This window comes from Hippopotamus amphibius, chromosome 10 (assembly GCF_030028045.1).
Source record: "Hippopotamus amphibius kiboko isolate mHipAmp2 chromosome 10, mHipAmp2.hap2, whole genome shotgun sequence".
NCBI classification, from domain to species: domain Eukaryota; kingdom Metazoa; phylum Chordata; class Mammalia; order Artiodactyla; family Hippopotamidae; genus Hippopotamus; species Hippopotamus amphibius.
In genome coordinates, this window is record NC_080195.1 from 31,372,845 (window position 1) to 31,444,933 (window position 72,089).

The 72,089-nt window shown below is 44.2% G+C and overlaps 1 protein-coding gene and 1 pseudogene across 1 annotated transcript; both read left to right on the forward strand.

The window, feature by feature from the left end:
• The first annotated feature begins 6,795 nt into the window (after positions 1-6,795).
• Positions 6,796-32,491, forward strand: LOC130829812 (uncharacterized; annotated as a pseudogene).
• Positions 32,492-32,958: 467 nt separating this feature from the next.
• Positions 32,959-34,194, forward strand: LOC130830268 (serine/threonine/tyrosine-interacting protein-like). The gene is made up of 2 exons (XM_057697400.1): positions 32,959-33,108; positions 33,454-34,194. The coding sequence occupies exon 2, from the start codon at positions 33,469-33,471 to the stop codon at positions 33,955-33,957; it is 489 nt and encodes a 162-aa protein (XP_057553383.1). The 5' UTR covers positions 32,959-33,108; positions 33,454-33,468; the 3' UTR covers positions 33,958-34,194.
• Positions 34,195-72,089: the final 37,895 nt, after the last annotated feature.

Genomic DNA, 72,089 nt, shown 5'->3' on the forward strand with positions numbered 1-72,089 from the left:
CTCCTTTGGTTCGGGGCTCAGTCTTTGGATGTGAATCCACTGGGCCTGTACCAGTACAATAAACATTGTTTCCTGCATTATAAGACTTGGTGTCCTGCCTACCTCTACCGATTCCTCCTACATTTCTGGGGGCTCATCCACGATTGGGAGACAGCATATAGAGATGGTGCTTTCACCTCTCTTGTCTCTGGGGTATGATCCCTGGGACGCTGGGGGTGGTGACATCACCTGGCACCAGTGAACCAATTGATCCACAGGAGACTAGCCTTCCTGGCGTGTCGGGGTGAGACTTCCAAGAGCACAATGGAACCTGGAGAGGTGCAGGAACCAGTGCAGGGAGCGCTGCCTGACAGACTGGTAAGAATCAGGGTTCATTCTGGCTTAATAGGCCCATCCTTAAGTGATGGAAGGGGAGCCTGATCACCTCCCAGGAGTCACCTGAGTAACCTCCAAGACCATCTCAGGGGGAGAGGAGGAGGCAAAACCGTGACTCTAAGGTTAAGGGATTGGGTGGAGGGCTGGAGCTTCTTGAATGAATGTGAGTAAATGAGACAACCAATTAAGGTCGAAGCAAGTGTTGAGTCCTGATCCGGTTCCGTGGCAATGCTCATACAGCTTAGGGTGGTTCTCTTTGGAGAAGTCATGACGTGGGGTTTATTCCGTCCCACCAATGCTAAGAAATGCCTGAAAATTTCCGCGAGGGAAGCGGCCGGAGACGGACGAAGCGCATTTCCAAAACCCGATTTTACTATTCCTACCCTCTCTTGTGTGTGTGCATGTCTTCTGATAGGATGGGAGGAAATGGGTGGCAAGCAAAGTAAACCCACCCCTTTAGAATGCATGATTAAGAACTTAAAAAGGGATACTCAGGAGACTAAGGAGTTATATTGACCCCTAGAAAACTCCGTACCTTGTGCAAAATAGAGTGGCCATCATTTGGAGTAGGATGGCCCTCGGAGGGCTCCTTGGACAGGGGACTAATCAATAAGATATATAAAGTACTAGGCCCCCATGGTGACCCGGGATACTCAGACCAATTCCCATATATAGACTCATGGCAGGATGTAGTCCTGATAAAGCCAACCTGGCACCAGTTATGTCTAGAGGAAAATTGTAAGATCCTGATGGCACAGGTAATAGCCTCCTCTAGGTGCAAGCCTAAACCAAAAAAGTCAGTCCTAGCGGGAGAGCCAGAGGAAGTGCCCCCACCATATGTGCCCTTATACCCTCCCCTACCCACTACTGACTCAGCAAGGAATAGTGAGGTCTGTAGCTCATCTGAAGCCTTCTCACCCATTATGCCTCAGACATCAGATTCCAAACCACCTCCTAGGGGAAAGTCTCTGAACCCTGGAGAACAGAAGGGAAATGAAAGCAGCTCACCCCTCCCTCGAGTCTGATGGGTGGCCCTAGAAATGCCCTTGAGGGTAACATAGGGACCTCTCTACTATGATCAGGATGGACAGATACAGGGGAGACAGTGTACATTCGTGTATCAGCCCTTCACCACAACAGACCTCCTAAATTGAAAAAACCATACCCCCTCGTATACAGAAAAGCCCCAAGCTATGATTGATTTGATGCAGTCCATAATTCAAACTCATAAGCCCACTTGGGCGGACTGTCATCAGCTTTTATTGACATCATTTAACACCGAAGAGTGCCATAGAGTCACACAAGCTACCCTGCGGTGGCTAGCGGACCATTCACCAGCAGGCACTCTTAACACCCAGGCATACACCCAACGCTGTTTTCCTGAGGAAGACCCCCAGTGGGACCCCAATGAAATCCAAGGCCTTCGAATGCTAGAATGATACCAGGAGGCCCTGTTACATGGGGTGAAAGAAGGAGGGAAAAAGGCTATGAACATGGGTAAGATCACTGAGTTGCTCCAGGAGCCTGGGGAAAGCCTGAGCCAAAACTATGGGAGACTGTGAGGCATTCTGCCTTTACACCCCATTTAATCTTGAAGCCACAGAGAACCAGAGGACGCTTAATGCAGCCTTTGTGAGCCAGGCCCAAGGGCATATCTGATGAAAACTGCAGAAGCTTGAGGATTTTGCTGGGCTGAACATCAGTCAATTGCTGGAGGTAGCCACCAAGGTCTATATTAATCGAGACCAAGAAGCTAAGCGCGAGGCTGAAAGAAAAGAGAAAGGCAGATTTACTTGCAGCCGCTCTTACAGAAAGGAAAGGGTGCCCCTGAGGAAGGGACATACGAGGTCGAGGCCATGGCAGGGGCCTGGAAGTGAGTCTAGAGGGGAAACCAACCTATCCAAGATCTAGGCTGGGACCAAACCAATGTGGCCATTGCTGTAGGGAAGGACACTGGAAAAATGAATGTCCTCACCGATCAGAGGACCGTCATTCAGGACATAAAGGAGAGGAAAGGGGGCGAGTAACCCAGGGACGATATCAGCCTGGGCGACAGAGACATGAGACCTCCTCCGATGACTTTGTGGGTCTGGCCACCATGGAAGGATACAAGGAAGACCAGACCGGGCTCCATTCTACTAGGCCCCCAGGAGCCCATGGTCTGAATGACTGTAGGGGGCCAACCCATGGACTTTATGGTAGACACGGGGGCAGAACACTCTGTAGTAACACAATTGGTGGGACCTATTTCGCAAAAACAAACTACTATTGTGGGAGCCACAGGTGGTCGAGCGCACCATCCCTTTTTGTTGCCTAGGCCATGCAGGCTAGGAGGCCATGAGGTGGTTCATGGGTTCCTATATCTTCCTGGTTGTCCCATAGCCCTAATGGGGCATGGCTTGTTAGGAAAATTACAAGCCCAGATAACCTTTAACTCACAAGGACATGCGGCTTTGACTTGGGAAAGCCCAAGACTAGGATTTTGGCTCTTATTTTCCCCCAAGAAGAGGAATGGTGCCTTTATAGTACCATGAAGGACCCACAAGAAGGACCCGAGCTCCCTTTCTGAATACCTGGGGTATGGGCAGAAGATAATGCCCCTGGACCGGCTAGAAACATTCCCCCGGTGATGATAGGACTAAAACCTGGGGCCAGGCCAGTCCACCAAACACAGTATTTCATTCCCTGAAAAGCTCAGGTTAGGATCCAAAAACATTTGGAGAGGCTCCTAAAGTACGGGATTCTATGGCCTTGTCAGTCAGCATGGAACACGCCTCTCCTGCCTGTACAGAAACCAGGCATGGAGTAATATAGGCCAGTTCAAGTTCTCTGAGCTATAAACCAGGCTACTGTCACCCCACATCCAGCTGTCCTGAACCCCTACACGCTATTAGGACTTATTCCTGCTGAAGCAACATACTTTACTTGTCTAGACCTAAAGGATGCACTCTTTTGCATCCATCTAACTCCATCATGTCAGGACGTTTTTGCATTCCAATGGGAAAACCCTGTAAATGGAGACAAGGGTCAGCTGACTTGGACTAGGTTGCCACAGGGTTTTAAAAACTCCCCGACCATCTTTGGGACGGCCCTAACAACTGATTTAAGGGCTTTTCCGGCCAACCAGATGGACTGTACCTTGTTCCAATATGTGGATGACCTTTTATTAGCCAGAAAAGCCAAAGAAGGATGTATGGAGGGAACCCGGCGCCTCCTTACCCTCCTGTGGGAAGCAGGCTATAAAATATCTAAAAGAAAAGCCCAGATCTGCCAGGAAAGCATAAAATACCTCGGGTTCCTCCTTTCACAGGGGCAACGATGGCTAGGCCCAGAAAGAAAACAAGCCGTTTGCTCAATCCCGGTCCCTACAACCCGACACCAGGTCCGAGAATTCCTTGGGGTGGCAGGTTTTTGTAGAATTTGGATACCCAACTTTTCTATAATGGCAAAACCCCTATATGAAGCAACAAAAGTAGGGGAACGAGAACCATTAGTATGGAAACAGGCACAACAGGAGGCATTCAAAAGATCAAAAGAGCCCTCATTAATGCGCCCAGTTTAGGGCTCCTGGATGTGCCAAAACCTTTCTTTCTATATATGCATGAACACACTGGGATAGCGGTAGGCATGTTAATTCAAATTCTGGGCTCCTGGCACCGTCCTGCAGCATACTTGTCCAAACAGTTGGATACAGTTGCTAGGGGATGGCCCCCTTGTTTGGGAGCATTGGCAGCTACTGCTCTCCTGGTTGCTGAGGCTGACAAGCTCACTATGGGACAAGAATGGACTGTTCGGGTGCCACATGCAGTGCTAACTCTGATGGACCATAAGGGACAGTATTGGCTGACCAATGCTTGGATGGTCAGATATCAGGGAATGTTATGTGAAAACCCCTGTGTCCACCTAGAAGTGGTAAAAACTCTCAATCCAGCTACACTGTTGCTGGTGGGACCAGGTCCACCAGACCATGACTGCATTGAAGTGATGGATGAAGTATTCTCTAGTAGACCAGATTTAACAGATTAGCCCCTCAAAGACCCTGATGTAGAATATGTTACTGACGGTAGCAGCTTTGTGAAGGAGGGAGAGCGGTTGGCCAGATACGCGGTGGTGACATTAAATTCCACCATAGAAGCTAGGCCCTTGCCAAAGGGAACTTCTGCCCAAAAGGCAGAGTTGATTGCGTTGATCAGGGCTCTTCAATTGGCAGCAGGTGTACCAGTAAATATCTATACTGACTCTAAATATGCCTTCACCACTCTCCATGTACACGGAGCCCTATACAAAGAAAAAGGGTTAATTAATTCAGGAGGAAAAGATATAAAATATGAAAGAGAAATTCTTGAACTTCTAGATGCAGTAGGGGCCCCCAAGAAAGTGGCAGTCATGCATTGTCGGGGACATCAGAAGGAAAACACAATAACCGCTAGGGGATATCGTCTAGCTGATGGAGAGGCAGGACTAGCGGCCCCTAGAGAACTTCAGGAAACTGCAGCCCTGACTACTGCTTTACTCCCCTAACCCTTAACAGAATGAGACCCTCGGTACTCTAAAAATGAGGAAACTTGGCTTAAAACTGAGAAGGGAAAATATCTTCCAAGTGGATGGTGGCAGTTTGAGGATGGCCGCATAGCCATCCCAGAAGCCCTTGCTCCGGCCTTCGTCAAGTCATATCATCAAGGGACACATGGGGGTCGGACAGCCTCAGAGGTTACCCTGAGCTGAAACCTCTATGTTCCTCGGCTCTCTAGTATCGCTCCGGCAATAAGCCAACAATGTGAACTGTGTGCCGAAAACAACCCACGCCAGGGGCCAGTAATGGCTCCTGGGACACAAAGTGTTGGAGGGGCTCCATTTGAAAATATTGTAGTAGATTTCACTGAACTCCCCCACTTTCAGGGCTATAAGAACCTGTTGGTATTTGTATGCACATTCTCAGGGTGGGGAGAGGCCTTTCCCACCGGTACAGAAAAGGCGCGAGAAGGAGCCCGGCTCCTTCTAAGGGAGATCATTCCCCGATTTGGAATTCCAATTACCATAGGGTCAGACAATGGGCCTGCATTTGTGGCAGAAATAGTACAGTTAATTGCCAAAGGATTAAAAATTACTTGAAAATTGCATACGGCTTATCATCCACAGAGTTCAGGGAAAGTAGAGCGAATGAATAGAACTTTAAAGCTACAACTAAGCAAGTTATGTCAGGAGACTCATTTACATTGGGATCAACTGCTACCTATTGCCCTGCTGAGAATTAGGACAACCTCCACAAAACAGACTGGGTTTTCTCCTTTTGAAATTCTTTACGGGCGACTGCCCCCTATAGTTAAGAGCATAAGGGGAGATTTAAAAGAAATAGGAAATATCACTTTAAGGCAACAAATGCAGGCTCTTGGCTCGACCCTAACAGATACACATCACTGGGTTGGGGAACGACTGCCTGTAAGTCTAACTGCTGACGTCCATTCCTTCAAACCCGGAGATACTGTATGGGTGAAGGAATGGAATGCCCAGACTTTGAAGCCTCTCTGGAGGGGACCATTTGCTGTTATTCTATCCACTCCTACTGCAGTAAAGGTGGATGAGGTGACACCTTGGATTCACCACAGCAGAATGAAGCCGGCCTCTCCAGACTGGGAGTGCGTCCCTGATCCAATGGCCCCATGTAAACTGACTGTTTGAAAGAAACAAGTTGCAGCACTTAGAACCCTGGAAGACAACAGCCCTGCCTCAGTCACTCCGGAGGCTGACTGATCTACGCACGGTGGAAGCCTGAGAAAGGACACCACAGCAAAAGGACAGATAAGACAATTATTACCTCCCATTTTCTTAATTCTAGCTACACTTTTAGCACTAAATCTAGCTGTGGGATTAGCGTCTACTGCCCCTGAAGATTGGACATGGGGGGAAAAGGACTTTACTCACGCTGTTTTTCCTCGTGCTTATAAGTTGTTTGCTTGCTATTGGATGCTTGGGATAATTGTTGTGATAGGAAGTACCCAAAATCCCTATTTCCCTATCAAGCTGACCATTAATGTGACTAGATCGGCTACTCCTTTTTTGTAAAGTTTGATGCTTGCCAAGTCATACCCTGTAAAAATCTAAATGCACAAAAACAACTTTCCCTGGTAGATAAATACCTCTGTCCTGAGGCAGATAATAGCATGGGGCCACCTTGTCCGACTTGGAATGACATATGGTGGACCATTCAGCATCAAGGGTGGACAGCCAGCACAAGTCCACTCAGGTGGCAACTTAGGCGGAGATGGGAAGCCCGAAGCCAAAATTACATATTTACAAAGGAACTACACCCCCTAACTGCCAGCCATTACAATGTAATCCGATAATCCTTTCTATTAATAACCCCGCTGAAAAAACACCTTCCCTGTAGTAGCCCCTCAGACTTATGGACTAGGAGCTAATATGTCTGGAAGGGACCCCCGGGGAAAATTCAAAATAGTTTTAGTCAGCGGTCCAGTAGTTAAATCTACTACCATAGCACCTAACCCAAAAAGAGAGACATCAAAACGCCAGCCTGTAAATAATCCAAAACAAGTAAAGGTGATTGAAGTAAAGGATCTGAGACAGACCCTAGAAATTGAAACAGGATACGGGGGGCCAAATGCCTGGATAGAGTGGGTAAAATTCTCAGTGTTGGCCCTAAACAAAAGCGACTGTTATGCATATGCTGCAGGGCGACCACAGGCACAGGTAGTCCCGGTCCCTCTCGTATGGGACAATGATCGTTCCGGATTTGGTTGCTTGATGGCACTCTATCAAGACAAAAAAGCCTGGGGAAATGAGACATGTAGGAGTTTGGCCCTGCTTGACCCGGCGATCCTTGAACCAGACCCGAGGGTAACACCCACCTTCTTGGTGGGAAAGGTGAACTACTTTTCGTGTCTCTCTAGATGGGGAGAAAAGTTCACTACTCCTGTGGGAGACCTGTCAGACTGCGTAAAGCCAAGAGACGTGTCACACGAACCGGGATCCAATTACTCTAACTTAAATATTCCTCGGGCTGATGTCTGGTGGTACTGTGGAAACCAGGCTCTCTTGGACAGATTGCCCACCGGATGGACGGGAACATGTGCCTTGGTTCAATTGGCTATACCATTCATCCTGGCATTCCGTCCCCCTACAAGGGCCAAAAGATCCACACCGGGATCTTTCGACCCAGAGGTATATCTAGGCTCAATAGGAGTGCCCCAGGGAGTCCCCAACGAGTTCAAGGCCAGAGATCAGATAGCAGCAGGATTTGAGTCGTTCCTTTTCTGGTGGGTAACAATTAACAAAAATGTAGATTGGATAAACTATACTTACTACAACCAGCAAAGATGTATTAGTTACACTAGAGAGGCCCTAGAAGGGGTGGCTAGCCAGTTAGATGCCACTAGCCGCGTGACCTGGGAAAATAGAATTGCCTTAGATATGCTGTTAGCAGAAAAAGGGGGAGTATGTGTCAGGCTGGGAGGAAACTGCTGTACTTTTATCCCCAATAACACCGCCCCAGATGGCACCATAACTAAGGCCCTCAAAGGATTATCATCATTGGCAAATGAACTGGCTAGAATTCAGGAATTAAAAACCCTGTTACTGGCTGGCTGGAAAAATGATTCTCAACTTTAGGCGGTTACAAGACTCTAATAATAAGTGTGCTCACAATATTGGGAATTCTCCTATCACTTCCCTGTTTTGTCCCCTTAATTATATGGATAATTTCAAACTTCACTGGATATTTAGTTGAGAGGAAAATGGCCACCCATGTGATGGTGCTATGGAAATATCAACCAGTAAGTCAAAATGAAAATGATGTTATTGGACCTTAAGTCAGATCCAAGCATCAAAGAGGGGAATGAGGCAGGTTAATAACAAAAACAGGGAAGGACAAGGCAAACATAGGAAAATGCAAGCCCCAGGGAATAAATAACTTATGGCCTCTTTCACAAGACCCTGCCAGGGGCAGCGCAAACATCTGGGTCAACAAGATAAGAAAAAACTAACGTATGCACTCTGGCTTCTGTACATTGCTTCTACATAGATAAACATAGCTATAGGCTCCCAAAAGTGTGGGAACTGGTCTATAAAAGGAGAAGCTCTCCTTTGGTTCGGGGCTCAGTCTTTGGATGTGAATCCACTGGGCCTGTACCGGTACAATAAACATTGCTTCCTGCATTATAAGTCTTGGTGTCCTGCCTACCTCTACTGATTCCTCGAACAAACCGAAGCTCAGGTCCTTTTCCAGGCTCACGTGTTGTTGGATAAATTCAGGTCCCTGTAGCTGTATGGTTGAGGTGCCTGTTTTCTTGCTAGTGGGCAGCAGGGGACCACTCTCATCTCCTGGAGGCCATCCTCAAGTCCTTGCTATATCTCCTTCTCTGTATGTCCCCTTACAAAATAGCAGCTCACCTCTTCAAGGCCAGCAGGAGGATCTCTCTGTTCAGCCAGGACCCAGTCCCTCCTTCAAGGGCTTATCCAGGATAGTCTCCCTTTTGACTAACCTGGAGTTAACTAATTAGTAATCTAATCATGGAAGTGAAATATCATTATACGCACAAGTCCCACTCACACTTAATGGGGGGGGGATTGATTATACCAGACATGTGCACCAGAAGGTGGAAGTCTTAGAATTCTTCCTGTGTCACAGTCCATTTCTCTCTTCCTGCTGAGTTCCTTTAGATATACACACACATCTCTGTACAAAATACCTCTTGAACAGCTCCAGTCAGAGGTCCCACTGGCTTCTCAAAGCAAACATGACCAAACCTACATTGTCCTTTTTCTTCATTCTACTGGGCAGGTTGCAGCAGAAGTCCATAATACCTCACCACATCTCTCAGCCAAAATGAGCCCTTCCGAGAAAGGGAATTTTGAGTGGTTCATTTGATCATGAGTGATGGACACTCATAACACCTGAAAGGAAGGACACAGCCCTGCTCTTCTAACCAAAGCTGATTGGACCAGGAATTGGTGTATATCCTGCAGGCGACCGCATCCGGGTGAGATGAGTGAGAGCCAGCTACATTAAGTGGGTAGCGATAAAAACACATTTCATACAGCGGAGGGTACACTGACCTCATCAAAACTACTCTTTGAGTCATATGATGTTTCCTTCCCAACCACAGAAATTACCTTTCTGGAAATTATCATATTCAGAAAAATCAGTCTTTAAGATTGTTACCGTAATCAATGCAGAGTAGGAGGGAAAGAAATGGTAAATGGTCTTACATATTCATATTAAAACCATCGTAAATAAACATTTAAAAGACTCCCACCTCCGTAAAATAAAACCAACAGATACAATAACATTAAACTTTTCCTTCTGTATTTTTTTTTTTCTGAATCACTTGTTCAATTCTTTAAGAAACATGCTACCTATGCATGCCCCCTGAGATGGATTTTTTTCTCACAACTTTTATTCTGTGCAAAAAAAATTCCTCCTTCTAAATCTCTTAAACAAGCCTTTTGTGACTGAAATGCAATGCATTTTGACCTCTATTCTCCTGTTTTGTTTTTGCAAGTCATGGGAAAAACAACAGACTGTCCTTCACAGAGAATGTATTGATTGGGATCTGTTCTTGCCTGGATCTGGCCTCCAGTGGATGTGACAGCCAGCAAAGCATAAATGGGACTTACCTCTCTGCACGTCCCCAAGCTTTACTTAGAGACCATACACTTTCTAGCTTGCTCGCCCGCTGGCATTTACATTTTAGGTTAAGAGTGTCAGGCTTCTGGAGCTTCCAAATATACAGAATGGTCCTAGTGCTGCCTCCAAAGAATGGAGCAAAGCAGAGGCAGGAGCACAAAAATGATGATGGGAAATCAGACGCAATCAGTGGGTATTTGTTTAAATGTTAGTCAGCTCTTTCATTCTGGTACCACATTCAACACCTTCTCTGGTTTTATTTATTTATTTTTTTTCCTGCAAGGTCCGAGCAGGGTGCCAATTCTGTAATGATCCAATCCTCAGGCTATATAACAATGTATTTGTTCATGTCAGAAGCACGGCTGACTTTGCCTCACAGATTGTGCTTCAAAACAGTTCTGTTTCTATCAGAATTTCCCTAATTGAAATATATGTTCGATGCAGTAAGGGTGGAATACTCTTTAGACATTCAAGAGTACCTGAGTACTGAGAAAATAAGTCTGGAACAGGAATTATGTGGTCTGTATCCTGTTACCCATTCTGATGCTACCTAACTTTATAGTCATAGCTCTGCACAAGTCACAACCTATAAAGACTTTTATTTAATTAAGTGCAAAGTGAGAAGTGTTGGAAACTAGACTCCCTCAGTTCCATAAATTCTTTACAGAGCATTCGGTGTAACTTAATCAGTGAGTCTGGGTTGGGAAACATTAGAGGCTCCACTATATTTTCTTTGCCATATATTCTGGAATTGGGACCTCACCTATTTTTTTTTTTTCCAATGTGCAGAAATATTAACAAAGCTGTATTTCCTAGCACTGGAGAACTGCTTTATGTAACCTTATCTACAAAATAATACCTTTCCTTCCACTAAAAACCTTGACAGAAACAAATCTTTTGGCTGTAAGGAAACCAATGGCTGCAGAAACCCTTGATCAATTGGGTCAGATCCCAGCAACAAGGTCCCCAGTCACAGGAAGCTGGGCAGCGGCACCTTGACATTTACAGCATTGAGGTCAATATGCAATTACAAAACAAAACAGCAGGATGTGGACAGTTTGGCTTGAAAGTGCATTCTTAATCCCTCGGCAGATTTCCTGGGGAGGAGCAGAGTCCTCCAAGACAGCATTCTTCTGCTAGGTGAGCTGAGCTGGGCTGTGCGGCGGTCCAGTCCTACTCAACGGGAAAGAACACATCTCAAAGGACACATGACTTCTTAGGACTGCCATTAGCTTAACATTACATTTATGACAACAAGATTCTTCTTATAGTAGGTTAAAAATCATACGTCATATATAATATTGCAATCCACAGTGACCCAGCCTCGTAGTATCTATCTGACAGCTGATATGCCTGACACCTATGGTTAGGTCCATAGATGTAGCTATAGCTGCAAAACTGCAAGCTGATGGACCTTCTCAGGAACAACCTAAAATGCGATGCCTAACACCTAATACAACATTAATACAAATGAATATTTAATGGCTATTGAAGGAAAGGATGAGTTAATCTTATTGCATGTGAACTGGCAAAACTTACTTAAACTCTCTTTGCTTTCAATTACCTCATCTGATAAAATGGGGATGACAATAAAATAGGTTTAGAGTGACAGGGAAGATTGAATTAATACAAAGAAAGTGCTCGATAAACATCAGCCTTTATAATCAGTTGCGGTGTTAAGATGTGTACACACATAAAACAAATGAAATTCGATAATGAAATGTCCAATTGCCCGTTATAGACACGTAGGAAATAAGGGAAGTAGGTGAAAGTGGGCTTTCCTGGGGTGAAATAGATAAAGCATAGAGACAGAATTAAGTACGAGAATCATCTGTAGGAGCTAGATTCTTACTCGGATGGAGCCAGGTGGTAGAACTGGAAGTGGCCGGGCAGATGGAGGGAGTAACAAAAGGGTCAGCCATGAATGAAAGTTTGGTGTCAGTTTACCATACACGTGGAATTTAGGAATCCCAATCAGCTTTAAACGTGCTGTAGAAATCTACACATAGAATGTTCAAATGGACATAGTCCTGCATGAGCTAAGTGACTGGCAAGACTAACTTCACACTACCCTGGGCACCCACATAAGCACAAACACCTCATCTTTAGAATCCATCGCAGTTCACAGGTCCCAGTCGCATCTTCCCCAGCATCTCAGAATCAAGGAAAAAAAACATGATCTCCTAACAATTTTGAAAATGTGTTTTTTAATAACACTAGATTGCGTCCTGATATTCATCCAGGCATTCTCAAATATGATCACGTAGGCTAAAATATAAAGCAAGAATAACTGTAATTGAATACTGGTATCATGCCATATGTTTTGAGGTTATCGCATTCTCAACTGAAGGTACCAGCAGTGATATAGAAAGTGAGACACAGGAAGTAGAATAGGGGTTATGCAACTAGAGGATTATAACACCGTAAAGGTCACCGTGAAGAATAAAGGGGGCTGAAGTACTAACATAAAAGAGAGCAGGGCTCTACCGGGGTCCCCAGGTATCATGACAATGTGTTACATTCATATTTATTCAGCACCTATCCGTTGTTTACTATGTGACATGATTCAGATACGGAATAAACTAGCAATAAACATGTGCTCAGTCTAGCTGTCTGTTTCATATTATATCATTCAGTGAATGGCATCTTTGTAGGGTATGAAAGGAAAGTACAAAGAGTGCTTAAGGACCCTGTCTCTACTGGGGACAGAATGAGCAAAGGTTTTATTAGTGTAACAACTACAGCCACCTGCACAGCAGGCAACTGGAACATCCTCCTACCGTTTTCTAAGAGGAAGCCAGAAATTCTTGTCATCCTTGGACAAAATCAGGGGGCAAGAGTGCTAAGTCCTGGGCTATGGCTGTGATGAGCTTCCCTGCATCCTTCACACGTGCTCCTTTCGCAGAAGGAGGGATGTGCAGAAGCACGTGTAAAGGATGCAGGGGAGCTCATTTGACCAAGCCCAACTCTCCAACACCTCCTTCTCACAGCCATCTGTGTGCATGAATAGACCCAGACCCAGACATACACACACCCACACTCACACACACGCACACGCCCCTGTCAAAGCCATTTCTTAATCTGGCGCAAGTGTCGCTCCACCTCCTCCTTCACAACCCAAGTCAGAGACAGAAGAGCTACAAGTTCATTACAAAAGGACGGGGCTGTGCCTGAAGTACTGGAAGAATATGTCCGTGTCTCTCCAGCCTGCTCAAGGGCAGAGACCCTGGATCTGCTGTTTTAGTCTTTCACAGAGCTATTCTCAGAATTAGAACAGGGACAATCCTCCAGGCTGAAATGAAATATTGCACAGGACAATCAGCTGTGGATGTAATATACCCCGTGCTCCCCAAGCTGTGGCCAATTTAGCAATTTCCATCTCACATAATAAATTGAAACACGTACCTATTGAATAGGTAAGTATCTCAGTGCTATATTTGCACTGGGCCATAAGGCATAAACAAAAGCACATACAGCCTGCTGAGGACAATGCCCCTTATTGGAGGGTAGTGTGTGCCTCAGATGAGGGGTCCCTGATGCCTTGAGAATGTACAGCAGCGGGGCTGGTCCAGTCTAGGGGTCAAGAGGGGCCTCTCTGTATAGGAGATTCCCAAGATGAAGGTTGAGAGGAGCTTATTGAGAGAGAGGTGGTGGGCAGGAATAATAGTGTTCCAAGCAGAAGGAACAGAGGAAGAGAGCAAGGGTGAGGGTGGGGAGAGATGCACTAATCCAAAATTCCAGTCCTAGAAGAATTTTGTCTGTTTGATCATAAATCCACTTCCTGTAAGTCTAATAATTATGTGCAGCTTCTCTAGCTCAATCATCCCTGAATGGCTGGCCACCACAAGTCAGGTGGGGGTCCTGGAGGACTGCTGGAATGACCCTGTGAGTATTTACTCAACCAGCCAGGCAACTGGCTGGCCTTTCTAGCTTCCCTTATGTCTTACATTGGGAGAGGTGCCGGTTGGTTAGGTACACATAAATTCAATCATAGTGTGAGGGGCATGGCGGGGATCTTGCAATAAATCCTTTTTTATTGTGAAGAATTAAGAAGAGTAGGATGAAGATTTTTATACTATGATGCAGCCAGTGCAGGTCAATGCCTTTCTTCTTTTTAGCAAAGCCTCCTTCCCAACCTGCCCCATGACCCATTCTATTCTCCTCAGCAGGCCTGCTTGTTCCCACTCATACCTGGTGGGCAAACACCCCACAAAGGCAGAAACATCAACATTTTAGATGATTAAAATATAGAACTAGTGAAGACTTTCACCCTATGAAAATGGACCCCCCCAAAAGAAAACCCTATAAAGAAATGGAGGAAATCCCCAGTGCTAAATAGGAAAAGAAACTTGGTGTACCCCCCTAAAAATAAAAAAAATTAAAAAAATTAAAAAAATTAAAAAAAATATATAAAAAATAAAATAAATAAATAAATAGGAAAAGAAGAAGAGGGAGCCCTAAAATGTGAGGGTGAAAATCCTGGAATGTTTTCTCTTCTGCGTTAGAACACAGAAGCTCTCTGTTCCTTTCCAACACTCCTAGTAATCTGGCTTCTCTTCGGTTTGGACAATAGGGAGCTTTGGCAGCTATCAGAGAGAGGGTGGAAAGTGAATTCAGGCTATTAGTCCCTTTTCTCTTTTTGTTTGGTGTGTCTTGAGTTGATAATGTCCTTTGATCAAGTCTCTGCTCCTTTCAAAGTGGCATTCTCTTCCTGCTTCAGCCCTACCTGGTTCTGGTACCCTCTCTCTTCATCTCTCTAGGCCTAAGCATGGTCTGTTACTAGTTCCTGGTTATGGTGTTGATCCTTGAAGATGCCCTACACTAGCCACAACATTGTATGCAATCTATCTTCTTAATGTTTCCGTTTGAATGTGTCATCTGTTTCCTGATACAGCTACAGATCTGAATTCTGTTCAGGATAGCAATGTGTTGATCTTAAGCCCAAACCAAAAACTTAGCTTACCCTATGCCCTTGCAGCCAAGAGTGGTCATGTGACATAACTGAGGCCAATGAGGGGCAACCAAAAGTTGTGGATGGTAAGTGCCTTCTGGAAATGTTCTTTAAAAGGGGAAGGACTGGGCTTCCTAGGTGGCGCAGTGGTTAAAAATCTGCCTGCCAATGCAGGGGACACGGGTTCGATCCCTAGTCCAGGAAGATCCCATATGCCGCGGAGCAACTAAGCCCGTGCACCACAACTACTGAGCCCATGTGCTGTAACTACTGAAGCCCATGCACTTAGAGCCCGTACTCCACAACAAGAGAAGCCACTGGCAATGAGGAGCCCGTGCACCACAATGAAAAGTATCCCCCCACTCACCGCAACTAAAGAAAGCCCACGCACAGCAAAAAATAAAAGACCCAACACGGCCAATAAAATAAATAAACAAATAAACAAATAAATAATAAATAAATAAAAGGGGACGGACTCAACTGGCTTGCCTCTCTGTTTGCCCTTGACCTTCTTCCTTCATGGACAGTGGATGCCATGCCCACATCTTGAGCATGAACATGAAAGCCACGTGCTAGGGAGGGATGAGCAGAAAGCTAAGGAGTCCAGGAGGCTTAAGGCACTGAAGTGGTACCAGCTTCGGACTTCCAATTTCCAGATGACTTATTACGTAAGAAAAATAGATCCGTATTTGGATGAGTTGCTGTGGTTGAGTTTCTGCCACATGCAGCCAATGCAGTGTTAACAAATACTCAGCACTATTCTCCAATTCTGCTTGCTTTAAGCTGGCTGTTTATATAATCTTCCTGATTTTTTCCTGTCCCAAAGTCTCACAACTCAAATTCTTTAATGGCTTCTCCAGTCTTTGAACACTTTCCTTCCTACTTCCTATTCCCAGGTGCCCTGATCTTGTACCTTTTCCAATGACCCAGCTGAAAACCAGACCCATTTTCTTGACCCCAGAAAGCTTTCTGGTCAACCTCCTTTGTTCTCAGCCTTTTGAAACAGCTCCAGAAGTCCAGACTCTAAGAAGAAAGTGGTACATGGCAAATTAATGTAATAAAATACTTGTTGGAGTCAGAATCAGACCATGCGGCGTTATTTCTCCGTTAATTTCTCTTTTGACCAGCGGCAAGTAGGTGATCTCTCTTTGGGTGAGATTTTACCATTAGAAAATATTGGATAAGTTGGTTTTACCTACGCAATAGAGTTGTTATGAGATTCAAAATCAAATAAAAATAGTTTCCAATTTTGAGAAAACAATTCCACAGCCAGCATACTAATTTAAGGATGATCGTTATTGGAACAGTGGGGAGATGGTGCCAGAGCACTGGGTAGGAGCCTAATGTGGGCCTGGAGCGGTTGGTTAAAATTCTGGTACTTCAGGGCTCCCAGGAGCTACATGGTGATGTTATTAACATTATCAGCCTCACTGGATTGTAGGACATTCACTACCTCAAATAAGCCTGTCTCATAGGCATTTGATTTTTTTTTTCTCACTGTAGAGATCTTAGCCAGTGGCATAATTGGAAATAATGGGCCCATAAATAAATTAGTTCAGAAACTACCTCATTATCACAGGATAAAAGAATCTGGATATTTGTTGCAATGCAGTTTACTTTCTCCTATGGAGCTGGAAAAAGGAGGCATCTGGTGGATATTTTCTTTTGTCTAAATCTGGCTTTCTCCCCACGTTGTCTGGCACTTTCTACTTGACCAAAGTCACGGGTAATTAGTCTCCATCCACTAAGTCACTGAAGTCCTCTGCAGTATTTCCTCAGGAATTAATTTAAGAAATGAATTTCCACCTAGATTTCTCTGCAAGTTGCCAACCAAGAGGACTTAGCAGAAGTGAGTGCTACACACGCACCCAGTGTTTATAGCACCAACAAAGGTCCAGTTAACATAAGAGGTGGTGTGGGAGGGCACTGGTGGAGCTTAGCCCTGCAGCTGGACAGCCTGGGTTCAAATCCCGTCTCTGCCACTTCTTATTGCCATGACCTTGGACATGTCGATTAATATCTCATGCCTCAGTGTCCTCTGCTAAAAAGTGGGAATAATAGGAGTACCTCTCTCACAAGGGTATCATAAGAATTGGATTACATTATAAGCAAAATGCTTAGACCAGTACCTGGCACATGGTAAGTGAGGTGGAAATGCAGGCCCAGTGTTCCAGATGACTCAATTATTTAAGCAAAGCTAGAAATTGGATTTTTATTGTGAGTTTAAATATCGGCACTTCATTTAAAAGCCTTCAACCACACACACAAAACAAAATATGTCAGGGTGTGGAATTCAGCCTGGGGGCCTCTAGTTTTATAATCTCTGAACTGGATAAATCTCCAGTAGATGCATGATTTCATGTAATCATTCCCAAATTCTGGGTCTTGGAACTTGAAGCAGGGCTGTACCTAGATATTGAACAGAAGGAATTGGTGTGAAAAAGAGGAAAACAAGCACCTGCTCTGTTCCAGCCTCGTGCCAACACTCAAAGAATACGATTTTATTACTTTCTCACAATAATGTGAAAGGTGGGCATTGTCATCTTCTTCTCACAGATGAGAGGACTGAGATTCAGAGAAACGAAGCAATTTGTTCAAGTTTGCGTGGCCAAGATGGCAGAACAGAGATTCAAACTCAGATCTTGTCCTAAAGCCCATGTGCTTGACCACCTTTTAAAATGACTTGTCAATTAAGCCAAAGAAATGATGGTAAGGTTTGCCACTGACATCATAAATTCCAAAATCTCAATGGCTTACTTCCAACAGGAAGTTTTCTCACTCATGTAAAAGCCAGATGTGTACTTCTAAGCAGTGACATCTTCTGTCTGATCATTCAGAAACCTGGTTCCTTCTGTCTCCTGGCTCAGCCATATTTCTATGGGATCACCAAGGAGGGGAGTGCGTGGAAAGAGCGTGGAGCACACTGAAACAGAGGTATTGATGAGTATCACTTCCAATCACTAGCCATGTCCCCGCATCCAGCCACACAGGGCAACAGAGGAGTCTAGCTATGGTCCAGAAGGTCAAGGAAATGGGTCTGGTAACATGTAGAAGTCCTTGCCGCAGAGGTCTGGCTGTCAGTATCCCACCTGAGACGTAATAATTTTTTACCCACCTAGATCCAGTGCCGCCTTCTTGAGCGGTGGTGGTGGTGATGGTACTCTTTGAAATGAGATGGTAGGAAAAAAAAAAAAAAAAGAAATGAGATGGTAGGATTTTCAGCCTATCTTGTCCATGAGATGATGATAAAGTCTCAGCAATAACTATTTTCTTGAGAACATATTTGGCTGCTTCTGCATTGCAAAGGCCATTTCTTTCTGATGGTTTATAACCTTAAAAAAGTTACGATGTGGACATTCCCTTAAATCCCATAATCCATCATCAACAATGGTATTATGTAGTAACTCCCACTTTTAAATTGAATTTTAGTGCTCTCCATTAATAGTTCACTAGGGAGAAATGACAAATCATTTCATGGCTCAAGAGCAGCAGACAGATGCGTTCAGCAAAAATAGGAGGTCTGGTATCAGTGGGGGGTGGACAAAACGTGTAGCCTTCAAATCGAGAGTATCTGCATTCATGTTTACAATGATATCATTTAGCATCACTAAGGGTCAGTAGCCCATTCTTTTTAGATGAGCAGCAAGACGTGTCTTCGTGTCATTGTTTCTATTTGCTCCATGTTTGTTTTATAGCAGTGGGTCCAGGAACCTTGGAAGTTTCATTTTTTGCTTCAAGGCAGGAGCCAATTTCTTCCTCTCATTTAAATGGAAGATGTTTCAGGATACCTAAGTTTCCCCTCCCTTGAGATTTTTCTTTCTTTTTAAACTCTTCAAGGAAGAATAGCACTTGAGCCTCAGTTTGTTGGAAAGATTCGTAAATGCATCTGGGATTTGGCTTCCTCACACAATGCCTTTTTTTAATGCAAGGAACATCCCCTTAGGACCTCTTCCACGCTCAGCACAGCTGCCTTTGCTTTCACCACAGTAGGAAGGGAGGTACAGGACAGCTGTCTTATGTAACCTCTATCCAGGGGCGCCTATAGAAAGAAGAAAGTGGTAACACTATGGTGATTTTTTAAAATCAATTTTTTATTGACATATAGTGGATTTACAATATTGTGTTAGTTTCAGGTGTACAGCAAAGTGATTCAGTTATACATATATAGAATCTTTTTCAGATTCTTTTCCCTTATAGGTTATTACAAAATATTGACTACAGTTGCCTGTGGTATACAGTAGGTCCTTGTTGGTTATCTGTTTTATATACAGTAGTGTGTATCTGTTAATTCTCAGATCCTAATTTATCGCTGCCCCCATGCCCCCTTTGGTAACCATAAGTTTGTCTCTAGGAGCAAGCCCCCACCCAATATAGAGGGACATCCACCCCTTGGTTTGTTTTTCCTTGACCTCCAAATACTCTGGCCACAATGTAAGAACAGGATATTTAATTAAGAGTCAGGAAAAGCAAAAGACATAATTTGTTTAGCAATAGGAAGTAAAGAAACTGCAAGTCCTGCCATCCACGTGAATCACATAATAAGCTGTTTGCAGCATCACTTTCAGTCCCTGGAGAGAAGGTTTAATCCCCTCTGAGTCCACAGAGGTCCATGGCATCACCACTTTCCTCTACCAGAAAATCAACTTACCCACCTGTTTCAGAACACCCCAGATATTAACCCTCTTTCTCTGCTGCTACACTCACCCTGAGAAGTTCCAGCACTCTGACTCCTGGCAATGTGGTAACATAAGAAAAAAGTCTTCATGTCCCCTTCCAGAGCAGGTATGCATAGTTTAAAATCATCTGCTCCTCCCTCACTCCTAAGAACTATTAGGCTGTAATGTCTGAGATCAGCTTGCCATCTGGTTGAGTTCCAGTGAGGGCTCTCTCCTGATTTGCAGACAGCCATCTTCTTGCTGTGTCTGCTCCTGGCCGAAAGGCTCCATCTTCATGATCTAATCCCCTCCCAAAGATCCCCTTCTCCAAATATCATCACATTGGAGGTTAGGGTTTCAGCATATGAATTTTGGGGGAACACAAAGATGCAGTCCGTAACAACACGTGGGATACCACTTCACACCCGTAGGATGACTGTAACGAAAAAATTTAAAAAGCAAAAAAAAACAAAAAGATGGCAAAGATGTGGAGAAACAGGGGCCCTCACGCATAGTTGGTGGGTCTGTAAAATAGTGCAGCTGCTGTGGAAAACCATATAAAGATTCCTCAAAAAATTAGCATAGAATTACTATTTGACCCAGCAATTCCACTCCTATGTATACACCCAAAAGGACTGAAAACAGGTACTCAAGCAGATAGTCATACACAAATATTCATAGCAGCATAATTCACAAAAGCCAAAAAGTGGAAACAACCCAAATGTCCATGAATAGATGAACGGGTGAACAAAATGTGGTCTATACACACTATGGAATATTATTCAGCCATAGAAAGGAATGAAGTTCTGATCCATGTTACAATGTGGATGAACTTTGAAAACTTTATGCTGAGTGAAAATGGAAGGCACAGAGGCCACATATTCCATGACTGCATCTACATGAAATGTATAGAATAGGTAAATGCGTAGAAACAGAGTGCAGAGTGCTGGTTTCCGGGTGCTGTGAGTAGGCAGGAATGGGAACCCACTGCTTAATGGGCATGGGATTTTCTCTAGGGATGAAGAAAATATCTTGCAACTAGATGGAGATGGTCCTTTGCGGAACTTTATGAATGCACTAAATGTTACTGAATTGTAAATTTTAAAGTGGTTGATTTTATGTTATGCAAATTTTACTTCAATTTAAAAATATAGGCTTTGTGTCTATTTCCAAACCCACGTGATTTTCTATTCCAATGATATGTGGCCAGAGGTCTCAACACTTACACCTCCTCTTTCCTCCTTTTGCCCTGTGTTCTGGGCTGAGTGTTTGTGTCCCCTCAACTGGGGACACAAAGGGATTGGGGACTCAATATGGATTTTATTCATATGTTGAAATCCAAACCTCCAATGTGATGGTATTAAGAGGCGGGGCCTTGGGGAGATAATTAGGTCATGAAGGTGTACACCACTGATTAAAACATGGGCAGAGGACCTGAACAGATACTTTTCCAAAGAAGACATACAGATGGCCAACAGACACATGAAAAGATGCTCAACATCACTTATCATCAGGGAAATCCAAATCAAAACCACAGTGAGATATCACCTCACAGCTGGCAGAATGGCCATCATCAAAAAAGATAAAAATAACAAGTGTTGGCAAGAACATGGAGAAAAGGGAACCCTCTTCTACTGTTGGTGGAAAGGTAAACTGGTGCAGCCACTATGGAAAACAGCATGGAGGCTTCTCAAAACATTAAAAATATAACTACCATATGATCCAGCAATTCCACTCCTGGGTATTTATCCAAAGAAAATGAAACACTAACTTGAAAAGATATCTGCACCCCCATGTTCATTTTAGTATTACTTAGAATAGCCAAGATACGGAAGCAACATAAGTGTCCAAGGATAGATGAATGGAGAAGGACGTGAGATATCTATATTATGTAGAAACAGATAGATATCACAATGGAATACTACTCAGACATAAAAAAAGATGAAATTCTGCCATTTGTGATAATATGTAAAGACCTCGAGGGCATTATGCTAAGTGAAATAAACCAGACAGAGACAAATACTATATGATCTCACTTATATATGTAATCTACAAGACAAAACAAACAAAGAAACAAACATACCTACAATCAAAAACCAGGCTCATAGATACAGAGAAGAGATAGGTGATTGCCAGGGTGGAAGGAGGGTGGGAGTGGGCAAAATGGGTGAAGGGGATCCAAAGGTACAAAATTTCAGTTATAAAATAAATAGGTCAAAGGAATATAACATATAGCATGGTGAATATAGTTAATAATATTGTATTACGTGTATGTAAGTTGCTAAGGGAGTAAATCTTAAAAGCCTTCATCACACTAAAAAAGAAAAAAAATGTACTATGTATGGTGACAGATGGTAACTAGACTTATAGTGATCACAGCATATGCAAATATCAACTCATTATGTTATGCACCTGAAACTAATACAATGCTATATGTCAATTACACCTCAATAAAAAAAATTTAGGAGGACCCCAGGAAGCTCCATCATCCTGTCTGGTCCTCTCTATTTTGTGAGGATACAAGGAGGAACAGCATCCCCGAAGAAAGCTCTCACCAGCATCCAACCATGCTGGCTCCCTGATCTCTGATGTCCGGCCTGTAGAACTATGAGAAATACATTTTTGTTGTTAATAAGCCACCCCGTGGATGGTGTTCTGTCAAAGCAGCCAGAACAGACTAAGACACCCTGCCACCTCACCAGCATTCTACCAGCTCCAGTTTCCACGTATCAAGTACCAGAGACTCACTTACCCTCTCATTTGGTCATCCTTTGCCCACCGCTGGCCCAGCCTACAGATGCTGGGACTGCTAGAGGCAGGACAGTTCAGCAGTTCCACTGCCTGCCAATGAAATATTGATTGATAAGGAGCCAAAAATAGCCAGGGTAGGCAGAATGTTTCTAAATAGAAACGTGATACACTTGCAAGTGGGCATGAAGCAGGATGTGGCAGAGCCCCAGAAAGACAGCAGATGGGTGGTTTAGACGCAGCTGCTGTCACTGGGGGGGTGAGACTTGCTGATTACCATAGAGATAGGGGGCAGTGAGGATTTATTTGGGGAGAACGTTTCAAGGGCACAGAGAATGTAAGTAGTCATTTCCCACCTGGAACTCAATAAAGGGATTATGACATCAGATTTGGGGTGATGGGCTGGGGATTAAGCTGAGGGTTTCCTGGAGTGCAGAATGCAGAGAAGCCCACAGTGCTGAGTACTCCCCTCAAGGAATGACTGATACCCCCGAAAGCATCAGAAAAGACTTAAGAAACAAGTTTACATGCTAGAGCGATTATTGCATTTTTTTCCCCAAACCTGTGGAGCAAAGAACTGAATTTAGTCACTTTCAGGAAATCATCAGCTTGTCAGCCTCATCCTTCCCTCCAGACTTGCACGGGGACATCTGTGGCATCACGTAGGGGAAGGGGCAGGGTCTGCACCTGGCCAGGGGCACGCTCTCCTCCACTAGCATCTACCGAGATGCAACTCATCACATCTGATCTGGGGTCACCTGCAAATTTTGTTTAGGCTTGTTAGCACCTCTGTGGAATCTGTAATTTACTTAAAATTACATCAGCCTAACCAGCGTGATGTTATTCGTGTGTTAGTGAAAACTATATTTTAGTGCAGTCAGTTGCTTTGTTCTGGAACTCATGCTCCTAGCACTGTGGGCTGGCATGCTCTCGGGGTAGCTGCTATTTTTTCTTTTATTTAAACAGAACAAATACATAGTGTTTGCTTGAGGCCAGGCACTGGGCTAAATGCTTTGAAAATACTAAGTCATATTCACCCATGAATAATACCACAATAGTTTATCATTTTTTGCCAACAACATCAAAGGCTTTAGGAACTAGCATGATGGGTTCTTATAGATGAGATTAGCGGTACTCAAAGTGCGTGGCATGGCTAGACTACTGTAGAGACACCCTCACTTTAGAGTGAACATCTAACCACATTTGCAACCTTTTTTCTCAAGGAGCGCATTTGAGTTTGGGTCTTTACATGGTCCTGTGACCAGCTTTAGGATCAGAAGGTTCTGGTTGTAGATTTCCTACTCTGGTGATAACAGACTCGTGTCTTTAGAATATTGTTTGATCTGCCCTGGGTGAGCTTTCTATACAGAATTGGTTTTGATGAGCATTCAGGTTAGAAAGCTGGAGTTGATCACATCGTTTTTTGCCTACTTGTTAACCAAAAAGTTTTTTAAGTAAATGTCCTAATGTGAGGACGAGTTTGGGCTGACTTGCTTTCATTAAAATCTCGTAGCAAGATTGTGAAGCTATAGCTAATCCCCAACCATCTCAGACTTTTAGGCAGCTATTATTACCCACCAGGATGAACCCGAACTGACTTCAGCAGTGTCATAGCACCAGGTCGGTGTCTGGCCTCCAGCGAGAGTGGGCCTCTCACCATTTGGAGCTATATTCTCTCACCACCAGGGTGAGATCGCCTGGGGCCCTCTGCCTCTTGGGATTGCAACATCGTGTGTATCAGACACCTGAGCAATGACTCTACTGTTCCCCAAGGGCATGCGGGACCTTATTCGTAGAACTTTTCTCTTATTCTTTCTTGCTCTAGTGCCAGGAGGAGTGCTCCCATGGTGGCTACTTTCCTGGTTCCAGAGAGAACATTTCTCCTCTAACAGCATTTACCCCTTGATGGCCTGAGTACCATCTGTGAAGCTACTAATACCCCACCCCCACCCTAAGTGTGGTAGCCGTAATCTCTGTCTCCGGGTCTTCACATCCTTGTAGTCCCCTCCCATACTGGACCAAGGTTGGTCTGTGGAACCAATAGAAAGCAACAAAAACAAAGGTACGTCCCTTCCAATATCAGGTAATAAAAGACACAGTGGTTGCATTTTGCCTGCTCTCTCTCTCACATCCATGGCTAAGCACTTCCAACCCACTAAGAGGAAAATAAACTGCCCCTAAGTCAAATGCAGTCTTGACCCCAGGAAAAGAGCTGTAGAGCCACATCAAAAAGGGCCTTCTGGGACTTCCCTGGTGGCTCAGTGGTTAAGAATCCACCTGCCAACGCAGGGGACACAGGTTCGATCCCTGGTCCGGGATGATCCCACATGCCACAGAGCAACTAAGCCCGTGCACCACAACTACTGAGCCTGCACTCTAGAGCCCGCGAGCCACAGCCACTGAGCCCACATGCCAGAGCTACTGAAGCCCGTGAACCTAAAGCCTGTGCTCTGCAATAACAGTAGTCTCCACTTGCTGCAACTAGAGAAAGCCCACACATGGCAATGAAGACCCAACACAGCCAATAAATAAACAAATAAATAAGTTTATTTTTTTTAAAAAAGTGCCTTCTTGTCCCAGGGACACTGCTGGTGAGGGACCACCCTTGGGTTCCAATATTTACTAGAAATATTGTAACTAGGAATCCAGGCACCTGCTTGCCATTCTCATAATTTTTTTTTCTCCTTCACCAAGAAGAGAAATGGCTATTATCATTATTTGAGTCACAGTGATTCAGCAAATTCATGACTTTTCAAATCCATCCATTTCCGCACTGACCAGAGTAACCTAAAGCTTTCAAGTGTGTGGCAAGGTCAGGTCGTGGTATTGGGGTCTTGCAAGCAGGGACAAGTACAGTTATGTAATGGGGAGGGTTCTTGCCCTTATGGGTTCCAGGCCCGGATCTGGTCTCTTACTGTGAGACTTTGGAAAAATCATAGTCTCTTTAAGTTTTAGTTTATCATCTGTAAAAAAAAAAAATAGATATAATAATCCATGCTCTACAAAACATAGAGGTGTTTTTTTTTAAGCTCTTTATTGGAGTATAATTGCTTTCCACTGTTGTGCCAGTTTTTGCTGTACAACAAAGCGAATCAACTGTATTCATACATATATCCCCATATCCCCTCCCTCCCACGACTCCTTCCCATCCTCCCTATCCCAGCCCTCTAAGTCGTCACCAGTCATGGAGTTGATCTCCCTTTGTTATGCAGCAGCTTCCCACTAGCTGTCTGTTTTACATTTGGTAGTGTGTGAATGTCAGTGCTACTCTCTCACTTCATCCCGGCTTCCCCTTCGCACCCCCACGCCCACCCCGTGTCCTCAAGTCTGTTCTCTACATCTGCATCTTCATTCTTGCCCTGTCACTGGGTTCATCAGTACCATTTTTTGAGATTCCATATATATGCGTTAGCATACGGTATTTCTTTTTCTCTTTCTGTCTTACTTTGCTCTGTATAGAGTTTTTAAGAGAATAAAACGAGTTAAAATTACATGAAAGTGTTTGGTAAACTGTGAAATGCTACATAACCATGAAGGATTATTATTATTCATTCAGATCAATTCAAAAAACTCACATGTAAATTTACAAATTAGAAAGTCATTATGTGCTAAAAATATTGTTCCAAATCTAATTAAATTAGAACAATGGTTCATTTGTCAATTTGTATCTAAGTCTCCAAATAGCAACGTATGGGATGTAACTAACGAACAGGAATAGAGCAAAATAATAGGTTTGTTTTACAGCTAAAGCAACCACCTATATGTTCGTCGTCTTAATAACAATCTCATTCAGAATTTATTTTTCAAAACATGGGACAATGGTGCCTTATTAAGACCTGGCTTGCTCAGGCCCTTATAAACAGTGTTAAAATGTATACAACCTCTATTTGCATTGCACTTGACAGTTTTCAGGACGTTTTTAGTACATTTTCTCCTTGATTATCATAAAATACTTTGATGTTAAGTGAACACATTACCCAATGTATATACAAGTGAAGAAATTGAGCATCAGAAAGTATGAATGTCATTCCAAGGTCATACAACTGTTAATGCACCCATGGTGCAGCTAGAACTTGCTTGCAGGTTTTCCCACTTCAAGTCCTTATCCTTTCCCTTACAGCTCAGATATTGTGAACTCTATGGATGGGTGATCTTGACTATTCAGCCTCTCTTCCCACCCCTGTCCTCTCGGCAAACACACCATTATCCCCTCTCTCAGCAAATCAGCTAAAACCACCATTTCATGTTGGCCCCAGGGGAAAGATCCGCTAGGTTCTCTTGCCCAGTTTTGAGTTGGGATACTTTTGCAAATCACAGTAGGTTTTGTTTTGTTTTTTCAATATAAGAAGTGAAACCTTCTAGTGTCCCCAATCTTTGTATATTGTAGTATTCTGTGAGACCTTCCGTGGACATGAATTTATCCCCTGGAGCTCTGAGGAGCATAGACCCTGATTTGTCCTGGAAATACAGCTGGAGATGGCAGAAGTGATTCTGCACACCCAGGACAAGACCAAAGATGGTAGCAAAGAAGATTAATTCTTGGCGTCTGCCTCCTTGAGGGACTCCTGAGTAGAAGAAAGAAGCTGAATGTTCCCTTTCTTCCTTTCTTTTTTCTTCCCTTAGTTTATTCTTACTTTTAATCAGATCAGAAAATTGAAAGAAAAAGCATCAGGAAACATGAAATACATCCATGGAAGATGAGAATAATATTTTGTCAGGCATTAAAATTATGTAGTCTTAATAATGTAAGCATTGTTCATTGGTTTTCAAATTTTGGAGTTAACCTAGAAACAGATCACAAATCAGGAAGTAAAATTTCAACTACAAAGAGAAAAAAAGATTATATTAATGATTTGATATATTTTAACACGTTTTTCTAACGGCCTCCTCTTCTTCCCATTACCTCCCAGAAACAGAGATTCACAATTTTGAGAAGGGGCTGGGGATAAAACCTGCTCCTTGGACCTTTTCTTCTCTATTGGGTCGTCCTCTGCACTGAATAGACCCATTGTTGCCTGAAGTGACCCGAGTTGCATTGAAGCCTTTCACTTACTTCATGGTGTTTCATCCCCTGATTGGGAGTATAATCAGGAAATGATCCCATGGATCTTCTTCTCCCCCATTTCTTTTTTGCTAGTGTTTGAAATAGAAAAGAAATATAGCTTCAGTGATTCATAGAGACAAAGCCCATGGACGGCACTGCAGCTTCCTTTAGAGGATATAAATGGGCTGAGAGCACAAGGTGCTGCTGGAAGCATTGATTCCTGACAAAAATTTTTCATTTGATGGGGGATGAGGAGCAATGGAAATAGCTGAGTATATTCACAGGAGGCCTTAAAACAGCAAAACAGTGATTGGAGGATCGGGCTTCTGAAAAAGTGGGTATCCATTCTATGGGACAGCAAGGGGATTGAGGAGGTATTGAATAAACCCGCGGGCACACACACACACACACACACACAAACACACACCTGTGTGCACCGACCCGCAGTCCTAAACTTAAAAATGAACCTCAGAGGGCTTCCCTGGTGGCACAGTGGTTGAGAATCTGCCTGCCAATGCGGGGGACATGGATTTGATTCCTGGTCTGGGGAGATCCCAGATGCCTCGGAGCAACTAAGCCCATGCGCCACAACTACTGAGCCTGCGCTCTAGAGCCCCAGAGCCACAACTATTGAGCCCACATGCTGCAACTACTGACACCCTTGCCTAGAGCCCATGCTCTGCAACAAGAGAAGCCCGCGCAACACAATGAAGTGTAGCCCCTGCTCACCACAACTGGAGAAAGCCCACATGCAGCAACAAAGACCCAACGCAGCCCATAAACAAACAAGCAAATAAATAAACATAAAAAAAATGAACCTCAGAGGCAGCAGCCATTTATAACTCAGTTGTTTGGAACAACTTTTCAGACAAACAATACTCCGTAGTAGAGTTAGCCGGCTTGCACAGTCATAAAGGCCCACGTGCTCTTGAACACCAGTGTTCTCAAGGAATTTTAATATTCTGCAACATCCCTAAGGGAAACCGCCTTTCAGTTTTCTAAATCAGGAAATCCTTGCTTTTTTGCCCAAGAACAACAAGCATTAATTACATGTAAACCAGAGGGATTAAGTGAAGCAGTAAATACTGAAAGAATTATAATCATGAGAAATTTTAAGTACAAGGAGTGCTTGACAAACTGTGTGTTTAAGTTCAATGTAGGGCAATAAATGCTCACTGACCACATGTTATTATAAACTGGGCTTAGCCCCATCCTCCTTTCTCCATGACTCCCAGCTTAGATTTTAACAAAGGCTGGTTTCTACGTGGATGCCAGGAAAAGATATAAGATGACACCTTAATATAGGTGTGGGAGTTAGGTTAGTAGTTTGGGTGGACTTTTTAGCTCTTTTCAGAACCTTTCCAATCTGTACCACAGTGCTCCCCCAACTGTTCTTTAAAGATGAAGTCAGTGTCTGGGCCCCTTTCCTTACCCTTCTTCTGAAGTCGGCTGCTGGTGTCTACCTCTCTTGTTCCAAGGCTGGGGACCTCTACCATAGATTCAGTGGAAATCATCAAACTTCATGTTTTCACCTGGGGAGCATTTCCGATCCCAGCTCACTCACGGATGACTCACCCACCCATGGTCCGAGAAGTAACCAATCCAACCTCATCCAATCCCCAGTTCCTGGTGAGGACTGATTTATGTGTTCCCCAACCATCCCAGAGCATTTAAAGCCCTCTTCATTTTAACTTAATCGCTCAGGGGGACTCAGTCAGGGAAGAAGAAGATCATGTCCTCAAGGATGATTGAGTCCACGATGCTCCGGCAGGGCACCGGGAAGAAGCATGACCACGGCTGACGAGCATCCTGTGGTCAAGCCAGGTCCCAGTTGAGGGGAAAGTGCCTGGCTGGGTCCACAAGACAGTCTCTGAGCTTGTCTCACCCCAAGATCTACAAGCCAGTCGGACTGTGACGTTAGCTAAGAATCTGCTTTCTCTCAAATCGGTCAAACCCCCCTCTTAATCTTATCGTGATAACTGAAAATAAATGTGAATGTGCTTTAGAAAGTTAGAGCCGGGCTATAAATACCCAGCATTGTTTATGTTTACATCTCATCCCATGTTACAGTGTCAGTGAAAGCCACTGACGTGTCTTTCCATCCACGGCTCCGTTCCCTTCTCCGCCTCACTTTATGTGTGGCTGGGAGTCGAAATGCAGACAGAAACATATTAATAAAGGAGGCTGGCTGTGACCGTGGCTATAAATGGTTATAAATACGCTTTTGGCTTTCCCTTCCTCTGGTACAGATGACTGTGTGTCTTAAAATCCCTCTAGTGAGCTATGTTTTGCCTTAAAAAGCTGGTGCTCCAAAAATAAGGCTGGGTCTGAGTCATCAAGCTTTGGGACAGGGATATGGTGGAGGGGATGCAAGGAGGCATTTTCAGCGAAGATGCACAGAATACAATGGGAGGACTTTCTTGCGGGGATTGGCAACCTATAACCCACAGGCTAAGTTTGACCCTCTGCCTGTTTTGTAAATAAAGTTTTATTGGAACTCAGCACATTCATTCATTTAGGTCTTGCCATTGCTGCCTTTGTGCTAGGATAGCAGAGTTGAATAGTTGCAACAGACAATGTATTTGGCCTAAAAACTTAAAATATTGACTATCTGGCCCTTCAGATAAAGTTTGTTCATCGCTGCTTCTTTTCTAACATCTGTAAACATGCCGTGTTTTCCACATTTTTTCATACTTTGATTCATTTAGTAGCATACTCCCCAGTGAAGTACTTATGGCTTGTGTCTTTACACACCCAATTTGCTGATGAGAAAAAATGAAGCTCAGCAGGGTCATAGGAGTAGCCCCAACTCCATCATCTAGCAGCGGCCAGGAGGGACCGGCTCTGAGATTCCTCCGTGTCTGTCTGATCCCCTGTGCACCTCTGCTGCACATCAGCTTCTGAGTGGAAGCCTTCCCATTACATATGTGTGGGAGTGAATAATTATCTATCTATCTATCTATCTATCTATCTATCTATCTAATCTGTCATCTATCTACCTATCATCTATCCATCCATCCAATCGTCCATCCATTCATCCATCCATCCATCTGTATCTATTATCTATCATCTATCTATCATCTTTCTATCCATCCATCCATCCATCCATCCATCTATTGATCAATCTATCTATTGACCTAACTATCTATACATCCCAGCTTTATTGAGGTAAGTGGGATGAAGAATTGAAATGCAAGCTATTACACACGTGCTCCTCGTGACTGGCAGCAATCTTCTGCCAAAGTGTGTGCTTGACTTCATGCACCCCTTTCACCTTAATCACGTGTATTCTGACCTCCCTGACACATCTTGGGAGCAGGTCCTCAGAGCTATCTGATGGGCTGTGTCCCAGGCACAACTCTCACATTGTGCTTTTTTTTTTCCAGTCAACTGACTCAACACTGTACTAAATTAGAGTTCTGACTGTGCCCCTAAGTAGCTGAGGGACTTGGCCAAGTCAGTTGATTCTTTTGGGTCTAAGTTCTCTGTTTGTAATTATAAGTAGGTAAGTATAAAAACAAAAAAAACAACAACAAAAAACAAACCAAACCAAACCTCTCTAAATCACTGGCATCTTGAACACAGTTTCTCAGTTCTCCTCCTCGTCCAATACCAGGCACTGCAGCCAGCCTTTCTCCAGGCAGCTCCCATTGCTCCAGCAATCACAGGTATTCTCACTTAGGCAGGGAAGTTGTGTGGGGGCTGGGGAGACAGCAGGCAGAAGATGAGGCAGTGGTCCCACACTATTCTGTCCGTAGCTTTGTCTCTTCCACTTCCCCTGGGTCCAGATCCCTTAGTGTCACCAGTGCTTTTCGCTTACATTTCTTGGAAAACCGCAACTCTGCAAAGAGTCTGGCGAGGGGGCTGGTGTCTGTATAAAAAAGGGACAAAGAGAACAGTCACTTATTTTGTTACCAAAGAGTCCTCTTTTTCTTTTAGTGGAATGTGCTATTTTTAAGTCCCGTCCGCCTGTGTGGCAATTGCCCTGAACACATTTGAATAATGTCTCCGCATCCTTCCGCGATGCGGTGCAGAACGGCAACTTTGCACTTTGCATTTTTATTGTGATGAAGATATTTTATGACAGCATTGGAATCTCAACAACAAAAAATACCTGAAAACAAGGCATTTCAAGACCACTTATGCAGAAGGAAGGTGGTCCAGACTGATCTCCTCCTGGGAAATTTGTACCTGGGGTAGGTCTAGTCCCCAGGGCAGCAAGGAACCCGGGCAATCTGTAGAAGTGAGTGGCCACATTTGGAGCCATCTGGCAGCATCAGGTCAAACACAGGGAAAAATTGGCAACTCCCAAGTCAGCTACAGGGCCCTGCAATCTTCTTCTCTCTCCACTTGTCCTTTTTCCTTTTCCTACACCAGTTGATTGCCCTTTCAATGTGTATCATGCAGGTCCCAACCAATTGAAATACTTTAGCGTGGGGGAAGAGTTGGAAGAGATTGGAGGACCTCAAATTTCAAAGAAGGTCCTGGGAGGCAACCTGGAGATTTAGCAATTTCAGGAAACCGCCATCAATCACCCCTAGAGCTGGAGAAACACGAAGAGCTTGGGAGGTAGAGCTGTGCAGTGGAAGCTGGGCCCGTGCCAGGGGCCATGTGAAGGAGCTGGTCCCAAAGAGGGGTGTAGTTTGAAGGGAGCCAGTACCATGGGGGAGACAGTCCCTTCCAGAGATGCAGCCCAAAACAGGGAGGGCAGGGGAGAGAAATTCCCTGGACTCTCCCTTCCTTCTACCCTCCAGCCTCCTGCCAATAACTCGCATGAACTGGACCCCAAAACTTAGCAAGAGAGTTTTAGCAATATAGTTTTCATGGGTCAGCTTCTTGTAATGTAAGTCAGAGTAGAAAAAAGGTAGCGAAACTAATTTGAGAGAAACAAGCAGAAAAAAAAAAAAAAAGGACGTACCTTGGACAGCCGTTCATTCTGTCAACCTCTGCTACCCTTAAAGAAGTCTCGAGACGGCAGCGGCATGGCGGCCGGGCGCGAGCCGCCCAACCTTCCTCCTACCGGCTGCCGCCGCCGGAGTCGCCGGGGCCCCTGGGTCTGCGCGTGTGAGCCATGAGCCCGTCGCCTCCCCGTCAGCCCGCGGTCTCGCCGGCTTCTCGCTCTCCCCGCGGCGGCCAGCCCGAGGGCCGGCCGGCGCGGCCGGGGCCATGGAGGACGTGAAGCCGGAGTTCCCCTCGCTCCCGCAGTGCAGAGAGGACGCCGAGATAAAAAAAACAAACTTCTAATAAAATTGATACACCAGAAAGAAGCACATGTTCATCCTGTGGCTTTAAGTGCCATCTGGCATATTGCCTAGTATTCCCTGGAATATATGTACATTTCCCTATATATGTTCCTCTGTTTTTCTTCTTTCATCACACAGTAATGTAGAGATTTCATCTTAGGTGAACTCAAAAGTACACCTTTCTTGAATTGCTTTCTTCTTTCTCACAACCCTGATGAGTTTTTTTAGGAAGATAAGGCTGACTGTTAGACTACTAGAGAATCTTTAAAAGAAAAGAAAAAAGAAAGAAAGAAAGAAAAGAAAAAGAAGTAACATCCATAGAATCTGCTGCCGTGGATCTCCTCGATGCCTGGCATGTGGCCGGCAGTGTGCTCTGTGACTACAATGACAAGAGTCTTTGACCTAACTTCCTTAAAAATTTTTCTGTATAAAAAGGTTATAACATACTGGTGGTGTAGTGGTTAAGAATCCGCCTGCCAATGCAGGGGACATGGGTTCGAGCCCTGCTCCAGGAAGATCCCACATGCCGCGGAGCAACTAAGCCCGTGCGCCACAACTGTTGAGCCTGCACTCTAGAGCCCATGAGCCACAACTATTGAGCCCATGTGCCACAACTACTGAAGCCCACGCACCTAGAGCGCATGCTCCGCAACAAAAGAAGCCACAGCAGTGAGGAGCCCAGGCATCAAAACGAAGAGTAGCCCCCGCTCACAGCAACTAGAGAAAGCCTGCGTGTAGCAACGAAGATCAACACAGCCAATAAATAAATAAATTTATTTTAAGAAAAAAAAAAGGAGTGGACCTACCCTATGAGACGAGAGATGCAGGAAATTTTGCCCGGATTGTTTCTAGGCCCATATTCTTCCGCCATGAAGAGCAAGCTACCTATCCTACAGAAACATGGAATAACTCATATAATATGTATAAGACAAAATATTGAAGCAAACTTTATTAAACCCAACTTTCAACAATTATTTAGATATTTAGTCTTGGATATTGCAGATAATCCAGTTGAAAATATAATACGTTTTTTCCCCATGACTAAAGAATTTATTGATGGGAGCTTACAAAGTGGAGGAAAAGTTCTTGTCCATGGGAATGCAGGGATCTCCAGGAGTGCTGCCTTTGTTATTGCATACATTATGGAAACATTTGGAATGAAGTACAGAGATGCATTTGCTTATGTTCAAGAAAGAAGATTCTGTATTAATCTTAATGCTGGATTTGTCCATCAACTTCAGGAATATGAAGCCATCTACCTAGCAGAATTAACAATACAGATGATGTCGCCACTTTAGATAGAAAGGTCGTTATCTGTACATTCTGGCACCACAGGCAGTTTGAAGAGAACGCATGAAGAGGAAGATGATTTTGGAAACATGCAAGTGGCGACTGCACAGAATGGCTGATTCAAGAGCAACAGTATAGAGGATGGAAATTTCTATTTGGGAAGGAGAAAGTACTACAGACAGTAATAATGTATAATGGCAAAAACACAAGAAGTAGTTTCTTTTCAATTACATGTTGCTTCCAGACGTGTTTTTCTGCAACTTGTTGAGCAACATTTTAAGATGTTGGACTTCTGCAATAGATGGCACTGATGGTTTTATTCCTTTTTTTTTTTTTTTAATTCTTTACAGTTTTATTATAAACCAAGAATTTTGGACTTGCAAAGAGGTATTATTGCAATAATGCACTTTTCATACTTGAAATTTATTTGTATGATATAAAGTTGTTACTTTAAACAAACAAACAAAAAAGAAGTCTCCATTCTCCACTGTCCTGGGAAGATTTCCTTTGCACCTAGGACATGCCTATGACCTGAGGTGACAGGAATGGGGCCAGGGGAAGCTGGTGTGACTGCAGACCTGGGCCTGGGCAGTGGGTGGGAAGAGGGGAGAGTCAGGGTCATGTGGACTTGTGTGGGTGTCTGGGAGTGCAAACCGATGACATTGGTTGAAAAGAGGCTGCAGCAGAAACACAAATTATAATAAATCCTTATGAGTGGCCATTATGACTGCATTGTATTTCCTGATGGCCAGCTAGCAGCTAGTGATTTAAGGAACAGTCTTCCTGGGGGAGCAGCTGGCAAGCTGTGAACCCAGGGTTTAAGCCTCTGTCACATAGCAGGGCTTAAGCTTTGGCCCCAGTCCCAGCAGTGTCAACCTCAGCCTGGTCCTTTCTGCAGAATGAATACATTCACACCTCATGTCCTCCAGGCTAGCAGAAGCCCATCTCAAACATCAAACTCTATTCAAGATAATTGCCCAGGTTGCAAACCCACTGGCCCCTAATCTAATTTTCTTGGTTTTGATTTTCTGAGTCCAACGATATGACTTTTTTATCCATCTCTGACTCCTTCAAGACTCTGTTTTTTTAGGGTTTTTTGTTTTTGCTGATTTGGGCTTAGTCTGCTCCTGCTGCCCTGGTACCTTTCACTATCTTAGAGAGAACTTCGTGCTCTCGCTCCTGGGCTTACAGAATACTTCTCCTGCCTCTGTTCTAATGCTGGTCTTCTTCCTACCTTGGTCAACCTTCACCTTGATCTCGGGTGGCCTTGTTCTGCAGTGGCTTGAAGCAGGGTTTTGGTTTCCAGCCAGAGATTGAAGTCAGGCTGCGGCAGTGAGAGCCCTGAATCCTAGCCACTAGACCACCAGGGACAGTGGCCAGTGACAAGCTGTGTAGAAATGAATTTCCACATAGAGACGGAAAGTAGTAAAGCAAGTGAAGTGTTTATTAGGAGGAAAAAGAGTTTAATATGTGTGCATAGATATACGGGTGGGCTCAGAGAGAGCCATGCTTCGTGGTAGTTTGAATCACTCTTATGGGGCATTTGTTCTGGGTTTCTTTTGGCCAATCATCTTGGTTTGCCTGGTTCTGAGCCCATATTTGGTACATCTCAAGGTCCTCCCCTGTGTGCGTGCACATCTCTTAGCCAAGTGGAGTCTAGCAAAGAGGCTTACGAGTAGGTTGACATCACTTACTATGGGGTGGCGCCCCTTCCCTTTTTGACTTCCAAGGAACTTTTCTGTACATGTATAGTCGGTAAGGTCTCCTTGACTTGAAGAATGAGGAATACCTGGTCTCCCTGACTTGAAGAATGAGGAATACCTAACTCTTATCTGGCCAGGGCCCAGCCTCCTCTCTCGACTGTCCTGCTATTTTGGAATTCCGGCTGTTCAGCCTGGGGCCCGTCCAGCTCCTGCCTCAACCTGGCATGTGTGTGCATTCTGAAAGGCAAAGAGGCAATGTGCAAGCAGCTAGAGGAGAGAGTTCCTTTTGCATTGGCTGGATCAGCACAGTAGGAGCCGTGGAGGACTGAGGTCCCTAATATACTCACCCTGGGCCGGTCCGGGAGATGGGGTTGTCAAGAGCTTAATAGGTTACCCTTTGTCACATATAGCACAGGTCTCCTCATCAGTCAGCACACGTGTGCCCTTCCATCTATCACAGACATTCCAAGGGAGTCTGTCACCTCTGCATGTGTGCTTTTTTTTCTTTCCAAAATGGAAACCACTTCCTCTCTTTTTAGAAGTTTTTCTGTTTGTTAAGAGGCAGTAAGTCGAACTTTCTGTACTTGAATACTAGTCCCACCATTGATACCCTGTGACTTCAGAGAATTATGTAACTGCTTTAAGTCTCAAACACTGCATCTGTCAAAGAGATATTAGTATCTTCCTTCCAGGGTTGCTGTGAGAAATTAAATCAAGTTATCCATAAAGACCTCAATACAATAAGTCCTGGTTGAAGTCAGTATTACTACTGTCATTTTCTTCAGCCAACACTGAACAGTAGAAATTGTCTTCCTCTAGACCCCCTTGATAATTCCCACAATAACATTATCAGCTTGTCATTATTTTTTTGTTTTTTACTACCAATCACTGTCAGACAAAAGACACAAATGAACTTGTTTACAAAACAGAAACAGACTCACAGATTTAGAAAAAGAACTAATGGTTACCAGGGGGGAAGGGTGGAGGGAGGGATGTATTGGGAGCTAGGGATTGACATGTCCACACTGCTATATTTAAAAGAGATAACCAAGGGACTTCCCTGGTGGTGCAGTGGATAAGAATCCGCCTGCCAATGCAGGGGACACAGGTTCGAGCCCTGGTCTGGGAAGATCCCACGAGCAACTAAGCCCGTGTGCCACAACTACTGAGCCTGTGCTCTGGAGCCCATGAGCCACAACCACTGATCCCACGAGCCACAGCTGCTGAAGCCCGAGTGCCTAGAGCCTGTGCTCTGCAACAAGAGAAGCTACCGCAACGAGAAGCCCACACACCACAACAAAGAGTAGACCCCACTCACCGCAACTAGAGAAAGTCCATGCACAGCAACGAAGACCCAATGTAGCCAATAAGAAAATAAATAAATAAATTTATAAAAACAATAAAATTAAATTAAAATAAAATAAAATAGACAACCAACAAGGACCTACTGTATAGTGGCAGGGAACTCTGCTCGGTATTCTGTGATAACCCAAATGGGAAAAGTTGAAAAAGAATAGATATATGTATATTGTATAACTGAATCACTTTGCTGTACCTCTGATACTAATACAACACTTAACTCACCTCCAACATAAAATTTTTAAAAATAAATAAAATTTTAAAAAGATAGCAGGTACCAAATACATGACACACACAATTTAAAAAAAATTCTTACAAAATTATCATTCTTATTGTCCCTCGTCAGTAATTTCTAAATCTTTTTTTTCTTTTGGGTCTCAGTAGACTTGTGGGCCTCCTGTCTTTATCTAGAAACAACTGAACCTCCTCAGGTCTCTTTCTAGCCTTTGTCAACTATTTGCCTCACAGAACCCCACTTTCCAGTGTCTGCACTCAGAGTTGCGTTTTGGGTTCCTTTAAGTCTCCCCTGTAAACGACCACTGACCTCCTGGGCTTCTATCATTCTCCTGTGAACTCAGCTTCCAAATGTTTCCAAAAAGAATAAAACTCTCCTTTTCAGGCATTTGAGGCCAAGAAAGAAAGTGCTATTTATAAAAGTCTCAAGCACAGCCAGTCGTCTGGAACTGGGCAGCTCCTGGCTGTCCACTGAGTCACCCCTCGGTTGACTTCTGGGCACATGTCTGTTTTTCTGGTGTATTGTTCACCGGATCAGGCCTTGAAAATGTGGGTCATGAACTGACAAAGTATCTTTTTTCCTTCTCGATTGTTCCTAACTTGGCAATCTTGCATTCCTTATGGGTAGTGGGATCAGAACCCGGACCCCAGATTCAGCCCAGTGAATTTCTCATCTGATGTGCTCACAGAAAGATTTAAGACCCCAATAGTTTAAAACAGATGGAAAATGGTCCATAAAGAGTAGGAGAGAGAAAGAAAGGAAACTTTTGCTGACCAGAGTATAATCCTATAGTTAATTTTAAGAACTCAGTGGACATACCACCTAAATTCAAATTGTCGCTCCAACACTTAATGAGTTGCACGACCTTGAGCAAGTTTCTTAGTGACTCAATGTCTCAGTTTCCTCATCTGCAAAACAGAAAGAATAATATCTACTCTGTAAGATTGAGGGGAGGTTGAGAAGAATTCATACATGTAAAAAATTTAGAAAGATTCCTGACTGGCTTGGGAAATAAGCAACCTGACATAAACAATCACAAAAATCTCGGTGGCATGAGGTGATCAGCATCGATCATTCATACGTCTGTGAATCAACAGGGGCAACTCCAAGTGCATGTTGTACTGGGCTGCTGCATGTTTTTCTCATCCTCCTCGGGCCAGGCAGAAATACTCTCCTATTCCTACGGCAGAAGCACAAGAGGGCAACTCCAAACAGGCAGGCTCACTAAGCTCCCGATTCTCTCTCATCCGGTGACATCTTGTTGGCCAAACAAGTCGTGTGGCTGAGCCCCAAATCAAGGACCAGGGAAACACAGTCCGTCTTTGATGGAGGAATTTTAAAAGTTCCATGGCCAAGGACATGGATTTGAATGGAAAGCAGTGTAAAGAATTAGGACCAATGATTTAGTCTGCTACATGGACATGTAATCAAAGCTCAGTTAATGTTAGCTATTTGCCATGATGCTATTTCTAGGCATTCTTCAAAGAAGGAGGCTCTTCTTTCCTGCTGCTTCTGCCATCATACCCTCTTTCTCTTCCTGGGCACTGCCTTTCTACACTCCCACTATTCACTCTTTGAAGTGACCCCCCCCTCCCCACCGATGACTCCACCTCACTTAGGGCCCCCACAGCAGTACCCCGTGCAAGTTCACTCTGGCAATATAACTTCTAACATCACCTTCTCCACTAATAAAATTGAAATGGCCTAAAGATAATTTCTCCTGACTTCCAAGAAACTGCAGGCTGACAAGGAATCAAAAGAAAAACTGACTACTTTAGACATTAATACTGCAAGTTTCTATTTATGTTAATAGAGGTCTCTTGATAAAAGTCTTAATTGCAAAAAAAATTAATGGCAAAAAAGATGATATGGTAGGCTTGCAGAGGGAGAGATTTAAGGATCTGGGAAACACAGGCCACTGATTGCATTCAAGAGGATATCAAGTTGACCTTGGTATTGAAGTTGAATGATGACCTCCCAGAGATGTCCACATCCTAATCTTTGTAACCTATAAATATGTTACCTTACATGGAAAAAGGGACTTTGCAGTTGTGACTGAGTTAAGGATCTTGCGATGGGGGATTAGATTTTCTGGGTGGGTCCAGTGCAATCACAAGGACCTTTAAAAGAGGGAGGATGTAAAGTTAGAGTCTGATAGAGGCCATGTGATGATGGAAGCAGAGGGACAGAGAGACAGATTGGAAGATGCCAAGCTACTGGCTTCGAAGATGGAGGATGGAGCCACAAGCCAAGCATATGCAGAAAGCCTCCAGAAGCTGGAAAAGGCAAAGGAATAGATCGTTCCCTAGAGTCGGAAGGAACACAGCCCTGGTGACCCATTTTTGGACTTCTGATCTTCAGAACTGTAAGAGAATAAATTCTGTTTATAAGCACTGTTTACAACTTGCCACAGCAGCAATAAAATCCCTAGCATCCTTGGAAAAATGAAATCAGGCAACAGGCTATATTTCCTAATCTCACATGGTCATAACTAAAATGAAAAAGCCCAGAAATTTTATCTCTGCTGGGCCATGGGTCTTATAACTCTTAGTCAATGAAACCAATATTACGCTTTTGATAAGACAGTTAGGGGACCAAGCATCTAGACTCTGCAGACTTGAGCAAGCTAGCTGAAATGGGACCTGTCTTCATGTCTGCCTGTCTTGTGTGTACTTGGACTTGATCTATCAACAGTTCCATTGCTTAGCAGTCCTAGAGGGCCCAGACACAGCCTGCTTTGCTTCAGAGACCACGCCCCATAAGGTGTGTTTCTTGGTTTATTCTAAGCATAGCCCGTTAGACTCTCAGAGCAAAAAGACTGGTCAAGGCTGGATGGTCTGCCTTATGAACGGGCAATATAAGTAAGCCAATACTTCTGAAGTGTGAAGGCTAAGTTCATCCTTGGTACCAGATGGCATTCCTTTCATCTGAAGATAACAGAAAGCACAAGTGGCTTAATAAAATAGATTTATTTCTCTCTTAAAAGGGGGAAAAAAAGCTGACACCAGATAAGAAAGACTGATGTGCTACAGTTAGGAGGGTGCCAGCTTCCTTCCATCTTTCTATTCTGCCGTCTTGGAGCTTGGCTTCATACTCAAGGCTGATTTGCTGTCCCAGCTGATTGGCAGAGTTCCAGCTATTATCTCCATGTTTTGGGCAAGGAAAAGAAAAAGGAGGGAATGCAAAAGGGCACACCGCCCAGAGGAATCATCCCCCTTTAATTAACTTTCCTGGAAGACACCCATGACCACCACTTATATTTCACTAGCCACCCCTAGCTTTAAGGATATTTGTTAAAAATAATCTTTTATCTTTAAAACAAAAACAAAAACAAAAACAAAACAGGGACATTGACTCAAAGAAGAACAAGCAAGTTCTGTAAGAAAGAAAGAAGGGGGGAATGGATATAATTAGGCAACTGTTTCTGGCACAGTCTGCCTCTTTGCTACCGGATATCCAGGAGAGACACATAGAAAACAATCACCATCTGCCTGAAAGAGCCAATTCCAAATTCTTATCAAATTGCCGTATCCAGCTCAATGCTCAGGGTACCCGGACGATGCGTGATCCTCTCCATCATGTTTAGGTGTCTCTTCCTGTGGCACATAAACTCAGAAGCAAGCGATCTTCTCTGAAACAACCAATGCACCATGATGGAGAAAAAAATGGGATAACTACAATAAAAACAAGCGAACACAATTATCCGTTTGAAAGAGTGGAAAAAAAGAAATCTGATCCAGAGCAACGATCAAATTCTCTTGCGTAAGAACAGCAAGAACTTCTGGCCCTGTCTGGGGGGCGTGAAGAGGTGGTTCAACAGGCAGCCTCAGTTCCAGTTTCTGGAAAGAGCTCCCTTCTTTGTCCTTTGTCTTCAGTTGCCTTTGGCCCTGGATGCTAGAGGTCTTGTCAGTGCTCAGCATCCTCTAGGACCACGTTTGAAGCAGGTACTGGAGAGTACCCCGGGGGGCTGCATATTTGCTTAAGCGCACACGTGCAGTTTGGGGGTCCAGGGATTACTTTGAAGGTATCAATAGAAAAGTTTCAGCCTGCTGATTGCCATGTTTGTTTATTAAAATTATTACCCTGTTCCCTTTATAAAATAATTTTTTTATCAAATTTGATAAAATTTGATTTACAGTGTTGTGCTAGTTTCAGATGTACAGCAAAGTGATTCAGTTATATGTGTGTATTCAGTTGCATATATATATATATATTTTCAGATTCTTTTCCCTTATAGGTTATTATAAAATATTGAGCAGAATTCCCTCTTGCACAGTTGGTGGGAATGTAAATTGATACAGCCACTATGGAGAACGGTATGGAGGTTCCTTGCAAAACTAAAAATAGAGTTACCATATGACCCAGCAATCCCACTGCTGGGCATATACCCAGAGAACACCATCATTCAAAAAGACACCTGCACTCCAATGTTCATTGCAGCACTATTTACAATAGCCAGCACATGGAAGCAACCTAAATGTCCATCAACAGATGAATGGATACAAAAGAGGTGGTACATGTATACAATGGAATATTACTCAGCTGTAAAAAGCAATGAAACTGGGACATTTGTAGAGACATGGATGGACCTAGAGACTGTCATACAGAGTGAAGTGAGTCAGAAAGAGGAAAACAAATATCGCATATTAACACATATATGCGGACTATAGAAAAGTGGTACAAATCAACCTGTTTGCAAGGCAGAAATAGAGACACAGATGTAGAGAACAAACATATGGACACCAAGTGGGGAAAGCGGGGAGGGTTGGGAGGGGAATGAATTGGGAGATTGGGATACCAAATAGTACACTCTAAATATATGCAGTTTATTGTATGTTAACTGTATCCCAACAAAAGTTCTTAAAAAAGTATATTGAGCAGAATTCCCTGTGCTATGCAGTAGGTCCTTGTTGGTTATCTATTTTATATATAGTAGTGTGCATATGTTAATCCCAAACTTCTAATTTACCCCTTCCTCCATCTTGTTTTCTTTAACGTTGACCACGTATCCAGCCTTCTTGCTTCTATTCAGTTGCGTGCAAAGTAATTGCAGACTGAAAAGAGCTTTTTAGCAGGAAGGCTCTCATTTTTATTTACCAGCCCCTGTGCCCTGCTATGTCTTGCTTTCTCAAATTAATGGTCACTTCCTGGACTAATCTGATACACTGAACTTGGATGGGAATGTAATACCTTTAAGCCTGTATTTGTCAGCAGGTTCCTAACTTTCTGTGAGAGGACATCAATCTCATCTCTCAGCGATTTTACAGCCACTACTCCTCACTCCTTCCATGTGGGGTATAAATGCATTTGGCTTTTTCAACCTGGCGAGACCTAAATTATGAGACTCCTCTTCAACCCAGATTGCAGACTGTAGGCAGGAAGTTCTCTTTTAGTAAATTGATATTTCTATCTGTGCCTACCGTGTGGCTAGCTCTCAGACGAGCTTCTGACCCTCTTGTAGGACTCTGCTGAGAGCAGCAGGAGCAGGCTAGCACATACCAGAATTTTTAATTTTCCTACCACTTTTCCCAACACTTCTACTGTAGTCAGTGTGAGGTCTGATTTTCAAGGTACGGTAAGCAGCAGATTGACAAAATGTTTCACAACCTCAGTAACAAGGGCAGGAGGGATTTCTGACTACAATGCTTGAATCTTTAATGTCAGCCTCTCCACCTCCTCCATCTAGCCAGGTTGGTATTTTGGGTTCTGTTTTCTCTACCGTCCTACTCCTAGGAACCAATTCTGTGTCAGTTACGGTTGGTTTCAGCTGCATATAACAGAAAGCCCAAATACATGATCTGAACAAGGTAGAGGTTCATTTCTCTCTCACATGAAGGAAGCAGGTGGTCCAGGAAGGATATATTAGCACTAGGGTTTTCAAGGGACTGGGTTGATTCTACTTTTCTGCTCCATCATCCTCAAGTTTACGTCATTGTTCGAAATGGTTGCTGACTCTTCACCCATCACGTTCATGTTCCAAGCAAGAGGAAGAAGAAGGGCAGGGGGGTATTGAATGAAAAATAAAGCCTAGCAGTGGAGACAGCTTGATTTGAAATTCTTCTTCTGTGTGTCTCCCAGTGACTGTGACTTACATCAATTTGGCCACACCCAACTGCATGGGAGTCTGGGAGATGTCATCTTTTAGCTTAGCATGTGGCCCCGCAAAATAAGACTGGGGTTCTGTCAGCAAAACAGAAGAGAGAAAAAATACTGGGTGGGCGACTACCAGTATCCCACTTTCTCCAGAAGTTCTGCCCTCTCTGTCTCGTGCTGTCAGGACTGTGACCAATGCCTCATCCGCATTTGAGCTGATTACCAAAGACCGAAGCTAATATTTCATGGGGTGGGGGGAGAGGAAAGGGAACAGTGATTCTGAGTCACCTACATCTAACACCAGTAAATTTCATGTCATTTTCCAGCTGTGGTTTGATGTAAGAGAGAGAAGGAGGTGAAAAAGAGCATACAATCACAGTACCAGGCATCAGAGAAGAGAAGGGGGATGGACACTAGAGACAATTCCATTCGTTTTTCTGAGTGTCTTCCCCCAGGGTCAGCCCCCAGCTTCCCTTTCACATAGTCCCACCGATATCAGGGTCACAGTTGAAAAGCATGTTTTCTGCCCAGGCTGTCACCCCTGGGCAGCCCTCCAGATCACCCGTGCTGCATCATCTTGATTCTATGAATATGGTGGCGGGGGGCAGGGGATAGGCTGTGCTGGGTGTGCCGTGTGTTGGCTCCTTTTTGGGGTGTTGAGTGAGGGTAGCATGGAAGACGTATTGCCTTTATAGTGAAACGGTCATCTGCCTGTAGAATGATGTCTTTCCCCCAGTGCTTTCATATCTCAGCAGACAATACACCAGACCAGGGATATCTCAGTTCTAACAATGGGTTGTCCCCAGCTTGCACGACCAGATGCTGTATTCTAGTCAACGTCTGTGAGCCCCCCTTTGCTGGATGTGCCTGCACCCTATCCAGGATGGGATACTCATGTCCCCTGCTGCTGGGATCATCCGTGGCCGAAAGCTCTCTCCTGAGGACCTCTCTAGGGTTTGCTCTCAGTCAAAGAAGCTACTTCACACAAAGTCACACCCCTCCCCAGGGATGGGGGGGTTGATGGAGTCCTGACACCCTCGCCTCAAAGCAAGACACCTACCAAAAGCCATCGCAGCCCCGGAGTCTCTCACAGCACTCAGACATCTCTGGGGAAATTGTATCACAGCCCAACGACTCCCTCCACTTCATCCTGCTTCCCTCATTTCTTTTAGATATTGGTTTTGAAAGTACTTCCCCAGTAAAGTATCTGCAAACAGATCTAAGCCTCAGTCTGTTTTTCAGGGCATGTAACCTAGGGGGTGAAGAGGCAAAGCAGAAACGGCCTCTGGGAGTCACAATCCACCTGGTCCAGGGTCATCTCTTCAATGGCAGGAACCAAGGTTTACGCTATGGGGGTACCTGGTTCCCTCCATTGATAACAGCTTCAGAGACCCCGGCTGACCTCCAAACTCCATCGTTCCCTTAAAACATCTGTAAAAGGTCTGTCAAGGATTTAATGAGACCTTCACGTGCTTATTATGTTTTTAACCTGTATCATCTATTTGGGAAATTGATTTCATAATTTTACATTATTAGAAAGTTTATTAAAGAATTATCCTTAAGAACACTCTGGAGGGTCCTCAAAAAACTAAAAATAGAATTGTTATATAATGCAACAATCCCACTCCTGGGCATATATCCAGACAAAACTCTAATTTGAAAAGACACAGGTACCCCAATGTTCAAAGCATCACTATTTACAATAGCCAAGACATGGAAGCAACCTAGGTGTCCATCAACAGATGAATGGATAAAGAACATGTGATTCATACATACAATGGAATATTAGTCATTAAAAAAGAATGAATAGCCATTTGCAGCTACATGGATGGATCTAGAGATGATCACACTAAGCAAAGTAAGTCAGACAGAGAAAGGCAAATACTATATGATATCACTTATATGTGGAATCTAAAATACAGCACAAAAGAACTTATCTACGAAACAGACTCAAAAACATAGACAACAGACTTGTGGTTGCAGGGAGGGAGGGGGAGGGATAGACTGGGAGTTTGTATATATAGAATGGATAAATAACAAGGTCATATTGTATAGCACAGGGAACTATATTCAATATTTGTAATAAACCATAATGGAAAAGAATATGAAAAGAACATACACATATATATATATATAAATGAATCACTTTGCTGTACACCAGAAACTAACACAACATTGTAAATCAACTATACCTCAATTTTAAAAAAATTGTCCTTAAATGAAACCCTTTTCAAACTCTAAGGGGTACCCTCTGCTTAGGGTGGACTACCAATGATGCCCTGTCCCCTCCCCATATTGTAGGTAACACACAGATATTCTCTGTCACCTTTCTACCAAAATATTATGCGGTGGATGTGGGTCTGGGGTCGGAAGGATGTCTGAGTTACCCTCTAAGAGCTTGGAGCTAAGAGAAATAAGATTTACTTCCAAGGACTCAACTAGTAAACTCCACATGCAATGTTTAGAAATCTGGACATGTAAATAAGAGACTATCTGTAAATATGTGACCAAAGGATTTGCACTGTCTCCCGATTCCACACAAGGTGACCTGGGTCTCAAGAGAGGTGGGACATGAATGCAGTTAACACTTTGAAAGCAAAAGCCTAAGCAATTGTATTTTTTAAATTATTTATTTTTGACTGCGTTGGGTCTTCATTGCTGTGCACAGGCTCTCTCCAGTTGCAGCAAGTGGGGGCTACTCTTCATTGTGTTGCAAAGGCTTCTCAGTGCGGTGGTTTCTCTTGTTGTGGAGCACAGGCTCTAGGCCCGTGTGCTTCAGTAGCTGCAGCACGTGGACTCAGCAGTTGTGGCGCATAGGCTTACTTGCTCTGTAGCATGTGGAATCTTCTCAGACCAGGGCTCCAACGCGTGTCCCCTTCATTGGCAGGCGGATTCTTAACCACTGAGCCTCCAGGGAAGTCCCAATCAATTGTATTTTAATGAGTGAACATAAAGGGAAGATCTCAATCACAAAAAGTATAGCTCAACAGGACAAAGCTTGGCAGTGTTTTCCCAGCATTAGCCAAACTAAGAAGACACTGAATCTGCAGGACGACCTTAATTAAATTACTAGATACGTGTTCTGTAGCAAAGGGTAAGGATGATTCATCACAATACCCCACAACCTGGATAAAAACCTCCCGACTCTCCACCTGCCTTTGCTCTGATTCTGTGCTTATTACGCAACTTGAGAATTATTATTTTGACCTCTCCCGGAAGGGGCTGTACCCCAGCAGTAGAAATGAGAATTCCTTTCACTGGATCAAAATAACGTGCATTCTATCCAAAGAAGCTTTCAATCTCCTGATGCACTTTGATTTTAATTTGATTAGTGTGAGTTCGTGTCCCAGCTTCTATGCAACTACAGGACAATGACAAAGTTTGGATCTCAAGGGCATGGTGCACTCACCAAAGTAATACCTCCCCCATGAGATGACTTGGTAAAGAGCCATCTGGCCTTCATCTCAAGACCCCTCATCTCTCAAAGTGGGCAGACAGCTTTTGGAAAGCTTAGCTGTGTCTGTCTGCCTAATAGTTTACATTCAGGAAATGCTGAAATACTGAATGTCATTGGCAACTTTGGGGATTTCTCTGTAAACTTGCCCTTCCAGATCGCTCATAAAAACCAGAGATAAAATGCCTCCCAGACCCAGGAGACCTGTTATACATACATACTCATAAGAGCAATGCCTGTTTACGTCCACGCTTGATATCATAAATATACCAAAAATATTACTCTGTCTTCAACAAAATATTTTCTTCCATCCACTGATGTTTGGCTGGAGCTGGCAGCGCTTGTCAAGAGCATCGGGAAAGCTGGCATTAATCAATCACAGTGTTGGAACTTTCTCTACTCTCGACTCCTAAGCTGGCTCTTTAGACAACTACAGCCCAGCAGACCCCAAAGCAGGTTGTTTACAGCACAGCGCTGCGCTCAGCTCACCTTCCTCTGGATGTGAAGTTTCTTGTGGGTCCCTGGCCTTGGACTCTTGACTTCTTGTCCCAATTCTGTGTGCCAAATCTGGCCTGCCCAGATTCAGTGTCTACTGCCCTCTCCCTGCAGGGCTTGAACCTCAGTCTCCCACATGCTGGCAGGACTAGGCTATCTTCCAACTCTGAAGGATTGGGTGTCTCTAGTTCGGTATCCATGACCCAGCCTCCATTCCCTAAATCCACTAAGACTGGGGAAAAGATGCAAACATCTTCCTGCAACCCACCTTCCCTGGAACTCTATCTCCCACCTGGGAGAAATGAATGAATCCCTCTTGTGCTCTACATGCACCACCTGCAGAAGGCAAGGCTGCACTGGCGGATGGAGGGCAAGCCGGCAGCACAGGTAGGGGAGCTGGGGGTGCCTGGAAGCTGCCACCTGCTCTGTATCCCGGCAACATGCGAGCAGCAGTGACTCCTCAGACTCCCAGGCTTTCCTCCGAAATTACAGTCCTCCTGAATCGCATCTGTATGGGATGATGGTACTTTGAAATAGGCAATGCTTCCTCCTTCCACCACCCCAAATTTCCTATCTGTTTTATCTCCCCTTTCATCATTCCAGGGGAAGGGAGACATAGCAAAACAAAGAGAGAAAGCTAATTCTTCACTTTGGAAGACTATGTGAAAAGGAATACATTGTCTCTGTTCCCAAGAATATAAATCATTCTCTTGGTTGTGGAAGCGGGAAGGAATCAGAAGGGAGACCAAGATAATTTCACGTTGGAGATGTCTAAGCCCTGGAGAGGACGTGACTGAGACCTGGAAAAGGATGACGACTCTGAGATCGGGGGTGGGGGGGAGGGGTCAGTGACAAACCTCTGCAGCCTTTGTCCTTCCCGAGGTGAGGCCAGGAGATGGGCAGATGGGGAGGACCAAATGGCTGTGGGTGCACCTGGGAAGGTGGGCCCAGGACAGTGTGGCCGCGTTTCTCACATACAGAAAGAGCAGGAACAGAAGCACGCGCTTCGTGTGCCCGAGCTATGGCGCAAACGGGGCCCACGGAGCCTTGGCCCTCAGGAGGCCTTGTGGCTGGGCCAAGGGGCCGCAGGAGGGGCCTGCACGGGTAGAAGATGACATCAAGACCAATTGCCTGCCCCCAAACCTGGCCTTATAGAAGCCACATGTAAAAAGGCCCTTGAACTAAATGAAAATAGGTTTTCAAGACCCGGCAAACTTGAGACTCAGAGTAGGAATGAATACCAGTTATAGAAAATAAAGACATTTAGATGTCTTAGCCGTCTGTGGATTTGTGGATTCAATCTCATAATCAATACAATGGAAATCTGGGTTTCCCAGGAAGCCAAGCAGAGCAAGTTTTGCCAAGTCACGGTTACTGGTGTAGCTGAAGCAACGGGCAGTCCTTCTGCCTTAATTTGGCCTCCTCTTCCAAGGGTGATGGTCCTGCATGAGTCTGCTCGGGCTGCCACAGCAGGATACCATGGGTTAGTTGGTTTCCACAATGGAAATTTATTTTCTCAAAGTTCTGGAGGTACTCAAGGTTCTAACATGGTCAGTTTCTGGTAAGGCCTCTCTTCCAGGCTTGTAGACAGTCATACTTCGTGTGTGTGTGTGTGTGTGTGTGTGTGTGTGTGTGTGTGTTGTATACATATGCACAGGAAAAGAGAGAGAGAGAGAGTAAGAGAGAGAGTACTCTCATGTCTCCTCTCACAAGGACACAAAGCCCATCAGTTTAGCGCCCCAAGCTTTGACCTCATTTAATCCCAATTTCTTCCGCAAAAATCTCCAGATATGAACACATTGGGTGTTATGTGTATGAATTTTGGGGGAACATCGTTTAATCTATAAGAGTCCCTACAGATTCCTGGCCACCCTGCAGAGCACAATGGACAATTCAGAACATTCCAGCATGACCGCTGGCCATTCTGTGTCTGTCCCTCTGAATCTGTGCTATAGCTGTCTCTCCAAGTCTGGGCAGGGATGACCATGCAGGGATCTGTGGCTTTCGAATTGGATTCGAATTGGGTTCATCCATTAGGAAGCATTGGCAGAACTAAAAAGGGAGAAGAGAGAAAGTCTGGGGTATTCCTTCCTCTTGTTCTCCACCCAGCCCCGTCTCGACAGACACTCTTTCTGTGGGGCAGATCCCCACTTCCATGGCTGCATTTCTCGCTGGGGTCTGGTAACTGCTTCATCCTCTTGCCCCTTCAGCCTAGATGTGCTACTGCTTGTGTGATTACTGGTCCCTGGATGTTTCATGGTCCCTTGTTAGTCCAGTAACCCTGGCTACACCTCTGTAAATTCCCTTCATTAGGTCCTCTTCATTGAGACCCTTCGAGCAAAGCCTGAGCACGAATGCAAAGTCCCAGTGAGTTCCACCCCAGCAGCTGACTGGAGCCAACAGATGCTTCTGACTGAGCTCCTTGTAAAGAACGAACCCTCCAAAGAGCACGCGATCGGCCACTCCAGCCTCTCTGAGAGGCTAGCGTGGCTCGACCTCATGACAAAGCTCTCTTCCGCTGGACAGGATGGAGCAAAGCGCCTGGTCCCTCCCCGCCCAATGCATCTGTGTCTCTCCCAGGACACGGAGCGGAAGTAGCAGACTTGTTTGATAAATGACCACAGCTCTGCAACCTCGCTGCGGACACTACTCTAGGGAGGGGATGTGATCTGTAGTTAGAACCCTGGAAGACCAAAGGGCAGGTGACGAGGATGGGCAAAGTGCACAGGGGGACAGAGTCAGATCCGCCTTTGCCCGTAGAGGCTCACAGCCCAGCAACCAGTCACGACACAATGAGATGAGTCCTGAAATAAACGTACCTACGAAGGGCTTCCGGGGATGGAAGGACGGAGTGCCTGCCTGCCTTATGATGAGTCTTGGAGAATGCGTAGGTTTTATTTGTAAGAAAAGGATGGGCAGGATACTCCCGGCAAAGGTGCTGCATGGACGTAGCACCTTGGTGTGATGGCCTGTGGGGCAAGTAACTAATCTGCCTTCAAAGGAAGATTGCAACAGTCAAGATACTCATGGAAACTCATTAGGAAACCGACGTATCATTTCTTACTAAATCCAAGAGTCTGTTTCCCAATATTGAAACAAGATTGTGTTTCTCCTTTTAAGCAGCAGATGAAGGAGTTGGCTTGAGTTTTGAAGTCATGTTCAACAAAACATGTTACTCCTCAAACCCCAGGCTGAGTGAGGGAGCTCACACTAGGAGGGGTAGGGGGAGTAGAGCAGAAGGGGGCCGAGCACGTTTACAGCTGCCGTCTCCATGCATCTCGGGACAAATGCTCTAGCACAACGGGAGCCAGAAACACCATCCGTTCAAGTCCATGGAAGCATCCATGCTTCCTCTCCATCCCCGTTTCTCTCAGGCCAAGATGGTACCACTGAATCTGCCTGTAATGCGACCACACGTGGCTGGGCTGAAGAGTTCACCATGGCCTGAGCGGCCGCATCTGTGAGCAAGAGGGGAGGGGACACTGCAGAGGAAGTGGGGAAGTAGGTCAAGTGCATGTTGGGCTGTGTCTTGTGTACCGTGCTGAGTTCTTTGGACACTGTCTTTTAAGGACTGGGGATCTGGGAAAGACTGTGCAAACCATCCTGCTGGGAACAGCAAAGGTGGCTCAAAGAGGGGTGGAGTCAGGGAAATCATTTAGCCAGCAGCTGGGAAACCCAAACAGGCAATAATCAAGATCTCAGCTGATGAGACCATGGGATGGAAAGGAAATGTCCACGTCCAGAAATATTTGGGTGGGACATCCAACAGGATGGCTGGTGGGAATCAGGGGTACAGGAGAGGGAGGATTAAAATGACTTCTAGATTCTTTTATTTATTTATTTATTTATTTATTTTTTGACTTCTAGATTCTTTACATGCACCCTTATGTTCACAGCAGCTCTATACACAAGAGTCAAGATATGGAAGCAACCTAAATGTCTATGGACAGACGAATGGATAAAGAAGATGTGTGTATATATATATATGAATATATATATATATATATATATATATATATATGAATACTACTCAACCATAAAAAAGAACCAAATACTGCCATGTGCAGCAACATGGATGGACCTTGAGATGATCATACTAAGTGAAGAAAGAAAGAGAACGACAAATACCATATGATATCACTCGTACGTGGAATCTAAAATATGACACCAATGAACTTCTCTATGGAACAGAAACAGACTCACAGACATAGAGAACAGACTTGTGGTTGCCCTGGGGGAGGGATGGATTGGGAGTCTGGTGTTAGGAGATGCAAACTATTATACACAGAATGGATAAAAAGCAAGGTCCTACTGTAGAGCACAGAGGACTATATTCCATATTCTGGTAAGAAGCTCGGGAGCAAGAGCAGGTTTGGGGGAGAAATGACACACTCTTTGTACATAATGAGGACTCGGAGATGCCGGTCCTAGCTCTAAGACCCCCAGGAAGGCCAGGGAGTCATCACTGAGTGAGCATCCAGCATACGCCAGAGCCTGTTCTATATGCTTTACGTAATTTACCTCATTGAATTCTTCCTGTGGCACTCAGAGAAACTCTCTCCACTGCACAGAAAAGGAAATGGCAGCTTGATGAAAACGTGACCACTCTCCAATCAGACTAGGCAGTATTAAAGGAGGGACTTGAATCCAGCCCTGTCTGGCTCTGAAGAGTATGCTGTTTCTTATCTGAAAGTTAATTAAAGTTGTGCAAAACCCAGAGAGGATGGAAGCCCTCACGTCCCACTCCAGTGCCTACAATTATCCAGACAATTTAAAAACAGTTTCACACACTTCACCTCCGAATTCGGATCAATGTCTATTTTCTATGGTTTTTCTTGCAGGGGTTCATTTACCCATCAGATCCCTACAGACTCGGGAGGCCTGTTTGATTATGATATTTGGGGTTTTCTACAGCCTGAGGCTCCAATTAGAACAGAGGAAGGACACAAATAGAGATGGAGTCAGAGTGAAACAGGGCTTGTGAGGAGCTCCCTGCAGGAAGAACAGAGCACAGCCTCCTGATGGGCTGATTAGGGTCCCTGCAGATGGCGAAGCAGCCCCCGCAAATGTGCGGGGTCCCCCCCCTCGATGCCAGAGGCCATGGCCAATGGCAAGGTGACTTGTAAGTTTCTTGGAGCTGATCATTCATAAGGCAGAAGCCCAGTCTTGTTGGTAAACAGACTCCTGGCATAGCGCTGTTTGCTCTTAATCAACCTGTGGATGGACTGAAGCACTAGTTCCAACTAGATTCAGTTGCTGGATATGATCCTTCTTAAATTAAGAAGATAATACTTAAAAAAATTCCCTGTCCTTCTCCTCTTTCTCTTCCTTTTCTGCTTATTCCTCCCTCCTCCTCCTCCCCCATCTCCTCCTCCTCCTCCCCTTCCCCCCCTCCTCCTCCTCCCTCTCCTCTTTCTTCCTCTTCTTCTTCTTCCTCTTCCTCCTTTTCCCCCTCCCCTTTTCTCATCCCATGATATTCTACTAACTGGGTCAGTGTGAAAAATTCTGAACCTGTAAAATCAAGGCACTTTGCCAAAACCTACTAAATTTCTCAAACCTGAGGGTACATGAGAAGGGAGACTCAGATACTGTCACCATGCCATCCCAGGCTGCAGAGACTGAAAATGAGAGAAGCAGAACTGAATAATATGTAAACCAAAAGTACAGATGTGATGGCCCAGGAAAGTGTGACAGGGAGACTCTCCGACATTCAAAGCATCTCTCTGGTAAGCAACGGGCAAAAAGCAAGGATACAGCAAAATCAGAGAAAGGCAATAAGGTGGCAGAGCAGTGGGAAATGAGCTTTCTCATCTCCTGGGGGTAGGAAAAGGGTTTAGTGTCACAGGAAATTTTGGCTAAGTGTCGGGAGACCACTTTGTGCTCCATAGATTCTGGAGGGTGGCAGCCATGGGACCTCCCCACAGCCTGCCTGAGAGGGTTTTCTGCCCAGTGATAACACTTACTGGCACATTGGGTGCCCAGCAAGCCTGAGGGAAGGGGGCTGTTATCCCTGGTAGGGTGGAGGTTGGCGGATGCAAGGTCCATGGAGGTCCTGAGGGTTGGGAAGCTAAAAACCAAAGCAAGGGCATCTCTGGGCTTCAAATGCTCATCTGGGAAGAACCACCTTATCCATGGAAAGGGGGTGAGGTAAGTAGGTTTCATGGCCAAATCTAACTAGGCATTGTCAGTTTCTATTTGCCGTCTCTACTCCTGGCATTTTGTGTAGTGTATTCTGCTCATTGCACTTCCTTATATTACATCGTGATAAGAATGCCTGTCTATAATTGAAATATTCTCAGGAGTGCAGAGGTTGGAGTGAGGGATGGTCCCTGGCAAAGTCCCATGAAACCCAATACCTGGAGAAATTCATGTGACACCTTCACCATCACTAATTCAGATGTTATACACTGGTGGCATTTTTTAAAATTTAATTCTTATTTTATGTTGGAGTACAGTTGATTTATAATGCTGTGTTAGTTTCAGATGTACACAAAGTGATTCAGTTATACACAGACACATATCTGTTCTTTTTCAGACTCTTTTCCCATATAGGATACTTGGCATTTTTAAGGAGGAAGGGAAGAGAAGAGAAAGAAGTCTCTTGCTTGGATTGTAAACCTCTTGTCACCATATAAAACGCACCAAGCACCCCTCCTTTCACAGAATTTCCACACCTGTTCAGTGGGTTTGGGTGCATGGCGAGAGAATTTCTAGAAAGATCGACTTTACTAGTTTGGCTCATCATCCTGTAACACCTCACATCAAGGGTTCACTCTGCAGACAGTACTCGAGATCTGGGAACAGACAGAAGGCAGTTTCTCCCTGGAAGCTACGAGTTCTGAGTCCTTTGTCATTGGAAAGTATATGCCAGCACCTTCTGGCTTCAACAACCCCAAAACCATGCCGTGTGTTTCTGAAACTTAATATTTTTTTCTGAACAAGCCAGGTTGTCAAGTACAGGTTGCTTCCAGAAAACCGGTATCTACCCTGCTATCCTCATCTCAATTTTCATCCATGAAGCTGTATTTGACAAACCCGCATCACGTGTCACTGAATCTCGTCACCTGAATGGCTGAGCCTCTTGCCAGGATTGAGAGAAAGTCCTCCGCATCCTACATCTGACAGGCCTCATCAGATGCGGGGTTCAGGTTGAACAGTTGGAACAAGACCAGGAAGATGAGCAGGAAGAGAAAACACGGTAGCCCGGGCACGGCTATCCCGCTCCGTGCTCTGTAGGGGGGCGGGGGGGTGGGGGGCATGCCCTAGTCACGTGCTTCTCATCCCCGCCTCCTCCAGCCTCTCCAGAGCCCCGCCTCCCTCCTCCCGCCTGGGAGGCACTGGAGGTCTCAAGCTAGAGCGGCCCTCACCTCGGCTCTCCGGGACTTATTACAGCCCCACCTCTCGTCTTTCCAGGCCCCAATTCATCCACTTAGCCCGCCCTCCCGGGTTCTTTCCCACACTCCAGGTGTCTGGACTCTTTCTTCTCTTTCAAAACTTTTCCTTTTGTATTAATTTCCACCGCTAGTGTCCAAGTCATCGCAAACTTAACTCGCTTAAAATAACACAAAGCTGTTACACACAGGTGCCAGGGACTAAGATGTCACCATCTTTGGGATGCCATTATTTTGCAACCCATGTGCTTCTCAGCCCCATTCCCTCAGCATTTTCTAGATGCCTAGCACTAATTTGATATACCAATTCATGATCAGGAGAGAGGGGGTTTATGTGCCCCTACACACACACACACACACACACACACACACACACACACACACACACACACACACACGATGCTTTCCTTTCAGTCACTACCTTTGGTATCCAGCCCTACGCAGTTCCTCACACAGGAGTTGGAGGTATTGTGATGAGCCCAGGGAGGTGTCATTTCCATTTGGGGTAAATGGAACATTCTAGCCCCTCAGACCACAATATTGACATTTGCTTGTGCTGCGTTAGGTCAGAGGCACATCCCACATCCCACATCCCAGGCTTTGGGACCCAGAGTGAGCCTGATAAACTGGGGCTGAGCAGCGTCTCTGGAAACCAGGTCACGGTATTTGCCGGCTGCAGCGAGTCATTAGCGTAAAGGAGTTTTTCATATGACATTAATTTATAGGGACGAATAAATCCTTCTATGCTTCGTTCCTCCTCTGATACCTTCCATTCCCCGAGTGTACAGGAAAGTAGATGTTATTGATTTTCTTACATTTAAGAAAGAGATGCTCATGGGTGTATGCGCACATGTACCTGTGAGCACTCCCACGAGCCCCTCGAGCTGGGCCAAGTTAGGACCAGCTCCTCCTTTTCTGTCCTGAGCATCTGGGCCCAGCCCAGGAAACAAGGAGGAATGAAAAGTGTGGAACCTCCGAGAAAGGTTTACAGGCAGGCAAGGCTATCGATCACCACATGATGAGAAAATGGAGAAGGATGGGGCGCCTTTCGTGATATTGATCTGACCTATTAGCAACAGTGGCAGGTCACTCCATCCTCCCCAAATCCTCTCCAAGTTCCAAGCGGGAGCAGGGGTGTGAGTGTGTGTGTAACAGAGAGAGTAAGAAAAAGAGGGAGAAAGGGCGCGAGAGGAGTATTTAGAATGGGGTAGGCAATAGCATTGATCAGCTTTAAACAGGGAAAACAGCTAGTGTGGACCTGGCAGATGTCGTGGTCATAAAGTTTTGAGGACTTGAACTGAAGATAAGTAGTAGTCCAAACAAAAAGCATGGAGAGACAGAGCAATCTTTCAGGGGCGTAGAGATTGGCTTTCACAGCTAGATTTCAGGAGCTTTTATTTCTATTTTATTTTATTTTTAAACAATTTTTAAATAAAAAATATTTTATTGAAGTGTAGTTAATTTAGAATGTTTCTGGTGTACAGCAAAGTGATTGAGTTTTATATATTTATATATTTATATATGTGTATATGTGTGTATGTATTTTTTCAGATTCTTTTCATTATAGGCTATCACCAGATATTGAAGATAATTCCCTGTGCTATAGCATAGGTCCTTGTTATTTATCTATCTTCTGTATAGTAGTGTGCCTTTGTTAATCCCAAACTCCTAATTTACCCAATAACCCTTTTTCCCCCTTTGGTAACCATAAGTTTGCTTTCTATGTCTGTGAGTCTATTTCTCTTTTGCAAATAAGTTCATTTGTACCTTTTTTTTTTTAGATTCCACATATAAGTACTATCATATGCTATTTGTCTTTCTCTTTCCGACTTCATGTAGTATGATAATCTCTAAGTCCATCCATGTTGCTGCAAATGGTATTATTTTATTCTTTTTCATGGCTGAGTAGTATTCTATTATGAAGAGGTACCACATCTTTTTTGTTCATTCACCTGTTGATGGACATTTAGGTTGCTCCATGTCTTGCCTACTGTGTAGAGTGCTGCTTCAGGAGCTTTTACAAGTCTCTCTTCTGTCCTCTAACAATCGCCATACGTGAAAGTCCGTAATTAGAGACTCGTGAGACTGGGAGAGAGATCTATCTTGGCGGGGGGGTGGGGGAGGAGGGGCTCCTTTTAGAAGAGAAATAGTATTTCTCGGAGGGCAATTTAAAGTATTCATTGCCGTAAGGTGTTAATGTTATCAGAGCTGATTCTGAATGAGGGGAAAGTGGCTGGGAGAGACTCTGGACAACAAGGCATAGAGAGGGAAGAGCCCAGAGGGAATGAGAAGAGAGAAAAGTGATGCAGGGAAAGAAAACTAGAATAGGAGCCTGGCCAGGGAGAGAGACTAGTCTTCCGGCTTCGTAACAAAGACCAGGATTTGCATCTTGGCTCTGCGTCCTGCGAGCTATGGTCAATGATAAATTCCTTAACCTCCCTGAGGCACTGCCACGCGACGTCTCCATTCTGTAAATGAGAGATAAAGCTCTGGGTTGTTGTGAAGACTAGAGTTCATGTTTACAAAGTACAGTGCCTGGTGCCTGGCAGCTGCCAAGAAACTGTCTGTTCCTGCCCTGGGGTGGGGGACTCACGGACGCTCTGAAGCCAGGCAGGAGGTTGAAGTGCTGATGCCAAGAGTGCTGGTTAGTGGAGGGCACTGTCTAGTCCCCTTGTATCTCACTGACTCTCTAAACAGCCCCTCAAAAATGAGAGGATGATTCTGAGCCCATTTCTAGAGAAGAAGCGTGAGCTAAGACATGGCTCTGGGTATTTTCCCTTCTTTCTCCTGAATCATTCATTTCTTCTCCATTGGAACACTCTCATCATTATTGGAAACAGGCTATGTATTTTCTCTTGACCTTCATTTCTTCCCCACTTTCTGACCTGTTGTTATGCTCCTCTTTGCAGCAAAACTCCTAGAAAGAATTGCTTACCTTGCTGTCAGAACTCCCTCTCAGCCTCTTCTCCCTGAAGGCCATTCCCCTTGGGTGTTTGTCTCCAGCACACCCTGGAAACGGCTCTTGTCAAGGGCACCAAGAACTTCCATGTTGTTAAATCCAAGGGCCAATTCTCCCCCAGCTTCCCACTCAGCACATCCCTGCATTTGACCCAGTGTATCACACCCTCTCCGTTAAAGGAAGGTTTTTCTCTTGGCTTCCAGGATTCTATACTTTCTGCTGTTATCCTGTGTCAAAGCTATTTCTTGGTAATGCCCTTTGCTCGTTCTGCCTCTTCTCCCAAGACGTAATGATGGAGAGTCCCAGGCTCAGTTCTTTGTCCTCTTCTCCTCGCTATTTGCTCTCAGTTGCCCGATGACTATATCTAGCCTCCGGCTTTGTACATCTTCTGTGCTGTTGGTTCTCCACTGTGTCTCCACCCCAGATCCTTTGTCTTCTCTGGGCCCCAGGAAGCACATGCTGCAGACTCCATCCCCTAGACCCCCTTGCTAGCTGCCTTCTGACTCTGGTTGATAGGAGGTAACTGCAGGAGGTGGAGTTTTCCTGGCTTGACCTCTCCCTGGGTATCAGTCTTGGGTGATCCCTTGACACCCACCATCCTTTGTAAATCCCTCTAATTCTGTCAACACCTCTGTATAGGATTTATTGCCCCTTGATTAACTTTTTTTTTGTTACATCCTCTTATTGTGTCTGTTTCCTGCAGGAGCTGCCTGGTAGCACCATCTATAAAGCGATGACTCCTGGCCTTCTGTCTCCAGCTCCCGTGCCTCTCCTAAACTCCAGGCCCATATAACAGATGGGATATTTCAAAGCTCCACTTGGATGTCTCTAGTTATTCCAGACCTCACATGCCCCAGTGTGAGCGCCTAATCCCAAACCCAAGCCTGCTAATTTCATGTCTTCTGCATCCCAGTGGAGACAACACCATCCTTCCAGAAGCTCATCCCCAAATCCCTGGAGTCATTTTTGACTGCTCTTCTTCTCTCACTTCCTACACCAAATCCATCAAGAAAACTTGTTGGTTCTTCCCTTAAGCTACACCCAGAATATGATTAATTGTCTTCCACCCCTGTTACTCTTACCTCAGGTCAAGGCACCATCCCCTTCCTCTTGGATCCTGTGATTCGATGCCTGCCTTTCTGCAGTTTACTCTCAGCATGGCAGCCAGAGCAATCCCTTTAAAAAGTGAATTCAGGAGGTTCCTCAAAAAAACTAAAAATAGAGCTAAATACCATATGACCCAGCAATTCCACTCCTGGGTATATACCCGAAAAAAACAAAAACACTAATTCAAAAAGATATATGCACCCTAATGTTCATAGCAGTATTATTTATAATTGCCAAAATATGGAAGCAACTTGTGTCCATCAACAGATGAATGGATAAAGAAACTGTGGTATACATATGAAAAGTGAAATGCTACTCAGCCATAAAAAAGAATGAAATTCTGTCATTTGCACTAACATGGAAAGACTTGGAGGGAAATACACTGAGTGAAATAAGTCAGACAAAGACAAATACTACATGATATCACTTATACATGGAATCTAGGAAGTAAAACAAACTAGTGAATATAACAAAAAAGATGCAGACTCACAGATATAGAGAACAAGCTGGTGGTTACCAGTGGGGAGAGGGGGAGGGGATAAGAGGTACGAACTATTAGGTATAAAATAAGGTATGAGGGTATACTGTACAACATGGAGACTATAGCCAATATTTTATCATAACTATATATGGAGTATAACTTTAAAAATTGTGAATCACTCTTGTATACCTGTAACATATAATATTGTACAATGACTATACTTCAATTTTAAAAGTATTTTTAAAAAAGTGAGTTCAGGAGTTCCCTGGTGGCCTAGTGTTTAGGATTCCAGGCTTTCAGTGCCTTGGCCCAGGTTCAATCCCTGGGAACTGAGATCCCACAAGTCAAGCAGCGTGACCAAAAACAAACAAACAAAAAAGGGCATTCAGGTTGTGTCACTCCTTTGCTCAAGACCCTGCACTGGTTATCCATTTCCCACCAAGTAAGAGCCAAATCCCTTATAATGGTCTAGGAGGCCCTTCATGCTTGCATGTCCCTTAGTCTCTGTCATCAGTCCACACCAGCCATGCCAGCCACTCTGGCCACCTGCCATTCTTCTGATATTGCAAGTAACCTCTAGTTTTAAGGCTTTCACACTGTTCAGGTCCTCTGCTTGGAATTTTCTCCTCTCATATGTGCCTAACACCTTCACTTCCTTAAAGTTTGTTTTTTAATCACATATCACTTTCTCAGTGAATCTGAGGTTATCCTGATCACCATATATTTTATGTATTTTTTATTATTTATTTATTTATTTTTGGCTATGTTATGTCTTTGTTGCTGCGCAGGGCTTCCTCTAGTTGTGGCAAGCAAGGTCTACTCTTCGTTGCAGTGCAAGGGCTCTAGGGGCATGGGCTTCAGTATTTGTGGCACTCGGGCTCAGTAGTTGTGGCTTGTGGGCTCTAGAGCGCAGACTCAATAGTTGTAGCACACGGTTTAGTTGCTCCGCAGCATGTGGGATCTTCCCGGCCCAAGGATTGAACTATGTCCCCTGCATTGGCAGGCGGATTCTTAACCACTGCACCACTAGGGAAGTTCCCTGATCACCATATTTAAAATTGCCATGTGACCACCCCCTACATTCCTAAAGTCCCTTCACTGTATTTTTTTTTTCTTTATAGGACTTATCACTCAATAACAAACAATATGATATTTGTTTTTATTAGGTTTACTTTTGTATTTATTTTGTAATTTAATTTTTATAATTTGTAATAATAGTGTCAGCAGATAGGGTACAGGGTCCCCGGAGAAAGATGGCCAGGCATGGCTTTCTTGATAGAAGAGAAGCCAGTTTGGGCCTGAGCCATTCTGTGATCTAAGCCTGGCCACAGTGCTTGTCCTTGAACAGGTCTCAGTAATTAATGATCTTAAGGGGACAAAGAATGCAGAGACAAATGACTGTTCTCAGGCAAGAGAAGTAACAATAGCGAAGATAGTCTATCGGTTGTAAAGACCCCCAGTTCTGTTTCAGTGCTAAAGAGTGGCCTGAAGTGCTCAACCACCAGAGCAACTGAAACCTAAGGGAGGGTGATGTTGACCTTTTCTGATCCTTGTGACCTCAATCAACTAAAGCTTGGGCTCTGTGACCAACGGCCCAAAGGCCTTCATGAATATGCATGGACCTTTAGCTTGAAACTTCCCCCATTGTGCTGTCTGGGGAGACACTGCTTTGGGAAAGACCTCCTAGCTTCTCCTCACTTGCTGCAAGTGATAAATCCTCCCTTCTCTCAGTCTCTGCCTTGGTTGTGCCTTTGGGCTTGACACCCACTACGAGGCGAACCCAGGTTTGGGGCAACAATAGTTTGCATTATATTTTGTGATGTATTTAGTAGGTTTATTTATTTATTTATTTTTTATCATCTGTGGCCGTTGCCATTATTTGAAGCTTTATGAAGACAGGAATTTCCTCTTCTATTCGCTAAAGCAGGGCTTGGAGCACAAAAGACACTTCAATTTTTTTTTTTTTTTAATGAATGGAAGATAAGTAAATTAAGAAAGTTTACTAAGGACCAATCTGCCACTTGGAACCCTATCTTCTCCTTCCACCCCTGTGTTCCTTTAGCTGCACTATATACTCTATTCATGATACAGCCTTCCCTGTACACGCTACACATGGTATAACCTTCACTGTATGCTCTGTGCAGGATACAGCCTTCCACAGCAGAGCAACATGGTTTAGGAGAAGGATCTAGGGCAGACTGAAAGAGTCCTGATCCCAGCCTCACCACATGCTTGCTTTAAGATTGGGCAAGTTGCTTAACCTCTCTAAGACGCATTTTGTGCACCTGTAAAATAGTGCTAAGTCTTCGGGTTATCATGAGGGATACGTCAGGGTGCACTTGGCAGTGTGCTTGGATGAGGGTAAATGCTATGAAATAGAAGGCAGGGGAGAAATGTTGCAAGTGTGGGAGTTGAAATGCAATCCTTTACCTATTTCCAGCCTTTCAATGAGGAGGGAACCGTATTTAAACCTGAAGATCATACCATCCCCTCAACACTTGACCCTTGGAAGTTATCATTTCTGCGATCAACAGTTAGCCTCCAAACAGGTTAGAGACTTCCTAAAGTCCTGTTCTTGGGGGTTAACCCATTTAGTCTCTTCCCAGCTATGGAAACTAGGAGCAGTTGTTTAAATTCTAAGACCATCTTTCCTCTATCCAGAGACTATTCTAAACCAGATAGAAAAGAGTTGGTTTTTTTTTTTAATTAATTTATTTATTGGCTGCATTGGGTCTTTGTTGTTGTACACGGGCTTTCTCTATTTGTGGTGAGTGGGGGCTACTCTTCATTGTGGTGCACAGGCTCCTCATTGTGATGGCTTCTCTTTGTTGCAGAGTTCAAGCTCTAGGAGCACGGGCTTCAGTAGTTGCGGCACACAGGCTCAATAGTTGTGGCACATGGGCACAATAGTTGTGGCGTACGGGCTTAGATGCTCCACCGAATGTGGGATCTTCCTGGAACAGTGATCGAACCTGTGTTCCCTGCATTGGCAGGCAGATTCTTAACCACTGCACCACCTAGGAAGTCCCAGAAAAGAGTTTTAAGTTAAGCAATTTATCCCTAAAAAGGGATCGAGAGAGCACTTGAGCCAGCTGCCTTAAAACGTGGGCCTATGGCTTTAGGTTGAACCCTGAACACCCAGATACCTGTTGGTCCTGCAGCCCTGGTTACATACCATCCACGTGTGAGCCCCTGCTGGTCACTCCAGAACGGAGCTCTGCCTTGAATTTAAGCCGTGGAGCCTGACACCTGTCCAACCCTTGCAAGTATCTCTCCTGAGAATCCTGCCCCCTAGAGTACTAACTGCTGGCTACTTTTCCAAAGGAAGAAGTCCACACTGAACCACTGCCACCATCTTTTCTTGAGAGCCCTGTGAGTGTCCTGACATCCACGCCTTGGACAGCCTGGATAACAGTACTATTCTGGGTCATTGGCCATGACTTCTGGCACTGATCACTATCTAGTCCCTGGTCCAAGCCTCGGCCTTTCCTTTTTCGCACTCTTTTCTACTTATATCCAATAGTCTCACCCAGATTGGATTAAGGAAAGAAGAGCTGGGCAGCTACTCATCATACCAATCTAAAAAGGACATTAAAATATCACGGCAATAAATAGAATTATGATGCCAATTAACTCAGGTTTCCACAGGGACTTATTAGATAACTGGTGAAATGTTCATTGGTCCTGCCTTCCACAGCACCCTCGAAGGTAAATTAAAATTAAAAATTATAAATTAAATACTTACAAGTTGCAAGTACAAATCTAAGATAAACTGGGGCTTCCCTGGTGGCACAGTGGTTAAGAATCCACCTGCCAGTGCAGGGTTCAAGCCCTGGGTGGGGAAGATCCCTCCCACATGTCGCAGAGTAACTAAGCCCATGCATCGCAACTACTGAGCCTGCACTCTAGAGCCTTCGAGCCGCAACTACTGAGCCCACATGCTGCAACTACTGAAGCCTGTGCACCTAGAGCCCGTGCTCCACAACGAGAAGCCACGGCAATGAGGAGCCTGCGCACTGCAACAAAGAGTAGCCCCCACTCGCTGCAACTAGAGAAAGCCCATGCACAGCAACAAAGACTGAAAGTAGCCAAAAATTTAAAAAGAAAATCTTTTAAAAAAAAACAAATCTAAGATAAATTGGATGCTAGTCCTCTGAAACTGGTATTCAAAATCTAAATTCCAAGTCTGAGGAATGCATGTTATAATCCTGTTTGCTGAGCTTTCTTCACAGTCCGAAGTTAGCTTCAGATAGTAGAAGCTTATTATCAGGTAAATCTTTTTGGAATATTTATTAATAGCAATATTAATCAAATAAGTTTCAAAATAAATATATCACCAAATAAAGGTCATGGAACAAATGTTGAAATTTAAAGGAAAACAATCAAGTGGGAAAGGTATGAAAATTTCTTCCATCTACATTGCCTACAAGTCTATTCAGTGCTGGTTGCACCATGCCTCACAGTTAAGAAGTGTTTTCCAAGTTGAAGCCCAGATCTTCTGCTGTCCCGGCGAAAAATGCAGATTGCTGGCCCCAGTGTAGCTCTAATAAATCAGAAGGAAAAGACTAGGAATCTATATTTTGACAAAAAACCACAAGTAATTCTTACGCATACCCTTAATCTCAAGGGGTATTAAATTAATAATTGAAGGATTATTAAATGAGGGGGAAGAAGGATGAACAAATGAATGACAGGATCTAAAATGTCCTTTTTCTTTCTGGCGGAAAGATGTAAGTAGCAGTCTTTTCCTCCACCTGCCCATCCCCCTGCAATCAGAGTGGACCTCACTTTGAGGAGCTGAGGTTACTGAGCTGGGGGGAATGACAGTTCTCATCAGGCAGCCAATGGACTGATCTATCTCTTTGGGTAATTAATTCTATGCAGTTCCATTTAATACAAAGGAGAGAAACCCTTGAGGGCATGGTTTTATAAGATACTGTGAAGCCTAATTGCAATTTTTTTTTTTACCTTATTTTGAAAACAACTTTCCCTAAAAGGGTTTAGAAATATTTAGAAGTAATAAAAAGGCAACTTAGCAGCACTAACTTCTGGCTGTGGAATTTTCCCAAGACACGTCTGAATCTATGGAAACGTTTAATTCCTAGGGATCTTGATATGGGATAAAAGAGTCATGTTAAGTGCTGGGCCTAGAATTACAGTTTTAAGTAAAATTAGAACTAGACTAAAATTAGCCAATATTTACATGAGGCTCAGCATGGACCACGCCCTATTCTGGGCACTGGGGAGGCCCTGGGTCCTTTTTCCAGGTGCAGAATCTTAAGTGCTGGGAGGTTAACCAACTTCCCCCATAGTCCCAGGAGTGGTTAAGCCAGGCTGTAAATGGGGGTAATTTGCCCTTAACCACTGCACTGACTGTCCCTCAGAGTCACATCTTTTCCAAATAGAGAAAGTGAATCCAAGAAATGCAGTGGAGTCCAAGGTCACATGGCCAGGGATCAGCTGAGCTGTCTTGACCTTGGGCATCCTGGTCAATTTCTCCTGCTCTACAGATCAGTGACTGTCAACCTCAGAATTCCAGAGCTGGAAGGAAAAGCCTGGAGCTCACCTGCACCCTAAGGAGCCAGACAGCCCTCACTTTTAAACTTTTCCTGAATTTCCCGAGGCATCTGTCAAAACCGACCCTTTGGTTGCTTGTGTGTAACATTGAAACGAAGTTTTCTCTTTGGCTTAGAAAAACCGTCCATGAGGTCCTTTTCATGTACATGGGAAAAGTCCTCTAAATAAGAGACTAGAAAGCTCTGAAGTTGGGACTGTCTGCTGAGCTTTCCTGCCCTCTTCTCAGGCTAGTCGCCTCCTGCAGGTGGGAAGGGCTTTGTTTCCTGTCTGCACCTGCGCGCTTGGGAGGGAGGTTCTCTCCATCCCGGCACCATGGGCCAAGCCTGCCAGGTGGGGCACTACCAGCCTGCAGAGCCAGGCTTGCATCCTCATAGGTCCCAGGAATCTAGCAAACTCGATGCTTTCTCCCCCTGCATGTTCGTTCTTTTGCTTTCCATTTGGTAGAATGAGATCTCCATGGTTTCAGTTAGATTTGACCTTAATATTCTTTGAGCTTTTGCTAAGATCCTCCTATAAGATTGCCAAGCTTAATTTATGACAGCCAGTAGCAAAGTCAGCAATGACAGGCTAACGAAATATTTCTTTATTTTATTTTAATTTTTTTGGCCATGCCACGAGGCATGCGGAAATCTTAATTCCCTGACCAGGGATGGAACCCGTGCCCCCTGAAGTGGAAGTGCAGAGTCCTAACCACTGAACTGCCAGGGAATTCCATCATCAAACATTTCTTCATTCCAAGAGAAGCCATGGAGCCTATTAACCGTGGCTGATTACTTGAGTCGTAAAAGGATTCCAAACACTTTGACAATCTACAAAGTACGTATTACTTTAGGCCCAATCCCATTGCTGCTAACTCCAAAGCTCTTTTCATATCTTTAGTGTAAGTGAATTTTGTTGGGGGCGGGGAGGTTGCTTTATAAATAATGAGCTGTTCAATGCAGCTTAGAAATCACTTAGTTATGTAGAAATTTTCACTGCAACAGCTATCCAAATTCAAGACACACTTCTTTGATATGCAAATGCATTTAGTTCATTCCAGCCTATATACTTTGGCCCCTTTCCAGGGAGGAATTCTTCTCTTTGTCTCTCCTCACGCACTTCCTTGGGTCATCTTGTCCAACAATGACTTCACCATGCACTTGTGTGTCATGTAACTTCCATGTGCCAATAACTCCCAAATACATATCTTTAATCCAAACCCTTTCCTTAGCTTCAAACTGTCTATTTGATATCTTTACACGGATATGCCTCTCGCCCTTCAACACTGATCTTCTGCCCAAACCCGTTTATCCTCCTTCATATCCGATTCTGGTGACTCTACCGTATCACCCAGTTCAATAAACCTGAGAACAGTAATGGTCACTCCCGCCACTTCCCCACACCCAAACAATTCCTACCTGTATTGAGTAATGATGACCACTTACTACACACCCTCTTTTGCCTCCCTCATTCCTAGAAAACCCTGATTTTGTTCAGCTTTCTCCCCGATTCCACTCTCAACACAGCCCGCTTGTTTCTGTGGAAGTGAACCCGACCATCAACTTCAGGAAAGTCCTGATTGGGTTAACAGTCGTCCTATCCTCTTGCCAGTGGTTGATTCAGGGGCAGGCACATGACCCAGTCCAGGCCAGTGAGAATCAAGAAGAAGTTTGTTAGGAGTTTCCAGCCAAGTTTGCCTCTGTTTGCTGGGCAAGCTTCTGGAAATGCTCCTCTCTCTGGATGATTTCATACATGGATAGATAATAGGTCTAGAATTGCGGGAACCATCTTGCTCTCATCTTGAGAATAAAATCAACACAAAGAAGTGAACAGAGAAAATGAAGTGGACAGACACACAGAGTAGGAATCACTGTAAACAACTCATGAAGTCTATTTTCTTTCTGGATTTAATATCTCATTAGCAAACAACTGTTGAGGCTCGTTTGTGTTGTTTATTTTCCTATTATTTGCTGCAAAAAGCTCCTTCGATGATGCATCAGGTCTCACCAATATCTAATATCTACCTCCCCATCACTGTCTCCACAGCCACTGTCTTAGTTCCAGCTTTCATCGTTTCTCACTTGGATTAATAGAACAATCTTCCCAACTGGTGTTGCTGTCTCCAATCTCAATCTACAGCAATCCATGCTTTGCAGCTGCCAGAGTGATCATTCTAACAGGGAAAAAAAAAAAGCAATCTGCTTACCTCAGACTCCGGCTTAAAAAAAAATCTCTTCAGATTTATCTTTTTTCAACCACCACTTAATGCAAAATGACCTTATGGTTTACACTTATTTGGAAAGCATTAAAAAGGGGTGGGGATTAGAGAAAGAAGAAGGAACCAGCCTTGTTCAAGGTCAAGATAGAGGCTTAGATGGAAGCCCTAGAGACCAGAAGGTAAAGTAGCCTCTTGAAATGACTGATCCAGCTTGCGTAAGTCTCTCAATGACTATGTGGGCAGACACTAAGGCATGCGGACCCCACAGACCTTTTTTAAGATCAAGGTCAAGGTCAAGGCATGTTCTGATTACAATGTGATGGTTTACCAACATCACGGAGGAGCTGGGAGCTGCTCTACCCACACTCAAGACTTGGAAAGTATTCGGCTCCCTCATTCTTCTCCACCAGCTCCCCAAAGTTAAACCAATCAGGACTTTCCTGAAGTTGATGGTCGGATTCACTTCCACAGAAGCAAATAGGCTGTGTTGAGAGGGGAACTGGGGAGAAAGCTGAACAAAAATCACACCAACCAAATCATCCAGAACAAACAGAAGGCTAGAGAAATGTCAGGGTAGAAGATACACAGGTTGGCCAAATGATAAAACTGTACTGCCTATAGAAAATTGAAAGTCCTTGGCATATTGTTCAATGCCATTCATGAGGGTGCCCTGGAGTTTCTCCTTGATAGGAATAGACACCTATTGTTTTGTTTTCCTGTGGGTAATACCCATTTACCCCTTTCTTGGACTACTCACTTCTCTCTGAGACAATCACATTTTCAACAGCGGTTTCCATGTTTCTATAGAACCCTGATGTCCTGGCTTCATAGTGTCAGTACATTGTTTTAGAGGTGGGTCTTTGAACCCAAGCTGGGGCAATCAGAGGACTTCCCTGGGAACTTTTGAACTAGGACCAAGAGAGGGAGCCGGTCTCTGTTTTGATGTCTAAACTGTGTGTGGTAAAGCTGTAGGTGGTTAAATTTCCTGCCATATGAACAGCAGAGAATATAGATGAGGAGGTAGAGATGAGAGAGAGAGAGAGAGAGAGAGAGATTGATTCTGGAGAGCAATCCAGAGAAAGAAATAGAAATGGGAGAGGAGAGAAATCCGTGTCGGGGTTTAAGTGTTCTTTTCTGATTACAGTCACTTCTAAGACCTGAAGATGTTGCTGTCCTTAGGCTCACTGAGCCTCCAGTTCTTTATAACAAATAACTCTCCCCCTCCATCTTCTCTTTCTCTTCCTTCTTGCTTAAGCTATTGCTACTTGACATTTATGACACTTGAAGCTGAAATAGTGCGAAGAAGCCCATCTCAGTCTCCTTCCAATTTAACTCCGTGCATCCCGTGCTCCAGGCAAGGGCACTGTGGTTTTGTAGATCTCTCCAGCTGGCTGCATGGCCCTTCCAAGCTGATTTTCCCTCTCATGCCTTCATCCATGCCTTTGCCCATAATTTCCCTCTGATTATTTTCCTGGAATACCCATATCCTCCACTTATCACTTCATCTCTGATAGTGTTTTCAAATCCTCTAACTCACGGGAAGTGCCTCTCCCCGTGCTCTCCCAGTGTCCTATGTGTAACTCCACCATTATTCTTCAAGTTCTCTGCTATCAGTGCTGTGCTTCATCACTAACTTAGACGCTGAGGTCTTTTTTAGGACCTCATCTATCTCTCTCCCTCCAGCTCCTAGCAGGGCATTTATTTGATAAATAGTTCTTGACTGGCTAGTTAAATGAATCAATCAATCACTTCATCAAATGAATGCTCTATAGCAACCTGAGTGCCTTTTACAACCTAGTGAATTAGCAAAACTTCTAAAAATAAATAAGTAAAAGACAAGATGGTGAGATTTCTGGAAAACTGGCAAACACCTATATAGTTGGTGGCATTGCAAATTAGTATGTCCCTTTTGGAAATCAATATAATAATATACAACATGTACCATAAAAGTGTTCACATCTTGGGCCCAAATGTGACATTTTTTCCTAAGGGAACAATTCTGCAAGAGCAAAAATAAATAAATAAAAAAATTAAAAGCATACATATATTTATGGTAGCAATGTATAATAGCAACACAATTAAAAGCGAGAAATTATAACATTAAATTACAGCTCATCAAGGTGATACAATATTACATTTCGTTTACAATAAGAAATGAAAGCTAGACATAAGGAAAATATTTATTATGTATTAAATTTTTATAAAGCAAAATGGTGGAAGAGCAAATTCAGGATGGTTTTTAAATTTTCAAGACATTTTCAAGCCTGGGAAGTAAATATGTAAAAATGAAAAAATTGTATTCATCGATGGGATTAGCTGTATTGTAGTATCAAAATTTTCTTGTAGTTGGAAAGATGTTATTGTGACAATATTTATTAAATGGGGGAAAGATTAGCACTGTCCTCAATGTTGTGAATTCTTCCTAGTAATTCCTGCCAAACTTTATTCTGGGTAAGGTGTGGATACACCTGCCTAGGAAATTCTTGACCCATGAAATTCAGTACATTCAACTGTGAGCCATTCTATCCACATAGTCACAGTCGGCAAATTTGCATAATGATTTATGGACATTTGTCCTAACAATTGTGTGCGGATATGAAGCAGCTGTGCACCAGCTCGACTTTGGCTTTGCTAACAAGAGGTGGACAGCTGCGGTTAATGAAAAACAATTGCTAATGGATAATCCCAATTTACTCTTTTTTTTTGAATTTATGTATTTATTATTAATAAACATATTTTAGAAAATGTCTAGGTTCACAGGAAACTTGAATGGAAAGTACAGAGGTCCCTATACCCCCAGTGCCCCCACCAAATGCACAGCCTCCCCCATTATCAACATCCCCCACCAGAGTGGTACATTTGTTACAACGCATAACCCTACCTTGACCCATTCTTATCACCCAAAGTCTACAGTTTACATTAGGTTCACTCTTGGCGACATACATTCACAACATGCAGTTATTGAAGAGCGTCTGTAACTGTGCCCAGGACTGGTGAATATTCAGAAGTAAAATAGCTAAAATATTTCTGTTTTCTTTATTGAGGTATAACGGACAAATGACTCTGTTTTGGGGGTTTTTTTCAGTTTTAATAGGCATTTCCTGCTCTTGGGTTGTTGTTTTTTTTTTCTTTTTAAACTCTTTACTCTTGAAGTGCATTTTGGAATGGCCAGAACACAGAGGGACTTAAATACAGATCTAGAACCTCATACCTACTTCTTTCCCTTCTCCTCAGACTCCACCCTCCTGGGTGGTGGGGAGACAGTTCCAGAAGTTGATCTGGGGACACGCTGCATGGGAGGGGTTGGATCCAGTTCAGGCTGGTGGCGATAAAATATAAACCCAATGACTTACATGGTTTGTGAGGAGAGAACCAGAGAAGCTCCATTCCTAATTCTGTCCTTCACTGCTTGACCAGCCTAAAACATGAGGACCCTCGCTAGAGGGCCACTAGAAAGAAAATGTCACCCAAGGACACAGGTAGAAGCAAACCAACCTGGGACAGTGCTGAGACAGACCAGGTGATGGGCAGGACCCTTGGTTTTTAACCTTAGCTCTGCTACCTTTGTTGAATGGGTCTCTCTTTGGACCTCAGTTGACTCATTTAGAAGAGGAAGAATTTGTAAGAAGATCTCCGAGGCCCCTTCCAGCTTTGTGATTCTCTAAGTACCAGTTAGGATGGGTATCCTTTTAGCTGGGTTGTCTTTAAGTAATGCATTTGTGATTTATTTGTGATTGCTGAAGCCCTCCGTCATTTCTTTGGAGTTCAAGTACAAATTTGGAATGACAATGGCACTTGCATTAGAAATTGGTTAATTGGTGAACTGTGCAGTGGAATATTTTTAATATATTGCAAGTTTCAGTTCATATATCACAACTTAATTGAATTTTCCCTAAAGCCCTTCAATTAAAAATAGTGCAGAAACTAGCATTTTCAAGATAAATGGAGAGGGTGGGGGGCGCTTGACCAAATGCCAAGAAAACAAAATGTTAAGTTTTGAAAGGTTAATAACATTTTTCTAATCAAAGCCACACTGGGGATGGAGAGGTTATTGTCTTTTATATGGTGCATCAGAGAGTTTGATAGCTTCATCCCAGGAACAACTTGGTACTCTCAGGAATTCAGCTGAGAAATGAACAGCCTTCGAAACCACTGGTTGCTTGACCACCTTTGGCCAAGTGTGTGGTTCAGTCTCTACCCCTGTGGGGTGTGTTAGCCCAGCCATGAGGCCCTGCAAAGCCTGGTCCCGCTTCCTCACCAGCCTCCTCTCCTGCTTCCCTCGGTTTCTTGTCATTTTCCATCACAATGTCCCTGAATTCCCTGCCTTTTCATATACTGTTCCCTTGGCCTGAATTAGTCTCTCCCCCTCCCCTCTTTTCCTGCTGGACCAACTCCTTCCTCCTAATCCTTTGAGAGTCATCTCACCTGACTTTGGAGTCAGTGAAATCTAGGTAAACCTCCTGGCTCTCCTGATGATAATTTGTGAAGCTTGGATTCAGTCTTTTCTGCAAAGGACCCACATTCTCGTAGGAAAATGGGTCAGCCCTGAGTTGGTTCTTCAGAGATGCATGGGAGCTTGCCCCTTGCACCATGGGGTGGATGTTGTGTTACAGAAGGGCAGCAGCATGTACAAGGCACAGATGTGGAAAGAATGGAAAACGTGATGTAACCCACTGATCAGAACACAGGATCTGGGAGGAAGCAGGAATCTGGAGGTGAGACGGGAGAGCCAGCAGGAAGCAGATAATGAGGGACCTTTTATGATGTGCGAAGAAGCTGGAAATAGCATCTTTAAAGAAATGGAGACTTTGAGGGATGCCGTTCTAAGGAGCCCTTGGTCCCCTCCACTAGCTCTGTGATATTCTCCCTGAGGTTTTCTGTTGAAACATCCTGGCTCCAACCCTGCACAATGGAAATGAAAAACTCAGTTTTCACCCCCTGTGTAAGGAGGAACCCAGTTCACCACTGCTATGTCTTTCTTTCACTTGAGAGTCTCACAGGAACACTGCTGGCCCTTCCGGTCACCAAAAAAATATGTGGGTTTTTTCTCCCCACAACAACAAGCAACTCTCAGTTTGGACACCAGCCG

Bases quoted from the DNA above. Each gene is read 5' to 3' on its own strand.
- LOC130830268 (XM_057697400.1), top strand. From the start codon at position 33,469: ATGAGACGAGAGATGCAGGAAATTTTGCCCGGATTGTTTCTAGGCCCA.